Here is a 63,420-nt window from a genome sequence, read left to right on the forward strand (position 1 = left end):
CAGGTTCGCCCAATAAAAGTTAGTTTTGTCGTTCACAGTATTGCTACTGTGTTCTTCAACGTCACCACCACGTGACAATATTAAAGAACACCGTCGCTGCCTCAAGCAAGATGTTATGCCATATTTTTCAGAAATCCCTAGCATCTACAAAGTTACCCACCGATTGGTTAATAGAAAAAATAATATCAATTCACAAATCTGGAGATGTTCACTCACCTGACAACTATCGGCCCATATCTTTAACCTGCATATGTTGCAAAATGCTTGAGCACATAATCACTTCACACGTGTACAGCCACCTAGAAGTTCACCGCGTGCCTTTTGACCGCGTGCCCCACTGCCGCCTAATTTCTAAAGTATCTGCCCTACGACTTGACTATTTAACATTATCCTGGATTCTTATTTTTTTTTCTTTTCGAGAACAGTTTACTGTTAACAATTTCGCTTCCCCGCCTTCTTCTGTTAGCTCTGGTGTGCCACAAGACAGCGTGCTCGGCCTCTTACTCTTCTTCATCTACATTAACGACTTACCCACCCAGATTACTTCCGGTATGCTCCTTTTTTGCCGATGACTGCATAATCCACCGTCCTATTCACACGACTGACGATCACTTGACACTTCAAGCAGACCTTAACCTTATCGCTAACTGGTGTAACAAATGGCTCATGACACTAAACTTTACAAACTGCGAGGTGATGTGCTTCTGCCGAAAATGTGTAAATTCTAAATTTTCGTATCACCTTAATAACCCTATGCTCTCCCACACTTCATCATACAAGTACCTTCGTGTTCTTACAGAGAATCTTTCATAGGTCCCACACATCGCTTCTACATGCACCAAATCATCACGTCCTCTTAGCTATCTACGACGCAACTTGCGATATGCCCCGACAAACACTCGAAAACTCGCTTTCCAAACATTCATTTTGCCACAGTTAGAATTCGCCTCCTTAATTTGGTCCCCTCATCAAAATTACCTCGTCAATATGACGGAAAAAATGCAAAATAGAGCAGCCCGGTTTATATCACGTTATACTACGGTATAAACTCAAGCATTACACAAATTAAACTAGACCTTCTACTGAGGCCGTTAGATATCTGCTGCAACATCGTTCTTTTGTGCTTATTTCACAAATATATTTACACTATTAAACGAACCCGGTTACAACTGTAAGTACCACACTCTCTTTTACGCAGATTACATAATAAGTTTCATGCGCATATACGGTAAAATAAATGCATTTAATTAATCTGCACTACCTCGCGCCATTCGTCTTTGGAACGACTTCCCTGATAACATAGCCTCCATATTGTTACGTAGGAAGACACCGACGAAAAGCTATTTACAAGTATATTTACAAGGCTATACGCCGCAGTTGATCAAGAGGCAACAGCCCGCGCTAGCTTCCAATCGTCGTCTTCTTCTTCCTGCTCGGCTCTTGGTCATTGGGAATACTACCCCGTAGCACTACCCCCGGCGGCAAAAGCGCCGTCCCGGAGCGACTAAAGGCTGGACTCTGAAGCAGTGTAGTAGCTCTTGAGCCTACTGACGTGCACGACATCACTAGACGCCAGAGTAGATGACGAGGTTGAGCTCACAGGAGCAGTTTCATAAGTCACAGGCGTCACCTGGCGCAGCACGCGGTAGGGCCCTGTGTATCGCGAAAGGAGCTTTTCGGAAAGTCCAACGTGACGACAGGGCGACCACAGGAGCACGAGTGCACCAGGCGAAAACTGTACGTCACGGTGGCGGGCGTTGTACTGACGCTGCTGCGTGGTTTGCGAGTCCGTCAGTCGAGCACGGGCAGGCTGGCGTGCATGATCGGCGAGGGCCATGGCATCGCGCGCATACTCGGTTGTTGAGGTCGCAGCAGGAGGAAGTACCGTGTCAAGGGGCAAGGTCGGTTCGCGACCGTAGAGTAGATAAAATGGAGAAAATCCGGCGGTGTCGTGCCGGGAAGAATTGTAAGCAAAGGTGACGTAAGGAAGGGCAACGTCCCAGTCGTGGTGGTCCTTCGAAACGTACTTGGACAGCATGTCGGTAAGAGTACGGTTTAAGCGCTCTGTCAGGCCATTGGTTTGAGGATGGTATGAGGTAGTCAGCTTGTGTTGAATAGAGCAGGAACGCACAATGTCGGCGATAACTTTCGAGAGGAAGTTAGGACCACGGTCAGTAAGCAGCTGTCGCGGGGCGCCATGCACTAAGATAATGTCACGCAAGAGAAAGTCCGCGACGTCAGTGGCGCAACTGGTAGGAAGAGCCCGCGTGATAGCGTATCGGGTGGCGTAATCAGTTGCGACGGCTACCCATTTGTTCTCAGAGGATGACGTGGGAAAGGGACCGAGGAGGTCTAATCCAACACGAAAAAACGGTTCCACAGGGATGGGGATCGGCTGGAGATGACCGGAAGGTAGCACCTGAGGCGTTTTCCGACGCTGGCAGGGATCACAGGCAGCAACATAGCGTCGGACGGAGCGAGCAAGACCAGGCCAATAGAAGCGGCGGCGGACGCGGTCGTACGTGCGGGTTACGCCAAGATGTCCTGCAGTGGGTGCGTCATGCAGCTGAAAGAGCGCAGTCTGTCGTAGATGTTTTGGCACGACAAGAAGATCAGGGCCATCAGGGAGGAAGCTCCTTCGGTACAGAGTGCCGCCCTGGAGGACATATCGGCGAACGGATGCGTCGGTAGGTGTAGAGCGCAGACGCTCGATGAGTACTCGCAGCGATGGGTCTCGGTACTGCTCATCGGCGATGTTAGCGAAGGCAGACACAGAGAAAATGCCGTCGGCGGTACTACTGTCGGCGTCGTCAGGCTCGTCTACCGGGTAGCGAGACAGGCAGTCAGCGTCCTTGTGTAGTCGGCCAGATTTGTAGGTGACAGAGAACGAATATGCTTGGAGGCGTAAGGCCCAGCGACCAAGTCTTCCTGAAGGGTCTTTCAATGAGCATAACCAACAAAGCGCGTGATGGTCTGTGATGACGGAAAAGGGTCGGCCATATAAGTATGGGCGGAACTTCGCAACCGCCCAAACTAGGGCCAGACACTCACGCTCAGTGATGGAATAGTTGCGCTCCGCGGGTGAGAGGAGCCTGCTGGCGTAAGCGATAACACGGTCGTGGCCACGCTGGCGTTGTGCCAGTACTGCGCCAATACCGTGACCGCTGGCATCAGTACGGACTTCGGTAGGCGCAGAAGGATCGAAATGGGCCAGAACGGGAGGCGTTGTGAGAAGATCGATGAGAAGCGAGAATGCAGAGGCCTCGTTATCGCCCCACTGGAAAGGGGCGTCTTTTTTCAAAAGCTCGGTTAGTGGTTGTGCTATGGCCGCGAAATTTTTGACGAAACGGCGGAAGTACGAGCAAAGGCCGATGAAGCTGCGCACATCCTTGACACACTTCTGAACAGGGAAGTGCGTAACAGCATGGATCTTGCCTGGGTCCGGTTGCACTCCGTTCGCGTCAACGAGATGTCCAAGGACAGTAATCTGGCGACGGCCGAATTGGCACTTCGATGCGTTGAGTTGCAGACCGGCTCGCCGAAAAACGTCCAGGACTGCTGAGAGGCGCTCGAGGTGCGTAGCGAATGTTGGGGAGAATACTATAACGTCGTCCAAGTAGCACAGGCATGTGGACCATTTGAAACCGTGAAGAAGGGAGTCCATCATGCGTTCAAAAGTGGCAGGAGCATTACATAGGCCGAACGGCATCACCTTGAATTGATAAAGACCGTCGGGTGTCACAAAGGCAGTCTTCTCGCGGTCGAGATCGTCCACGGCAATCTGCCAATAGCCGGAGCGAAGGTCAATAGAGGAGAAATAGCGAGCACCGTGGAGGCAGTCAAGGGCGTCATCAATCCGTGGTAGGGGATACACGTCCTTTTTGGTAACCCTGTTAAGGTGCCGATAATCCACGCAAAAGCGCCATGAGCCATCCTTCTTTTTTACCAGCACAACCGGTGACGCCCATGGACTACATGACGGTTCAATAATGTTCTTGGCAAGCATTTTGCGAACTTCGGTGTGAATCACTTGACGCTCAGCCGGTGATACTCGATACGGGCGGCGATGAATAGGAGGGGCATCTCCGGTATTAATGCGATGTTTAACAGCTGTTGTTTGGGCCAAAGGACGATCGTTAAAGTCAAAAATATCTTGGTAGGACATCAGAACGCGGTAGAGCGCACGAGCATGCTCGGACGGCATGTCGGGTGCAAGCATTTTCTGTAAGTTGGCGATGGTACAAGTTGCCGACTGCGATGGTAGAGGAGGATCGGTTGAATTGTCGTCTACTGAAATCGATGCTACAGAGTGATCCTCGAATGAGCAAAGTTGGGCCAGAGACATCCCGCGTGGCAGCACTTGTGTCGTCAAGGCAAAATTGACCACTGGCAGGCAGACGCAATTCGCCGTAATAGATAAAATAGTATGAGGTAGTGTGATCCCGTGTGTAAGGAGGACGTCTTGCATAGGAGCCGCGATGTAGTGACCGTCGGGCACTGGTGGGGATGACACGAAGTCAACGTAAGTCAGTGCCGAAGGTGGCAAACGAACGAAGTCGACGGAACTGAGGCGAGGAAGGTGTTGTTCAGCGGGATCCAGAACAGGCAGGTCGAGGCGGAGAGTACTCGCGGAGCAATCGATTAGAGCAGAATGTGCGGAGAGGAAGTCGAGGCCGAAGATGATGTCGTGGGGACAGCGAGCGACCCCGCACCTCCACCAAATATGTTACGTAGGAAGACACCGACGAAAAGCTATTTACAAGTATATTTACAAGGCTATACGCCGCAGTTGACCAAGAGGCAACAGCCCGCGCTAGCTTCCAATCGTCGTCTTCTTCTTCCTGCTCGGCTCTTGGTCATTGGGAATACTACCCGTAGCAATATTATAAACCCGACCTGTTCCGCTGTCAGTTACTCACGCTTTACCCATTTAATACCGTTCACGAATGCCCAGTCTAGTGTTTTTGATTGCGTATTTTTGCACTGTTGTATATTATTTTCATAAACAGTATTCCTCTTGCTCTGTTAATGGTAACAAGTGTTCGTGTGCCTTCAGATATTGCTTTGTATTCCCTGTGCCTTGAATATTGTATAACATGGCAATGTTTTTTATAGCACTGTTCCTCTTGGAAATTTGTACTTTTTATGTCTTTACTGTTTAATATGCCCCCCTTACTTTATGCCCTGCCATAGGGCCTGTAAGGTTCTTCTGAATAAATAAATAAATAATGCCGTTCCCGATTGTACGTCCGCCCAACTAAGCAGCTTCTGCAATATAAACGGCTGCTTGCAGTTATCCGGTGTACTATCATAAAAACAATACTGAAGCATTTAAAGGAACGGCATGCCTCACACACACTTAAACATATTTGATGATCCACGTGTTCGTTGAAGATAAGTGCGACAGTACATTGGGCACCCAGTTTTAATGGGTTACAGTTTTGCAAACATGGTGAGACTAAAAAAAAAATTACAGAATTACAGAAAATGCAGATTTACAGGCTGTCCCAAAACATCCCAATATAAAAGCCCCGTTCATTTTGAATGACATCTAGAAACTTGTTCAGCAGAACCGATTAGCAACCGTGCGTTAATTCTCTCGGGAACTTTTGCGACTTGGCGCAACAGCCACGACTCTCCAGCAGCACAATAATTCAAAATACGAGTCCTCACTTGCCTCGGCCCCTCATGTTCCAGGCTTCAGAAGTGCTGTTATTCATTACATTCGAACGCAAACGGCTATTCAATCATTTTTAATAGTGAATTCTGAAGTCGAATACGATCTGAATAGCAAATATCATTCGATTAGACTAGATGTTTCTACTTCATTTCGCCTGCTGGCACGTCGAAAGAGATCGCCAGACAAGCCACGGAGATTACTTTGGTAAAGATTTCCCGATTGAGTCTGAGTACATAGGCAATATCTTGTCCCTAACACTGTTGTTCTTATTAACGTCCAATAATTTTCTTGATTGCTTTTCTTGGAAAGTCTATTGGTTCACCTGGGGTTGGTGCAGCTCTTAAAAGAAACACGCTTATTCCGGACGGTAGTTCTCACTTTTTCAATCAGTGTATTTAGAATATTTTATAATTTTTTTTCTTACATATATGACGTTGAGATATATGTCCATGTACCCTTGGATTTACTTAGAAGTGCGCTGGTCATTTGCATCTCTTCGCGCAGCGCAGTAATGAACCTAGTTTATTTCACTATAATATTGTTTTCTTTGATCATTGTCTCTCATCAATATTCCACCAACAAGAAACGCGCGTCAAATGACGCGATATCAATAACGTTTTCTTACGTAGTTTCATGCTGCAGACAGGCGGCCTCTGTGGCAAAAATTACGTGTCACATTTAGAAAACAATGTTAAAAAAGGCAGTTCACCTGGCTGAAACTACATTTGGTACCGGTCGACAAGAGTCGCGGGCGCACCAATGCAAGTAAAACCATAAAAATTTTTACTGCACAGACTTTTTGCAAGAAAAACAGGGCGTCCGAGCAACGAACACGCGCTCGCTAGCAGACGATGCACTAGACAACGACAGAAATATTGAAGACATCGTGCCGTATAACACATGCCTGAAATACATATACGTGGCAAAAATGTGTTAATCAAACTTTGCAGCGGAAATAAAGCACTATTATACGAGCGTACGCGCGCAACCGGTCTCAGGGCCCGCAGAGAAATTACCTTGAATATGCCGCGAAGCGTGTCTCGACCTTTATTCAGTTCGCTCGCAGCGTTCTCGCAAAATTTGTCCACACGCGGCACCTCAGCAAGAGAACGTCGTTCGGCCCACTCGACCATAGTCTATAGTATACACTCTAATTGTGTCTAAACACGGAGGAAGGAAACTCCATGTGTCTAAAGATAGATTGTGTCTACGCTACGACCATGCGTTTTTGTTTTTTCTTGAATGAGGTGTAGTTAGGTTGCCAGCAGAGTGCACCAGTAAGTGCTATTTTGCTACAAAATTTGAGTGAGAACAAAATAGTGGTAAGCGCGAAATGTGTTTTTTTAATTTTTTGGTGATGTGCAGAAAAAGAAGTAGTTTGGATTATTATTTTTATTATTATCATTATCATCGTCATCAGACTTGCTAGATTATCACTAATGATGCAGGCGTGTTCGGGAGTGCCTCTATGGGCGTTCTCTGGTTCTATTTTTCTCTATGGATATTTGATGCGGAGGAGGGCAGGAGGGAATGGGAATGTGTGGCGGAGCGCAAGGGGCGCAAGCTACATGGGTACAGGAACGTTAGTCTAGCCTCCGGAGCAGTCAGCTGCCGGCCCGTTGGCGCTCTGCCTCGCATTTGCCGTTGTCTAGCCTTTCCCGACTGACACGGCATGACGTTTGTAAGCATCCAGTCAATTATACTATGGTGTCGAAATAGGTGAATAATCATAAACGTTTCGGCCGTGGCTTTGTGAAGTACGTGAGCATCGTTGACTGGCGTGAAAGAAGTCGACGGATACAGCGTGCGTCTGCCTTCGGCAGTGAACAGGCTGCCGTTAGCACAGTTTCGGTAAAATGATTAAAGCGAAGTGCACGTGGAAGGTTCAAGGCGACCGTCCTGTGTCTGACGCAATTGTATACTTCGAAGACAATGAAAAGTAAGTTCGACTGCTGTGCACCGTCCACTACATTCCCTCGCTTTCGGCCCTGTGTGCGTGTCATCTGCTGTGAAGCAAAGCAAGTGTTATTAAAGATCGAATGTAAGTTTACACTTTGTAGGGTGTTTTTCGGGGAGGTAGTAGGCAGAAAAAAAGTGTCCCGCCTTCATTTTGTTGCAGTTGCTTGATGTTCTAGCTCCGAGTAATCCCATGGAGAATAGGCTATTTTTATCTCATCTCTGCGCGGGCGCGGTGATGCCAAGCCCTGTAGTGTGGGCTGAATGGATGAGCTATATAATTGACCTTGAGGTGTACATACATTTGTATAGTGGGAACTGGTCAGCTTCAGCATTCAAAAAGTACCGTGTTTATATTTGGGAGGAACGCATTTCCGCTTTAGCGCACAAGCAAGACCGTAATTTGAAAGGTGTATGTCCGCTCCCTTATCAAGAAGTGCTTCCACGAATTTGGCAACTTTTCGTTTCTAAAGAGCACACACGCTTGTGTATTGTAAGTGTCGGCTTGTAGTTGGCTTATTCAACCATCTTCCTACGTATGAGTATTTGGGAGCAGAGAGGAAATGCAAACTTTTAGCGGAAGGTTTTCTCCTAGCTACTATCGTACGTGCGCGCGTAATAATATGAAGGTGTATTTATAGTATCGTACACTATGTGTTGTGTTCCAAACCAGTGGCAGTCAAAGCTCATTTGTGTTTTCACTGTTTTCTGCCTACCCTTTAGCATTGACCTCGAAGATGCAATTTCTGCTGAAAATTGTGTCCAGCTGGAAGCACCAGTAGATGATGATGTCACTGGTAACTACATTGTACCAGCCTGCCAAGTATTCTTGTTCTGTGGTGAGACACATCAGATGAGCAGCGTGTCTATTCTGTCCGAAGCAAGGGTCATCGAAGTCTATGGTTACCATGGAGAATACTTAAGCACCCTGAAAAATGAACTTATGGAGGAAGTGGATGGCATGTCTGTATTTCGAGGCGACCTTAAACTTACAAGACCTTTGAAAGAATGCTGCTTGAAAGTGAGTAAAGCTTTCTCAGTTGCACATTTTCAGTTGGTTGCACGTAAATTGATATCAAGGTTTTATGTAGTGCTTATTTAGCATCATGCCTAAGCACAATGTCCGTAAGAGTAATTCTTTGCCACTTACAGCTGCATCATATGAAGTGATTGTTGTTTTTACCTCTCTGTTTCTCATGACAGCCACTTTTTGATGGGCCAAAGTGCAAGTTAATCATTTATCATTGTTCCACTGATGCCAAAGTCTTTGCTGTTGTTTTTTTTAGTGCTTCTGCCAAGAACTTGTTACTGTAATTTGCTGTTAACCCTTGAATGTGACAATAATTCTAAGAGGAGCTTGGCATCAAAAGATGCGATATTCTCATTATATATTATTTCCGACTGTTTGCTTCCAAAAATGATGCTCGGACCATTCATTTTTGGATAAAAATGGACAACATGACTTGGACTGAAAAATGTACCTAATGCAGTCACAGTGGCTCTGACACTATAGTGTCAAGTGGCTGCTGTTTTTCATCAGTTTAATGTTTGAACAGAGAAAGCAAAACAAGACTTAATTTTCAGTGTCATATGCAAACGTTGAAAGGTTTCAATATTTCTTTGTCATAGACATGCTTTTTTTTATTGCCTACAGACACAGTCTGAAAAACAAAAAGTATTCTGAAATTGTGAAGTCCTTTAAAAGAAGTATGTATTTTAGAGACATTATAACTATTTAATTGCACTCTACAGTAGTTTAGGAACAAAGTGCTCTGCTTCGTAACAGTTATTACAGATAACACCTTAAAATATGCATGCAAAATAACCAGAACTTTGTTATATAATGCTTGAAATAAGAAGTATGGAAGCTATCTTAAAAATTAGTAGTTTCTGAGAGCAAAAATAATTGTTTATGATCCTGCTTTCATAGACAAAGGCTGGTGTAACATAAAATTATTCCAATTCATTTTAGTCCAAATCTCCTGTTAGCCCTCTGTGATAGGTCAGAATTGTGTGGCTCCATCCCACATGAGTGGGCGCCATGCCTGTATGGGCAGAACCCGAGTCATTTTGGCCTATCATGGAGTGCTAATGGTGAATTTGGAAGGAAAACAGATTGGGATAGTTTTACGTTATACCGGCCAAGGATATCGGCTTTCTGAGCCATATTTAAAAGATAACGCTGTGTTTTTTGTTATGTTAAGTGTTATGTTAAGTGAGCAGTTCAGGTCTTTTTGCACCTCATGTAATGCACTTTTTTGCACCTTATGTAATGCCTTCGGGCCCTTAAGGTTGAATAAATGAAATGATATGTCATGTGACTGCAGAAAAGCATGGAAAACAATTTTAGATGAACAGCAGGCACTATCTTGAAACTAAAACTGGACGAAATATTCGAAAGAAAGCTGCCTTTTTGTGATAGTGGTGATGGTAGGATAAAAACAGAAGTACTATTGGCAATATATTGAGGGCACCTGTTTAACTGCAATGAGTTCTTAATTTTATTCAGTAGCACCTCTCTTCTTGGAGAAAAAAAAATTAAAACAATATTGCTTTATGAAGGTTATATTGTTGCTGAAGCATTTAAGTTGGACAGAGTTTCTCATAACAATAAGCACCACCACTGCTTCCGTCCTTCTAATCACTACTCGCAAGCTGTGGTAGAATGGGAATCATCATTTTAAAGGCACAGATAAAAAATGCATGCACTAATCCACAAAATAATTTGTGGAAAGACTATACAGCTTTCAGTCATGCTACTTGGTATGACATGTCCAGCATAATCATACAATACAAAACTTGTTTAAATCTGTAGACCTAAAAAAAATTATAGGGCTACCTTTATCCTTACATTGTAGGCTGGCATCATTAGTTGAGAAGTAGATAAAAATAAAGCAATTATTTTGGTATTGGTATTTCGGTGTATTGTACCAAGATCATTTTTGTGCTATTTGTGACATTTTTTTTTCCTTTTTTGCATTTTTGCTTTGCATGCTTGCAGTTCATCCCTCTGAAGTCTAAAGATTCGATGTGGCTGTATGGAATCAAAGTGGTGGTTCAGGAAAAACCAAGGCCAGACACACTACAGTTGTTTCCAACTTCAATGCCTCTAAAAGATGTTGAAGAGAGGCTAGAAGCTTCAGGGGCACAGCTGAGTGAGAAAGCCGAGAGCCTTAAGCGAATGATGGAACTATTTCAGGGAACCACCGGTATGCTGTCTGCAGCTGCGATGTCACCTGTTTTTGCTGGCTTTTCAACATTATCACGTGGAGCACCGCAGCAAGTTCCAGATGGCATGGCACAGTTTTACAACATGTTTCAAAATGCTGGTCTGAAATCACAAATGCAGCCAACACCTACGAAGCAAGCACCCAAGCCTCCACTGGCTGCTGAGTCGGCTAGAGAGGCTGTGCTGCCAACACCAAGTGGAACCGGAGCTGTTGAGACTGGCCAGGATGGGCTTCTTGCAGGCATTCTAAAGCTTCTGGAGAATCACACGGCCAAGCAACAACCTCAGTATGAACCTCTACCACAGGCTGTAGCAAAGGATAAAGTAAGTGGATCAGAGTCAGCATCCTTGGACAAGGAATTTATCCTGGAGCTTCTTGAGAAATCTGGGGTTCTGAACAAGCAAACGGCCACTGTACTTCTTGCAGAAATCATTCAGAAAACTGGAGCCACAGTACAGCTAAACCAGTCACATGGAGATGCTGAAAAAAACTCTACCAATGTTCCTGCTGAAGATGTCACAGCAGGACAACCTGAAGTTGCAGCTGAAGAGACAATACTCAAGGTGACATCAAGGGCAATTGGGACTGATAACGAGCCATCCAAGGAGGCTGGTTCACAGACTGATCAGCCTGAACCTGCGCCAACAGCCAACCAAGAACCACAGCTGGTACCAGCAGCACTAACAATGGAAACTCTTCAAATGCAAAGGTGAAGTACATTTCCTTGTCACAATTTTTTGTGTCTGTATGAACTTTTATTTTCTGAGCAGGAAGCCGGCAGCTTAGTAGTCCTGCTGTATAACCTCAATCATTCCAATTTTGCATTAAACATTTATTTATTACAGCCAGCTTTGGTTCAGTTGCCATCATGATGTTCTAGTTATCACAGCTTATGATCGCATGGGCTCTGAAATGAGTGACAGTGTTGATGAAGTCTTTAGAGAAGTTAATGCCCTAGAACTTTCCGTGTGACAAAGTATTTCACAGCCTGTCTTATGTTACTATTTAATGTTTGTATTATGTGGAACCAGCCAGTCATCTGCATAGTTATTTCATGGCTCTAAATGATGTTGAAGAGAAGCTAGAAGCTTCAGAAGTGAAACAGATGTTCCGAGCTATGTTCACTGTTGATACCTGTTTACAGGTACCAACTGTGAAAGTATCCCAGAACAGCAGTGAATGTAGCTCAGCTCATGTCAGCCATGCGCACACACATATTGGATACAACATTTAAGCCTTGTGTCTGTAATCCTAGCAAAAAATATTCTTAGAGAAAACAGGAAGCAGATATATTTTTTTCTTTTCAAACAAATAGCCAGTAAATTCTTGCATTTAAAACTATATAAGCAGCCAAATACATTTTGTTGACATTCCTCAGATCTTATTGTAAACTGTGTTTACCTGTTTCCTTACTGTAGGAAAGGCACTGATTTTCGGTCAGTCTGTATTTATTTTATATCAAGAAATATGAAAGAAATGTAACGTATATAGTGACCAAAAAGTATCGTAATTGTCCAAGTGAGAACAATGCAAAAGTAATTGGTCAGGAAATTTTTGAATATCTATTTGTGAAATTAGGGACTGGGCACTGAAAATAGCATAAATAGAAGAAAAGAGTAGTATGTGTCCTTTTCATGAAATGTATAGCAAATTAAAATCTCAAATGTACAGACGTATGGGGCCTTGCTTCTAGTTTCAACGTCTCTTAGACCATGCAAATATAATATATTATTGTGTTTTTCACTGGGATTGAAGCTAGCTGGTATGACGGTTCTGCTATGCAGAGAAGGATTTTCTCTTTGAAAGCAGAGGCTTGTTATGTCCCGTCAATAAATAGCTCGATAACTTCCATAACAATGTGGGATCAGGTTCGTAAGTTTAGAGGCGACTACGCTCCTTACACGATTCCCATACTCTCACCCCCAGGCACACAAACAAATTTAGTAGAACAAGCAGACATATTAGTGCAGCATTTTCATAATATATCAAGCTGAGTAAACTATAGTGGAACCCCGTTCATACGTTTTTCACCGGACCGAGGAAAAAAAACGTAACAGCCGGGAAAACGCTACAGTGAGGAAAGCTCCGAAAATGAATGAAAAAAGTGCAGCTTCAACTATAAACAATTTATTTCCACAGAGTGGAAATAGAACTTTAAAAAGTCTAGAATGGTGGGTTGCCGTTTCTTTTGCTCGCTAGAAATCACCACACGTTTCTCAATAGCCTGGAAGGCCGCATTGCTGTCAGCATCGCTGTGAGGTGCGGCGTACCTGCGGAGGAGGTCCAGAGCCGCGACAGCTTTTCCAAAGCTAGGATTTGGCAACTCCCCAGCATCATGCGGCTCGTGCTCCTCGTTGTCACCACGCCACGGCAATGGCAACGGACGAAGGAATATCCGCGGGAAATTTTGCCCTCTTTGGCGTAATCATGCCAACGTGCTAACAATTTTTTAGTATTGCTGCGCAGCGCGCGCGTCCGAGCAGCCCGGTTGCGCGCAGCGCGGCGTGGTTTCGCGAGAAATTTAAACAAAAGAGGAGAGCTGGCCCGATAGGCGGAGCAACGCCATGAGCAACGCCAACTTCCGGCTTCCCTTTAGCTATAGCTTCACAAAAGGTGAGGTCAGGGCCTCTCCTGAGTTTCCTTCCTCCGTGAGTCGACCTGTCCAACAAACCATGCGGCGACCATAATCACAGTGATGATAGTGAGAGCATTTCTCACGAATGGCCACCTAGTGGCGGCCTCTCGAACTGGCGTGCGGCTTCTTGCAGCCAGTTCCATAGCCAAGCCCGGCCAAGCCCGGTCAAAACTAGTCAAAAGCCAAAATGGCAGTTGGAGCGCGTTGCCTACTTTAGCCCAGGCTATGGTGACCATACCCAGGCGGGTTCGGGTTGCGACGCATCATGCGGGAACGTTTTCACAGCTACTACGTAACAGCAAGGTTCCTTATACATTGGATCCTATGGAAGCTATGCCGGGACCGGATGAAAACGATGTAGCAGCCGGGAAAACGCAGCAGTGAGGAACGTAACAGCGGGGTTCTACTGTATTCTGCTATATTTCTAAAATATAAGCTATCAGCAGAAAAACTAAAGCTTCCGACCACAGGAAGTTCAGAGAGATCGTATAATGCCCCCTTAACACTACCGGAAATCAATAGAGTACTCACCACTGACAAAAAAACTGCATCTGGTCTGGACAGAGTACATTACGCAATGCTCGCTCATCTGTCTCCTAATGCAGTTGCTTCGCTTTTTTAGTATAATCTGGGAAATGGGAAAAATGCCGAATGAGTGGAAGAAAGCCATCGTAATCCCTTTCTTGAAAACTGGAAAACCTCTCACAACAGCAACCAGCTACAGACCTATAGCACTCACAAGTTGCCTTGCAAAGTCTTATGAAGCCATTATAAACACAAGATTGGCGTACTTCCTTGAAACGGAGAACCTGCTAGATAACCATCAGTGTGGGTACAAGAAAGATTGCTCTACAACAGATCACCTAGTCCAGCTAGAACACGAGATAAATGAGGCCTTTCTACACAAGCAGTATTGTTTCACTGTTTTCTTTGATCTAGAAAAGGCGCACGACGCAACATGTAGGGTTGGTATTTTGAGGGACTTAGCAGATTTAGGAATCGGTGGTAGAATGCTCAAATGTCTAGCTGATTTCATGTCGGACCAAATATTCCAAGTGCATTTCGGAACGGTGCTGTCACGTGTATTCATTGGTGTGCCACAGGGATGCATATTAAGCACAACATTGTTTGTGGTGAAAATGAACTCGGTCTATAATGTAATTCCATCCTCTGTAATGCATTCATTGTATGTGGATGATCTACAAATTGTGTTTCGTGCATCAAACCTGGCATCCTGCTGCGGCAAATTCAAATTACATTAAACAAACTAACGCAGTGGGCATCTGAAAACGGTTTTCACTTCTCAAGTGAAAAAACTGTTATTGTTGTCTTTACACAAAAAAGAGGCCTACTACCAGATCCCATCCTTAAGCTTCAGCAAGCCTCTCTACAGGTAAAACACGAACACGAAGTTTCTGGGTGTTCTGCTTGATAAAAAGTTAAACTTTGTTGTGCACATAAATAACCTTAAATAAAAAGCGAACAATCCTCAAAGTCCTGTCCTGGAAGCGCTGGCGCTCTGACCGTAAATGCCTGCTACGCATCTACCCTACTTTGGTGCGTAGCATATTACACTATGGTAGCATCATATATGGTTCAGCCAGACAGTGTTACATCCGACGACTTGATTTAGTTCATAACCTTGGGCTACGACTGGCAAGTGGTGCTTACAGAACATCGCCTGTCCAGAGTTTATATATTGACTGTAATGAACCTCCTTTACAGCAGTGCAGAGTGCTACTAACTTTTTCTTACGTACTCAGAATTTAGTCCTCACCACAACACATAGGTTTTAACATTGTCATGCAGTGTAACTCACGCTTACACTATACAAACCAAACTTGATTAAGCCGCTTGTCTTGCGATATGAGGAATATATTCAGGATTATGACATTCCTCCCAAAGTCCTCCAGGTTGCCAGAAAGCCACAGCGTTTGCCCCCGTGGTATGATTTCGCACCATTATGTGACTGGACTTTGACACATTTAATGAAGACACCCCACATGAACATATTGCACAAGATTTCAGCGCTCTTCAGGAAAAATATCAAAACTACATGGAATTTAACGCTGATGGCTCTAAAACAAAAGAACACGTAGGTGCGGGGGTCGTAATGAAACATTGGGAAATAAGTATTCGATTACCACAACATGCCTGTCTACACAGCCGAAGTCTATGCAATATGGACTGTAGTTAAAAAGATCATCGCTGACAAACACGAAAACACAGTAATATACACTGATTCATTAAGCACACTGAAGGCTATACACATGAAATCTGAATGTGAACCCCTGTTAGGGGATATTTTAAACATGGTGACATCAAACAAATATGGCATATGAATTAGGTTTTGCTGGGTACCAAGCCATGTTGGTATACCAGGTAATGAAGCAGCAGATGTGCATCAATGGCAGTGCATGAATACACAACAAACACAACGCTTCCATATAAGGATAGTATTGCTGCAATTAGGAAGGCCTTGATAACAAAATGGCAACAAGAATGGGGCAATTGTATAAGCAACAAGCTTCATCTTACTAAACCTGTAATTGGCAAATGGAAGTCATGCACCCACCAGCAACTGTTCTATGAGGGGATCCTGTGTCGACTTCGGATTCGGCACACACATCTAACACATAATTTTCTCCTCTGAAAAGAAAACCCGCCGACATGCAATAAATGCAATGAACCTCTTACAGTAATTCATATCCTTATGACATGTCCTCACTTTACAGCACAGAGACGGAAGCTTTTACGAAACGTATATGATTTACATATACCTTTACAACCTGCCCTATTACTGGCAGATGACTCGCTAGTGCCATATCCGAACTTTGACTTTTTAGAGACTACTGGCTATTTTACATCAACTATAATGCACGGCAGGTTTACCTGATTTAACGTTGCGTTGCGTTGCAGACTTGTGACTGGCGCAGCATGGCCTGAGTGGCCTTTGCGCCATTAAACCCCAAATAACTAACTAACTAGAACAAGCACTCGCTACCACCACTAGCAAGAAAACAAAAACAAAAGAAGAAACGAAGTTTTCAGAATTGACCACAATGCATGACACAGCTGGGGTAAAGTGAATATTCATTAGTTGCAGACATCAGGGCTTCGAAGTTCAGGCGTTTCCCATTACAGCGAACTGATATTAAGAGGCATTCAAAACAAGGTTGAATGCCCTGTCAAAAGCCTTTAATGCCCACAGACGCCAGGTAGTACAGTCAACATGCAGATAGCGGAGGCGAGCGTACACCGAACGTTATACGCCGCAGGTGGCATTTCAGTGCCATCGACAGGTAGAGCAACAGCCGATTCCGTGCAACGCATAGGTGATTGCGGGACGTTTTTTTTATTATTATTATTTGTTTTTTGAAGGCGCCGTCACCTACTTTTTAACACGGAGCCCTTTGTTCAAAGCGTCTAAACACAATGAGCGCTTCACAGCTTCGCTCCGCATTCTCTGGTTTGGCTTTTCGCATTTTTTTTTTTTTCAAAAAGGGGCATCGCATTTCATCAGTAAGAACAACCTAAGGTTTATCGTTTCTGGACTGTAGACGAGACGACCAAGTTTAAACGACCCGCCGTGGTTGCTTAGTGCCTAAGGTGTTGGGCTGCTAAGCACGAGGTCGCGGGATCGAATCCCGGCCCCGGCGGGCGCATTTCGATGCGGGCGAAATGCGAAAACACCTGTGTACTTAAATTTAGGTGCACATTAAAAAACCCCAGGTGGTCCAAATTTCCAGAGTCCCCCACTTCAGCGTGCCTTATAATCAGATCGTGGTTTTTGCATATAAAACACCATAATCTAATGATATAATTTAACTTTAAACGTGGGAGCGTTCACTAAAGGGGCAACTATATAAAGCAAAAAATAAAAACACAGTGATCGCTCAAAAACTGCAGTAAACAAAGCGCGATTGCTTATGTTCTAGGCCACGGCGGCCGCATTTCGATGGGGGCGAAATGCGAAAACTCCCGTGTACTTTGCTTTAGGTGCACGTTAAAGAACCCCAGGTGGTCGAAATTTCCGGAGTCCTCCCCTACGGCGCGCTCATAATCAGAAAGTGGTTTTGGCACGTAAAACCCCATAATTTAATTTTGTGTGTGTGTGTGTGTGTGTGTGTGTGTGTGTGTGTGTGTGTGTGTTTGTGTTTGTGTTTGTGTTCTCCGTCGAACATCCGCGATCCACCGCCGCCGTCGCTCTTGCTCGCGAAGCAGCACGCGTGTGCCTGACGAGTTTTCGTACGTGTTAAAGCGCCCATCTACGCAACAGTTGCTTCAAGACATCGCTGAACGCTGACAGAAGCGTTAAATTACAATCAAGAACGCAAACATAACAGCACGCGCGTAGGCGCTAAGAGGGACAGTGCTCTCTCGCCTACGCTTCGCAGCCTTGGCGACAGGCAGCGTTGTCGGCGTTCTGCGCATGGCGTATATAGGTTGTCTTTTTGTTTTGTTTAGCTGGACCAAATTTTTAAAAATTGCCTGAGGCAGTTAGCACAATTCTAACCCTTGATCCAAATTACTCGATGAGGCGGCCATTACTTATATGAGAAATCTAAACCAGATGTCAAAAATATACTGCAGAAGGGCAGCGGATTGGGCGAGTTGGTGTTCCATAGTAACAATAAAATTCAAACAGCGCTAGACGACTGGACTAGAAAGAGGAAGCTTCAATGAGAAAACTTCCAGAGAACTTCAATGGAAGCTTTGCTTGCAGAGTGACCCTAGCAGAAGCGCCGTGTTTGTCTCCTCCTCTTTCTGGTCCAGTCGTCTAGTGCTGTTTGAATTTTATTGGTACTGTCAAAATATGCAGATTGGGCACTTGTATTTCTGGAAGGGTGCTCTGCTTTCGCTGCAATGTTGGCATGAAACGACGTACGAGGCTGTTTAGAGATGTAATGCCTGTTGGTAATGTTCGAGAATTCAAAATTATGCTGTAGCAGGGTTTACGCTGTTTTCATGATAGCGTCTAGCAGCGCGATCCGCGTGAACCGACTAGCTGAAAGGTATGTACGTTCTTTTCAATGAGCTGCGCGAACCGAACGCGTAGTTTATCGGTCGCATACAAAAAGTCCAACCACTTGGTCGCAAACATCCACGAAACTGTGCATAATTACTGAACATTGTGCAGTACAGCAAAGCAGCGGAAATCATGAACGGTAATTTCAGTGTAAGCGAATAGCCCGAACTAACAAGCTAGCAAGCGTACGAATGAACGGGCGATGGAACGAACGAGGGACCGGTTGAGTGAAGAACGAATGAGCGAGCGAGCGCAAATACCCTTTTCGCTCTCCCCCGCAACTCGGTTGTGCCACGGCCGGACTCGACTCTCTCCTCGCGGAGGAGCGAGTGGGTCGAGTCCGGCCGTGGTTGTGCTACAGCGTACTAGAAGGGGACAGTGGACTGAGCCGCTCCACTGACGCTGTTAGCGTTGCATCCTAGAGGTGACGCCACAGACAACTTCAATGGAAGCTTTGCTTGCAGAGTGACCCTAGCAGAAGCTTTCATTTTCCTTGCGCTGCTGTTGATGTCAGGTCGAAGCAGTTCACACTACCTTGATTTGGGCGAGTTGGTTCATCTTCACAGTTTTCATTTTTAAAAAAAGCGCTAAAGTCGAAGACAAAAAAACAGATGACTGACGCCAGTCCTGTTGTATGTGTTCCTTCGTCTTCGTCTTTAGCGCTTTTTTATGAAAGCTGTCAATTTTAATTTCGCCACACTTGAGATTCTTTACATATCTTTAGCAAGCACTATATATGTTTAGGCCACAAAATATTTGCCACAACAGTACCTTGTGGAAAAGGACGACGCCAATCCTTCGGCGATTTACTGCCTATCCTAACCTCTAGATTTCTTGAGCTTAAAGTCGTCGCCGACGGATTTTGCGTATACGGAAGGGCCCGTACAATTTTGAGAATGATCGGGCAATTCTAAAAAAATTAATTCGAAAAACATTCTATACGGTTTCATTTCATGTCGACCTAACCTAAAATGATTTTGTATCAAGATTATGTCAGGTAGTCCACCAGTGAATTAGTCAGAAAACAATGCGCACATACTTCCTAGCTGAGCTTAATAAATGCAGGTACGCTAGCAAGACGGGGGGGGGGGGGGGAGCTTAGGGCCAAACGTTCCTTTCCTTCAAGCGTTTCCTAACCTTACGTGAGGTCTCCTTACAGCGAAGGACCGATGGAGGAAGCAAGCGTACTCCTAACGCTCCCTTCACCCGTCCTCACGTAAGGAGCGGTTGCTGCATGCCTGGGTTCGAGATGATCTCTTAAAAGCTTTACGCGAACACCATTATTCAATAAAAAAATGTTCTATCGTCGCACAACTTTTAAATTGAAGAGCTAATAGAGAGATGCGTGGACGCTTTCTTCTAGTTCTTTTTTTACTAAATGTAAAAAAAGTACCACGTTACAGTGCAAAACTTGTTCTCCAGCAACGTTGGCACGCCGGCGTCGTGGAACGCCTAGCAACGCTTTCATGCCGCACGCGTGACTGAAACGAACATGCCTGGCAAGGTAGCTTCGTAGCTACCCTACGCTGAGGAAGCACCAAGGAAACCTTCACCGAGGGCCCCTCAGTAAGGAAGCTTTCAGAGTGACATAAGGTGGCCTCGCCGCAATGAAGGCTTCCTTACTGAGGTAAGGAATATTTCATTGTTTGGCCTTTAGTCTTCATTTTCACCAGTAATAGTCAACTAATTTTCACCAAATTAATGACGATAGTATATTGAAATAATACCAGTGTAATAAGTGTTCATCGGCGTAACCAGGCTATCGGAGAAGCACATATTGTCGACGTTCGCGGAGCCACCACACCGCATTGCCTCCGCTGGCGAGTAAGCCCACTGCCCCATTCTAGTACACTGTAGTTGTGCTAAACCTACATCTACGTGCCACCGCCGCTTTTGCTGGTTGGAAACGTGTATGTGCGAGAGCTCACGCGCGACAGTCCAACACCTTCTAGGTAGTTGCACAGTCCCCCTTCCCTCCCCGCAACTCGGTTGCGCGAAACCACACGCCCTTTCACTCGGCGCCTCGGTATCGCGAGTCCTAACCATGGAGGAAGGAAAATACTAGGATGGAGCGTCACGCGACAATTTTGAAGCCTAGTAAAATATTTAGAGGAATGGCATGATGGGAAATAGCCCCTCACGTGATAGGCAAGCGGTAGCTTTAGTCAACTCGCTTCGGTTGCGTCTGCTGCGGGGATTTTGGAATATGCGCACATAGTCGACGTGGCAAACACACGCTGAGAGGTTGAGTGAAGGAATTCAAGTGTGTGAAGCAGTCCAGTCTGTGTTATGTCAGTCAGGTAAAGCACCGAACCACCACGCGGCTCGCCGCTTAAGCAAGCAGCAGAAAGGCCCAGTGCAGTAGCGAACGAAGGCGTCGGCGTCATGATCAACAACACGCGACGACCACATCAAGGACGAATGGTCGCGTTTCTGTGCGGTTTCAGTGAAACGAGGAAACCTTTCGCCCTGCAAACGTGTGAAGGCAGCCAAGCCGCCCTTCAGACGGCAATTCGTCGCGTTTGGGGGCATCTTCTGGGAAACAATATGACGTTTTCGCCCCTGCAAACATGTGCAGGCGCTCAACCGAGCCTCCAGGGTCCACAGCGACTAATTTTCCAGATGAAATAAATTGTCTCATCTTGTGCCCAACGATGGAATGGCGAGTCGGGGACCTCGACCATATTTGAGGCCCACTGTTATGGCAGACGGTCCCAGTCGACGCTGTCGTTCTGCTTAATGCATTCTGCCTCTCAACAGACCGGCGAGAACTCAATAAGCGCGTCTCAACAGCGTAAGCACGTCGCACCACACAATGTTACAAAATAGTGCACGTAAATCTCGAGGAAAGGCGACGACTTCGGCGTTTAGAGTGCAGGGTAATGCTGTTTATTTATTTCACAACGAAAGATGCACAACAGAACCTTTTCCTGCCGCACCAGACAGTGGCGGACTGCGTTGGACGTATTACAATGCCAAGCATCAACGGCCGGCCTCACTGCGTCGACGCCTACGTAGCTACAAGTGACGGGACAACCAAGGGTGTCATTCACGGCCTGGACCCGCACACGACGCCTGAAACGCTAAAAGCGAATCTACGCATACGCACGCAAGAGGTTGAAATTCTCCAAGCGCGGATGTTCCGTAACACTAAAACGGCCGTTATCACCTTTTTTGGAGGTATTACGCCGCGGTACGTCTACCACAACGGCGGAGAACTTGCTTGCTACTCCTACAAAATCACCACTCAGGTGCGCAAAGTGTGTCACCAAATGGGTCACCTATCGGACGTCTGTCCCCAGCCAGACAATCCAGTATGTCGCGCATGTGGACAACGGGACCCTGTAGCCGGACACGAGTGCGTTCCCAAGTGTGCAGCCTGTGGGGAGGGTCACATGACAGGAGATCGAAGTTGTAAGAAACGTCTCAAACCCCTAAGCAAAAGAACGCCGAGTACTGGCGTTCAACCGTCTACCCGGAAGGACAGCTCAACGAAGCCACCTCAACGCCTACGTTGGTTCAGTTCCGATGCTGGAGAATCCGCATCCGATCCCTCGCCAGAGGTATTAGGGACTCGCCGTCGATCCAGATCGCGGACACGAAGGAACCCCAATGCCAAAAACCCACCTCATTCCCAATCACCAAAGTCGCCTAAATCTGGGGCTCCTGGCACTGTGACCAAGCAAGCGCCGCAAAATAGCACGGTAAGCTGGGCACGAGTCGCTTCTCCTACTGCTCCTGTAACGGAAAATCCCGAATATCAGAAGATTATTAACGAAAACAAGCTTCTGCGCGAGAGCTTGCCAGAAACTAAGCGAGTTGGCTTCCCTCAAAGCTAGTCGCTGCAACGAACCGAACAAAACAGCACATACTAAAGCAGCAGGCACGCCTCTCAAGGTTATAACGACGCCGAATTCCATGGAGGTCACACTCCATCAAGTTGTGCATCAATTACAAACTATGCAAAATTTTCAGCAGCAGATGTACGCAGAATTTCAAAGCCTAAAGACTTACGTCGATGAATCCGTGGCCAGTGTAAAGAGCGCGGTTCGTAAGCGAGCCAGCACTAGCCCCAGTGCTCAATCTAAGCGCCGTCCGCGACCCATACCGACCTCGGACAGCGAAAGCACTGTTCATGGTGAGTAGAACGCGAGCACATCACGAATATCTCGAACTGCCGCACCTTCCACAAACGGGTGGCTGCTCTACAGCAATACATTAACACGGCGCCAGTCAAACCCGATGTCGTTTGTTTGCAAGAGATCGGTAACAAGCCGGTCAGACTGACTACTAGATCTACATCACTGCTGCACTTTTTCATATTTCTTTCGGTACTGCCATATTGGGCCACCTGCAGCGCCAACGTACTCCAGTCCGTTCGCGTCTGTCGCACCGTCGCTCTCGAGGCACGCTTCGCCGTGAATGCGAGCGCCGGGCGCGATCGTTCAGCGCCCGCAGGGTGACCTTCGATCTCTTGCTGCTGTTTTTGTTCGTCTTCCGAGTCTTCCGAAAGAGGCACTTAAAGGGCAATCCCGCCGATTTTTTTGACGACGTCAAGGTAACGGAATGTTTAGGTTCCCCCCCCCCCCTTTACGCGTCTGATAGCAGAATCGATACGCAAATAATTTTAAATAAGCGGGAATCGAAACCTGACCAAGCAGCCGAGCGAACTTCGTGAGACGTCACGAGTGTCTCCACCGGGAAGAATTTTAACGCGACAGCGTTAAGGAGCTCGTGTCGCAGAAAAGTGAGCGGTGTTGGCCGTGAGCGAAAAATCCCGGAAGGCAATTCATAAATAAAAACTTGCAAGATGGGCTGGGTGGGAAACAAACCAGGGTCTCCGGAGTGAGACGGAGACGCTACCACTCAGCCATGCGTTCGATGGTTCAAAGCGCGACAAAAGCGCCTCTAGTGAATGCGGTGTTGCCTTAGAAACGGGCCGTTGAAAGTTATACTGTGGTGTATATCGGTAATTATGAGCATGTCAATTACAGAAGTCGCAGTTAAACGAGTTGCGAAGTACGTTTCCGCTACATTTCCTCTGCGCTTGACGCACACGCAGAGCCATCTTGCGGCAAACACAGTAGACCCCCCTCCTCGCAATGTGCGGCGCTGCCCCGACACATGGCGCGCCACTCGCGCGCTTCTCCCCTTCGTCTCGTGAAGAGCATGCCGAGCGAATGAGTGGGCGGTGCGAACGGGGTATGATAACGCTACCGCGTTCCACTCTTAAAGGCGAAGCTTAAGCGTCTTCAATTTTTACAATTGCTAGTAGGTACAGCGGGACGCGGTGCTCGACGTTTCGGCGCAGGCGCAAGTAAGAGCGGTTGCCACAGAGAAAATCTGTGGCAACCGCTGTGAAAATCTGTGGCAGCGGCGACGCTGCGTCGCCGCTGCTGTGTCCGAGGTTCGGCCCACTGTTGACTTGGTCAGGGCGGCGAGGTGACCGAGGCGCCTGGATCACCCGGCCGCGTTTTTAGAATTGCTAGTAGGTTCAGCGGGGCGTGGTACTTTTGACGGAGCTCTACGTTTCTGCGCAGGTGTAAGAGCGGGCGCGAGAGAGAAAATCTGGGGGCTTTTTCTCCTTGAATATGTGATTCTGCCTAGGCACTACGGAGGATGTTAGCGCGCGTTGTATTCGTTTGTCCCCAAACATGCCGGCATTGCGGAGTGCGGTCGAGTGTGTTTATGCTCAACCGCTGGCTGCCCGCGCGGTGAGGCAGTGCGCGCGGACGCCCCTTGGTAGTCGCTGTGTCTAAAGGGGCAGTGTTCTGACTGGTGTTCTATAAGTCGCGGGTCGCTTTTTCGTCGCGACGATAGATTGGATTTTTACAAGCACTGCTCCAGGAGGGCACATGTAACCGGCACACGGCGGCCTCAGGGGAGCACCTGAGGTTATAATAAAGCAGGCGGCGCAGGATCTCCAGGGCACCCGAGGGGTAGCGGGGGGATCAAAGCTGGAAGCAGAGCGGCCCGTGGGTTCGGGCCCTGGAGGCCGAAGCGTGCCAGGGGGTTTTCACATAAAAAAATCGTTTGTCCGCGATAGCGGACAGCCGATCTGAGACACCCCTGGCACGCGCAGGCCTCAGCGAGCTCCAATCCACGGACCAGTTCGGGTTCTAGCTTCGGTGTCCTGGAGGCGCCGCCAATAATGCGAAATAATGACACCTTGTTACAAGTAGTAAAAAACACGATTGAGTAAATATAATTACGTCCAGCCGCCAACTTGTGACGCTAAGTTCAGCACTACCGCGCCCCACGACTTTTTTCAATATATGCGGCCCGGGCTCTATCTACTACGGTTGCTACTGCTCCCACAGAAACATATATGTTATTTACAAATCGGGAGTCAATGCCTACTGCTTCACCTATTTTACAGCGCCGGCAGCCAGCGTCCTACCGTATACAGACTTGATCCCGCTACGCAATGCCGGCACGCCTAGGGCAAACGCCTACAACACGCGCTAGGAAACCTCCTCGGTAGTGCCTAGGCAGAGTCGTACATTCAAGGAGCAAAAGCCCCCGGATTTTCTCTCTCGCGGCCGCTCTTACTCGCGCCTGCGCACAAACGGCTGGCGATCCCTCAAATGAACGTCTCGTCGGTCGGCTACATGGCGTAGATACTGCCGCCGCCGCCGGGTGCCGCCACGAGTCCATTGGCTAAGCGCACTGCGGCTCCGCTGAGAGCAACCGCGTTTGGCTTGTATTTAGCAAAATGATAGATATGTAAGCTAGTTGGTAATGCATTATTAGAAAAACTTAGAGCGCCATAAAAACACAGGACATAGAAAAAGAAACGCAGCACAGGCGCTGTAGTCTGTTTTTCAACGACCTGTGTATTTATAGCGCTCTAAGTTTTTATAATTACGTTTAGCGCGTCGAGGCACCAAAAGTGGAAGTCGTGGCGTCTACATTAACATCCAAAATGAAATTTGTAGCGCGCTACGGTGACATTTAGAAGGCGGAGCGTTGTGGGCACTCCCCACGGCGCCGCATCCTTCGCACTGCAAGGCATTGATGAAGGAGCGGGAGCACAGCAGAGGCCATGTTTGCAGGGGCGGTGCCAGGATTTTTTACTGGGGGGGGGGGGGGGAGGCGGGGAACCCTCAACAAGTCAGTTCCTTCGAAGAGCGGGGGCAGGGAGGCGGGGAACTTACGCGTTGTGTTTTGACTATGTTTAACTGGGCTGAAGGCCTTCTAAACGCATCATTGTGAATAAGCTATTCCAGCATTGCAGTAAGATATTAACTAAAATTTAGCATATTCACGCAGCAGTGCTTCTGCTAAGAAAATGAAAATTTATGTAATACATGGTACAGCACGTACATAAAAAACAGTAGTCAATTAAAAAAGAAAACAGGCACCCAGCAGCGACAAAATAACATCAGTGAACTAGATCGCAATATAGCTACAAAAGAGTATATTTCACAACAGGAGAGAGAACTAACGGCACTAAGCAATGTGTATATCAATTCCAACTTTGGTGAAGACGCGCTAGATTACAAAACTAAAATAATAATACACTCTTGTGGCGCCAACTGGTGATTCTAAATGCTGACAATGGGAAAAAGAATGACAAAAAGGTATATAGGAAAATAATAACAAAACCAAATATAAGAGAGGAGAGAACTGCAAAAATAGAGCACGCAGTAGGCATTTCAGTCAGTGTCACATTTTATCATGCAGTACAGCAGGTTTCACAAATGCAAATAACTACTCTCCTACTATACACTGTTCACTACACAAGCTAGGCCACCGACGTGGCCTTGGACAGCACCCTGCATGGAGTCTTTCAAACTGCGAAGCTTGAATTACCTTCGTTAGCTATTGAACGTGCACACAGGCTGGGTAAATTCTGCGAAGGAAAAAATCGGCCCATCATTGCTCGCTTCAATTCTTTTAAATACCGCCAAGCTGTGCGAACGTTGCTATATCTAAAGACTTTTCCCGTACTGTCCGTGATAAGCGAAAGAAATATGGGCGTATGCCAAACAAAACAGCGAAGAAGGCTTGAAACCAGTTCTGCAGAAGTTTGATACGCTTCACTTGGGAAGCAGGCGCTTTCAATGGGACAGTAAAGCCGGCGTTGCACGGGAGCAATGACAAAGTACTGGTAATGCTGCGATGTGCCCTGTCAGAGTTCTGTTAGTGAACTGCCGCAGTGTAAAAAATAAAGTTGATGATTTTCACTTTTTTCTTCGTACCATCCAACCGACCATTGTTTTGGGAGCAGAATCTTGGCTTGACCCGACTATCGCAAGCACTGAAGTATTTCCGCACACGTACGAGTGTTTTCATCGAGGCCGCTGTGCATAAGGCGGAGGGGTGTTTATTCTTGACCATAATGGCATCTCGAGCGTGCTAATGGGATTTCCGGATAATGAAACTGAATCGATTTTTTTTATAGTAAGGCTGCCGAATGGGAAAACAATTGTTCTTGGGTCATTGTATAGGCCTACTGGTCCTTCTGTAGAACCAATAGTTCATTTATCCAATGTTCTTGAAGCTATTAACAATGAATGCCTTGTTCTAGGGGGGACGCACTTTCCGGATATTGACTGGTCAGCTGGGGAACCAAGGGATACTGCTCGAGGGAGCCTATGCTCAACTTTCTTTGATATTTTAGATCAGAACACTTTCTATCAGTATGTGCACGAGCCATGGCGCACTGACGGAACAGGTCACGTACTCGACCTTTTGCTCTGTAACGTACCTGATGTTGTATACAATTTACGGGTGTTACCAGGTTTGAGCGATCACAACGCTGTTCTAGCAGATTTATCAGTTCTGTATGTGACGGTTGCAAAAACACCTAGTCGAAAGGTTTATGCCTACATCAGGGCCAACTACGAGGCGATTGGCGCTGCTTTCGAGTCGTTCTTTCCAACTTTTGATGCATTCGCAGATAATCTAGATATCGAACAACTGTGGAATTCTTTCGAACTGAAAATGTTTGAACTACGTGAAGCTTTTGTCCCATCACGAGTTAGTAGGCGAGCTCGAGACAAACCCTGGTTTAGCACAGAGTTACGTGCCCTTGTTCGACGACAGCGACGAAATTATCAAAGATACAAGGCGTCCAATTCGGCCAGAGCATTTGGCCTTTCTGAAAGCAATAAAAATTGAATTTAGACAAAGGTCCAACATCGCTAAGGACTTGTATTTTTTTAATGTAGGAGAAAGGCTTGTCATGGATACCAAAGAATTTTGGAGGTATATGAAGCGTAATGGCAAGGACAACAGATCGATACTTGCTTTGAAAAATGAGGAAACAATTATTCGTGATAATGAGTCTAAAGTTGAAAATTTTAGCCTTTATTTTTCATCTGTGTTTTTGGTGTCTAGCTCACGTACTGTCTGTTTTGAATTACCTGCTGAAATTGACCGCATGCAGGAAGTCACCTTTTGTGTCGATGGTATCCGTAAATTATTAAAAGATGCATCCAGGCTAAGGCATGCGGCCCTGATGACATTCCTGCCGCTATCATAAGGAATTGTGCGGACGCGTTATGCTTTTATTTCACCTGGTTGTTCCAGAAGTCCCTCAATGAAGTCGGCATGCCTGATGATTGGAAATCAGCGCGAGTCGTGCCCATACATAAGAGTGGGGTGCGAAACTCCGTTCAGAACTACATGCCCGTCTCCTTAACTAGTATAACCTGCAAAATTATGGAGTATGTAATATACAATTGCGTTATGGCCCATTTAACTAAGCATAATCTCCTAAGCCAACATGATTTCAGGCGTGGTTTATCTTGCAATACACAGTTGGTAGAGTTTATTCACGATTTAGCCTCGGCAGGTGATAAGCAACAAGTTGTGGACTGCGTTTTCTTAGATTTCCGTAAAGCATTTGATGTCGCACACAGTCTCCTACTCTCCAAATTAAAAGCATATAACTTGGATGGTAAAATAATAGCGTGGATTGCCGAATATTTGTCATTGCAGAAACAGGCTGTTGTTCTGAACGGTATATCCTCGCAGTATGCATCAGTTACGTCGGGAGTTCCCCAAGGCTCAGTGTTGGGGCCACTATTGTTTTTGTTGTACATTAATGATATTTCAACTGGTATACAGTCTTCATTCAGGATGTTTGCCGATGATTGTGTTGTTTATATAGTCGTAGATGCCATTTCCTATTCACAAATCCTGCAAGTTGACTTAAATACTATAGCAGACTGGTATGTGCGTTGGGGTTTCTCATTAAATATAAATAAGGCTGTTCACATCAACTTCACAAGAAAACGTGCTAATCATCCTTATAGGTATAGAATTCATGATTTAACTCTAACATAAGCAAGTAATTTAAATATCTAGGTGTTTTTTTTTTACTTCTGATTTACGATGGAACAAGCATGTTAACTATATTGGAAATAAGGCAGCATTAGTTTTGGGATTCTTGCGGCGCAGTTTTAGTCATTTACCGAGTAACTTAAAAACGCAGTTGTATTTCAGTCATGTACGTCAGTCATGTACTTGAATTGAACATGTACTTGAAGTCATGTACGTCAGTCATGTACGTCAGTCATGTACTTGAATATGGATGTGTTTGTTCAGGACTCTTGTTCCGAATGATTGTGCTGCTGGAGAGTCGTGGCTGTTAATTGCGCAGAGGAGCACAATTTCCCGAGAGAATTAACGCACGTGTGCTAATCGGTTCTGCCGAAGAAGTTCCCAGCGGTCATTCAATACAGACGCCCGGTTTTGGGGCAGCCTGTAAATCTGCTAACTTGATTCAGGCAAGGAAAATATTTTTTTTGACAGTCTCACCATGTCTGCAACCCATAAAACGTTAAATAGAAAAAGAACCGCGACTTCAGACGGAACGTAAGACGAAGAAGTGGACCGGACGAGCGCGCGTTCGCTCGTCCTGTCCACTTCTTCGTCTTGAACCATTAAAACTGGGTGCCCAATGTGGTGCCACACTTACCTTCTTCAACGAACACAACAGATCTACAAATTATCTCCGCGTGTTTGTGAGACATGCCGTTCCTTTAATTGCTTGATTATTGTCCTTATGATACTGCACCGGGTAACTGAAAGCAGTCGTTTATAATGCAGAAGATGCTTAGTTGAGCGGACGTACAGTTTGGAACGACATTAAATTTAGGTGTGAAATATAATGTTAGCGCAACGTGTATTTCTGAGGAATCGGGCTCGAAAATAATTTCTTTCGTTTACACCCCTGAAAAAAAAAAAACCGAAGAACGCAGCTACCTCCTTTTTTTTTATTTCTTTAAGTGAAAAAAAGATTCTGGCGTTTTACGTCTTGCGATATGATTGAAGCACCCTGTTTTCAGTTCTCTTTACCTGGGGTTCTTTAACGTGCACCTAAACAGAAGTACACGAGTGATTTTCCATGTCGTTCCCATCGAATTCCGCGACCTGGTTTGAACCCATGAGCTCGAGTTTAGCAGCGCAACGTTATATCCACTATGTGGCCACTAATTAGGCTACCGCGCCACCTTTTTTTTTTTCGTTGTTGTTGTTAAGTATGGACTGGACAAAAATTTCACACGGCTTACGGTCAAAAGATTAGCATATATACAGGGTGTTTCAGCGAACACTTTCAAAAATCTTTAAAAGTTGCCTGTGGCAGATATCGCAATTCTAGTTCATGAGCTGCTCTGCTCGAAGCGGCGGAGAATACTTGCACAAAAAATTGAGATGCAAAATATAATAATTAATAAAAATTCACTAAGGTTGTAACTAATTACATTATGACCCATATTGCGATTTATAAATTATAGCCGTGGAGTTCGCTAGGCGGATCCACTTGGAACAAATTTTCAAGATGACACCAGTTTCGAGATATAAATTCCCGAACTTTGCGGAGAAATGCATTGGCGTTCCAGTTAATTTAACAACACGTCGTTTCATACACTGAGCACACAAGTAACTGGAACGCAATGTTCGGGAAATTATATTTCGAAACTTGTGTCGTCCTGAGAATTCGTTCCAAGTGGATCCGCTTTGCGAAGTCAACTGCTATAGAATTTGTAAATTGCAATATGGTTCATAAGATGATTAGCTAAACAGTTAATTAGTGAATTCTTGTTATTTAGTCAATTTTGAATTTCATTTTTTTCTTCTTTTTTTGCAAGTAGTGTCCGCCGCTTCTAGTAGACCGGCTCATAAACTAGAATTGAGCTATCTGCCAGAGGCAACCTTTAAACAATTTTGAAAGTGTTCGCTGAAACACCCTGTATAACCTACTACCAGGCACGTACCCGAGATTTTTTTTTTCGGGGGGCGGGGGGGGGGAGCAATCAAAGGTAACTTTACTTTGCAAATGATGGGAGAGGGTTGTACATTTTCTAGTACAAATGTGAATAACCCCCACCATTCGCCATAAAGACGCGTAAACCCCCAAAAGAGAGATGAAATAAGGTGTATCTCACAGGTACGTCTGTGAGATACACCTCTCCTTTACTTGGCGAACAAGGAAACACGTCAGATGGGCTCACGCAGGAAAGAAGCGTAAAATAAAGATGACTGTAATAGAATACAAATTAAAAAAAAAACAGCAGTTGGCAACCAAGGCACACGGACCGCGCGGGGTTGTGTTGCTCCGCCAGCCAATCACAGAAGCAAACAAAATCTTCGTCATGCGGCCTTTTCAAAATGGCGTCGTACTTGATACCTCGATCCGGAGCGTCTGCTGTTCTTGAAGATCCTTTTCATCGGTGGAAGCAATAAGGTGTGCAACAGACATGGACAAAGTGTATGTAGTCTGAGCATTTCACTCTTCAAGAGTCTGCGGTACAGTTCATTTCACTGCTGAACCCGTTTTACTCATGAAACTTCACTGCCAACTGAAGTGAAACTTGACATTAAATAGTTGCAGCGAAACAAGCATTTTATTTCATTTCAATAAAGAATTAGGCTTTCGCCATTCCACTATAGTAGGCAAGGGAAAACGCATAAAATTACACGCTAATAATTTGATTTTTGTGGTTACCGTTATTTGGGTAACAGGAAAAGTTTGAAGTATGAATTATTTGCAGCCTCGCGGAGGAACAGTGGCCGGCGGTTATAAGGGCGTGGGCGGGGCTTCACTGCAGACTTAAGTTGCATCCGACTATAGTAGCATTTTTTGAATTAGCTCTGGAAGAATTATAGAGAAATATATATTTGCGGAATAATCACAGATTATTTTGGAACCCTTGTTTGCTGATCTACCAAGTGCCCGAACCGACTCATATTGTTATTTGGGAAGTTACGTACCGATGCGTGGCCTCCAGTCCCGTACAATTAACCGCGTAGAGCGCAGGACGCTGCGGTTCTAGACGCATTGCGTCCAGCGCGGAAGGTTAGAAAAGCACCCACATAAGCACAGCAGAGAAGTGGCTACGTCAGCCGGCTCAACTGATGACTGTAGAGACGTTATTCAGAATACACGGAATTATTCTCACTTCCGGCGCCGTTTTCTCTGCTTCCTTTTTAAATAAATAGATGTTGATCCATAAATATTTGCATAAAGAACGGTTGAACTTGTTACTTTTAGCTTTTCCTTCCTGTTTGTCTGTTGCCTTGGTTCTCTTCCCCTTAGTATATCACTTAATTTCTCGACTCCTTGCGACTCCTGTTTCCACTTGCCAATTTTGCTCGAAAATTGCTGTACAATTAGGAAAACCAGACGAGGTAACGGGTGACAGTCATATTTCTTATAGGTTTAAGGGTTATTGCATATGGTTTGATGATGGACGTTGCCTCATATTATTTTATTTTCCACCTAATCTAACCGATATCGCGGGTATACTGTTCCAAGGATCTGCCAGCGTCGCGGCAAGCCGTCACTCGAGGAAATAATGAAGCGAAAGGAAATGTTAAACTCAACTGGCGTTTTCTCCGACCGCAACTCTTACCACGACCAGCTGACCATGAACCGAATCCCTTTCCTGTTCCCTGGATCATTTTAAACAAAGAAGGTTCAACTAACGAAGCAATAGCGATGCGCGTAACCGTTGAATAGATGGTGACAAGTGCGCGCATCGCGAGTTAATTGCTTGGGCACCGAATCGATGAGAAAACTGGGCTTCACACCTCAGGAGATGCCGATAACTGCCGCCATCCAAGAGTAGTGAAAAAGGCAGCAAGATGTTACCGCCTAATAGCTGTCAAGTCTCAACATTGATTCGACGGAGCTTTAGGAATGTGTGTGAGTAGTTGTGGCGTGGGTGGAGCCCCCCCCCCCTCCCCCGCCTCCTGGTACGTGCCTGCCTACAACTGTTTTCGGCGCCCGAGGTCCGACCGCAATAAAATAACCCTTACCAATTACTCCGCATTGTGTTACGCGAGGAAGACGGAAACATGAATTTCCGGAATGTTGCACTGCAGCTTTTTTTTTTTTTTCTATAAGAATATTTTGTGTAAATCTGAGTACAGGGCACCGGATGGGGCAGATAAGCGTATGCTTTATTTGTTTGAAGTGGCAAGCAGGAAGTTTCATATGTTTTTCCGTCTGCCTTTCGCAAGACCTACCGATGGAAAACTATATGCACAAAAATACACACGATGGATAAACGCTGCTTGAAGATCAAGAAAAATATTTGCTCTCCAAAGGAAACCGTAGAATAACGTAGTAGAATGAAAGCCGACACTGCGACTACAATGCGCGCGCAATCACCTAGCGTCATTTAAAAAAATAAATAAAACGAAATAAAGAAGAGAAAGAAAGCATCTATTCCTAAGGCGTAAATACATATCATATCCAATTATAAACACCATTTGAGCGATCTGAATGCATATACCAGCGCGCCAAGTAGTACGAATGACCCTTCCGAGAAGTATCGCCGGCAGTTTCCAACGGCGCGACCTTGATGCGGCCCAATCCACTTAAGGTCCACTTCGATTGCAGCGCCGCCGCAGTGTTTTTCGTTGTCTCGCGCCTGACTGCAAAGCGCGCACCGCCCCGGCCGCTCGACCCACTCAACCGTATTCTAGAACCCTCTAGCGATACTTTTTTTTTTTTTTGGTGACCTTAGGCTTGGGTAGGGTAGTGTCCCTGTATATGCTCCCATAGGGAGCAGAGTTGCGCCTACCTTTTCTTTTCACTGCTCATGCTGCTACTCGCCGAGCGGCATCACGTAGTCTAAAGCGACGTCAAATGTTCTGTCGCGCTGCAGAGAAGCCAACTTCACGGACGTGACGCCATTTTTTTCGTGACGTTCAATGCCTCAACACCGCAATCTGCAGCTTCCGTAACACGCGTTTCATGACACGTAAAGTCATGAATGACATAACGTGAGATGCATGACATGACATGCGTGACATGACAAACGCGCATATGACAGAAATGCAGACATGACATACCTGTACATAACGTGAATGACGTAGCCTATATGGAATGCTATTCATGTCATGATATGAATGGCATGTACGCATGTCATGACAAGGGTTACATGAATACATGTTACTACGAATGGCATGCATGCACGCATGCATGACATGAATGACGTGTCACCGCTTGAATGACGTGTGAATGACATGACGTATAAATTATTTATTTATGAATTGTAAATTAATGGTGTAAATTATTGTAGTTTCGAAGAACGAGCGTTGAAAAAAAAAAGCTAGAACTGTGTGTGTGTGTGTGTGTGTGTGTGTGTGTGTGTGTGTGTGTGTGTGTGTGTGTGTGTGTGTGTGTGTGTGTGTGTGTGTGTGTGTGTGTGTGTGTGTGTGTGTGTGTGAGAGAGAGAGAGAGAGAGAGAGAGATATTAATCTATTTGTATGTTTTGTGCTCTTGCAGGGAGGAAACGCGTGATGTGGTCGGTGCCTTGTTTCAAGGTCTGCAAGATCAGCTGCTGAATCTTGTCGACCGACGCTTTGAAGAACTGAAAGTTGAAATGGTCCAAAAACTGGACGGGAAAATTCAAGAAATGGAAGACCGTATAAATGCACGCTTCGATGCCATCATAGATGCTCTTCAGGGTCAAGAGGAGGACGAAGAAATATTTGAACAGCCTGAGGAAGGCTCTGTTTGAGAACGCTGCTTCAGTGCGCGCTTGTGTGTGGCTGTGTGTGGCTGTGTGCGAGGATCGGAACTGCTTTATTTATTGTGGTGTGTTGGCGTTGTGGATTGCCTAGTGTTGTACAAAATGCTTCGTTTAAGCAGCTGGCCGAAGTTGCATGACGAAGTTTATTAGAAACACGCTCGCTAGTTTACCCGTATTCTTGTATGCACCGCCAACTTGGCACGTTTCCGCATTTTGGTTGTCTCCTTGGTGTAGTGTAATACGTTTGCTGATGATGGCGTGCCACCCTCTAGCAGTGCAACGTTTTCGGGTCATTAATTTTTTTTACCAAAGTAGCGCTAAAATTTCACCTTATTCTATTATATTCACCTGGCGCTTTGGGCACATGTTGGCCGGCTCGTGCTCAGTCTCTGAACGTCATTGGCCTGTACACTTCTGGCGCTTTCGAGTGGACGAGGAGGATCGAGCGTCTTTTAATTTAAAAAAATCTGGCAGACTCTATCGACTCGGATTCCATTAACTCAATTACTGCTAACAGTAGGTATGGGCCCTCGACTCTTTAATGCGCTCAGAAACTGCCACATGAGTTAGAGAACACATTTTAGGAGGCGGTCCCACGCTGTTCTGGAACCACAAGGGACGACACACATCGTACGCGGTCATGATTATTTTCTAGCTTATTTGCGATCATCTGCCTGGTGTTTTCAGGCGGCCTTTAATGGGTCCTCTTCGAGTTGCTGCAACATATTAAAGGGCCCCTCACCAAGCCTCATTGCAAATGTTGGTTGTATACACTTGAAGTTAGTGAGACGCCGTCGAGGGAGCGTATTCTTTCTTTTTTTTTCAAATCGGTCCATTATTGGAGGGGGTAGAAGAAATCGAACTGTGCGCTCCCACTTCGTCTCGACCAGCGATCTCTAGCAGCGTTCCGCCCTTCCCTTCCACACCGGTGCCGAGGGAGCCGCGTCACGTTTGCTTCATGAACCCCGTTGCTTTTTAAAGGGATAAGCATTAGAATTCGCTGTGGAAAAAAGATGTATGAAGTGTGGGAAGCCAGTCACGGTGTGTGTGTGTGTGTGTGTGTGTGTGTGTGTGTGTGTGTGTGTGTGTGTGTGTGTGTGTGTGTGTGTGTGTGTGTGTGTGTGTGTGTGTGTGTGTGTGTGTGTGTGTGTGTGTGTGTGTGTGTGTGAACGAAAAGAAAGACAGGAAACCGAGGGGACCGATTTTTATTAGTCATGTTAATAGAAGCCAGCAATGACACCAAGGACAGATAGGGGAAATTATCATGGATATACAGGGTGTCCCAGCTAACTTGGACCGAGATTTTAAAGATACCCAAGAGCTCTAGAGAAATCGTACCGACTGCATTGTAGCCGTAGTCGTATTCACTTACAGCCAGCATTTTTTTTTCATCACGAAGTATTACTTAATTTTAATTAGTGAACTTCTTAATTGTTGTTTGAATCGCAAACATATCATTTACCAAGTTGTAGGGCACCTTAAGTAACCTCCGAATCAAGCATTTATTTCGTACTGAAGTGGTCCTGTTTTTTTCCAAAGAAAAAGTCCGCGAAATACGAAAAAGATGCCGCTACTCAAGCACCTACAAGCAACCACTGAAAGATGTACGGCTGCATTCTCTTATCGCCGCATCGTACAAGGCTCCGCAACGCTTATCAATGCGTCAGCGGCGTGTTCTCTTGATGCCGTGACCATCACCTAGCGTGAAGCCCTGTATTGAGCGGCCGCCGCTGGTAAAGCCGTGTATCCGTGGCTGTTCACTTGTGAGCGCTTGAGTAGAGGCGCGCGAGCGCCTATCTATTTCGTATTTTGAATGTTTCGCGCGCTTTTGTTTTTTCTCGGAAAAACCAACGAGGCAAAGCTGAGCACTAAACAAATGCTTGATTGTGAGGTTATTTGAGGTGCCCAACAACGTTGTAATCGATATGTTTGCCATTCAAGCAATAATTAAAAAGTTCACTAATTAAAAATAATTAATCAATAATTCGTGATGAAAAAATACTGGCCGTAAGTACATACGACTGCGGCTACTATGCAGGCGGTACGATTTCTCTAGAGCTCCTGGTTATTTTTAAAATATTCGTCCAAGTTAGCTGGGACACCCTGTATATAGTGCAACAGATGGTGCTCTGTGGTGGACCATCGTAAGTTGCACCTCTGGCTCGCAGAGCGGCTCCCTTGAAGGGAAGTGCGCGCGGCCTTCTATGTGAGATTTCCACCGCTTTTGCGCCACGCAGCCATTTCACAGTTTGCAGGCACCATCGTCACCGGGTGACCTACGCGCAGCGCTTGTTTCTTTGCAATGCCCAAAGCTGGTGAGGGACCCTTTTCGAATCAGCCCCACGGATCCGCGTGACCTATATTGCAAAACCGTCGTTGGTCAAGATTGTATTTTTTTTCTTTTTCGAAAATATTTAAGAACATAAGGCTTCGATTCTCTAAGATTCTACACTGTGTATAGCACACTGGCATAGATGGGATGCTCCTCGCTCCAGTAAGGCGTCACGCTGGATGGTACATCACGGGAAAGTAAATATGTTGACGAATGTGGTGGGGCCCTAAGTCCGCAACATACGAGTCGAGCGTGTAGAGTGAAATCAGGTTCAATACCCGCCGTGGTTGCTTAGTCGCTATGGTGTTGGGCTGGTAAGCACGAGGTCGCGGAATCGAATCCCGGCCACGGCGACCGCATTTCGATGGGGGCGAAATCATTCGTGTACTTAGATTTAGGTGCACGTTAAGGAACCTCAGGTGGTCCAAATTTCCGGAGCCCCCCACTACGGCATGCCTCATAATCAGAAAGGTTCAGCGAGATAAAAACGGTAAAAGTAAACTAGGAAAAAGGATGTCGGCCATGTCTGGCTTTGTCGTCGTCTGCTTTTATTGAAAATGGAAAATCGCCGTTCACAGCGCTTTTCATGATTGTTCAGCGAGTTACCCTGCCCGCGTATCGTGCATATCTTTCGGCAGGCAGTATAGACGGACGACGCACAGGAGACCCAACTTCGTCGCTCCTTCAGCAAGACGGGTTTTTTTTTGGTTTTTTTTAGTGCACTGAAGTCTGATTCAGTTGGCACGTTTGAAATCGCCGTTAAAAAAAAACAAAAGTGGTAGTGAGAGGGGGTACTGAGGCAGTATCGAGATTTACGATCACTTTTGGAATCTACCTTACAGATAGGCAAAACGGCTCACTTCCACTTAGGTGAGCGGCTCGGAACGACTCGGCTCTTTGAATTGAACCGGCTAATTTGTACGGCTCACCGGTTCACTTAAATCTGGAGCCTGTGTTACGCATAGTCTAGCTATTTGGCTTTGAAAAATAAATTGTAAATGCGTTGCTAGAATGAGCGTGTTATGGGCATTTTGGCTATGCTTGGTGACTTTAGTAATTTATTGTTTTAAAGGCGCGAAATTTTCACATCAATTAAATTTTATTTTCCTAAATTGGCGATAGAATGCTTGTGATACTGTAACCGATATGCCAATGACTAGGCGGCATTCACTGGCGCCTCGCCGTGCTGACGACCGCTGACGCAAGTGCGGCGCTGGCAAAACGCGAGCGTTCATGTACAGTGCAAGCGAATGTTCGGAAACCGTGATGCTTGCGCGATCTTGCTTCTCTGAGGGGCCGTGAGCCAGTGAGGTGAGCGGAGCTACACTGGCTGCACTCTAGCGGAGCGGGGGGGAGAGCGACGGCAGAGGACAGAACCAGACCGGCAGCCGAGTTAGAGCCGAGCTAATTGGAACGAACGTGGTCGAACGATTGGAACGCAGAAAAAGACCGAGAATTGCCGAAATCGCACCCAGAAAAGCCGGGCCCGACACGGTTTCCTCTCTAAAAAACCGCCGCTCACTTTCACTGAACCATGGCTGACTCGTTATTTAAAAAGGAGCGACTCAAAAGATCCGGCTCACTCCTCGCTCCTGAGCGACCCATCTCTACTTTAGTCTCGTGTAGCACTATCAGCGTTTCCTTTGTGTGTGTACCGATGCAGCGGTTCTTTGCTGGAGTTGCCTGTCTATTGTGAACCATGTGCCTTCGGGACAAACAAAGCGAGAAGCTTGACAACAATGTGAAGATGAGATCGTTTGTGCAAGTTGTTGCTTTAAAAACATCAAACTGGACATATACGTGAAGACGCAACCCATGCACTGGTATTTTATCATGTCATACAGTCTTTGAGCTCCTGAAGACAGCGGTTTGTAGATGCGTCTGCGCACGGACGGAAGTACTGCATAAGTAAATGTGCCTTATTCTACGCTATCTTTTTTAGCCGTCGTGGCCTTATTGCACTGCTAAAGTTTAAGTGCCAAACAAGATTTCATAGGATTTTACAGTCACCCGCAATAAAGTGTTTTTTAGCATGGAATACCTTCTCTTATTCACATCCTTTCCACAGCACCTTCAAAACACACTGAAACCTGGAATCGACTCCCGGGCCCAGATATCGTGATATATATATATATATATATATATATATATATATATATATATATATATATATATATATATATATATATATATATATATATATATATATATATATTAATGCGAATAACGTTCTCGACATTGTCAGACCATTTTTCTTCCCGACCATCTACAAAAAAAAAAGAAAAAGAAAGTAGTTGACCCCAGTTTCAGAGGGATCAGTTATAGCACAAAAGTGAAACGTGTATTCTAGAAGCAGTGGGGTAGCGTCGTTGCACATTCACGAATACAAATCCACAGATGTGCTCAGTCTTTAATTAATCACAGTTTCGCTCAAAGGGCGAAGCAGTCACAGCGACAGCAAGCACGCGAGGTTTGTGCTGCTGCTGCGCAATGTAAACAGCACCTCGGAGGTTACCGGACGTTGTAGGTATATCCGACGTGATGGTGAGTCTGTCAGCACTCGGCGCATGGTGCGTTTTACGTGAGCGAAAATGCGACGCCAGCCAAACTGCCTCGCCGCCGCGAGAGCACCTGCACGCGACACGAAGGAAATGAAAACGCGGTGTGGACCTTCCGTGCATCTTGCACGATGAAAAATTTGGTGAGTTGTTATGGCTCCATGGTTGCAACAGCGCGACTAGACACGGACAGAGCAAAAGGAGGAGAGGGCACAGCGCCCTGTGGTGTCCCTTCCTTTGATCCTTTGACTCGATGTGTCTGTGTGTCGCGCTGTTGCAACGACGGAGCCGTGCATCTTCATGACAGACCACGTCTCGTATTTTTTATGATCGCAATCGCGTTCGTCCAAGAGGACATGGCGCTGCTCGAGTTCAGTGATGAGAACCTTGTTAAAGGTAACTTTGTCCATGACAAATGTCGCGACAGTGGAAAACGAGAAGCACGATGCGCATGTATCGAAACCAGAAAACGCACGCCGTCCCGCCCGCCCGCCGACCGACGTGTTCCGCCGAGATGATGTGCGGAGGGCAAATGATCTGGTGGCATTATCTGACCGTCTCTCTCTATGCATCACAAAATGGCAAAGTAATGCCATTTCGCGCGATGCCAGGAAATTAATGTGACGGTGATTGCCTGGCGTACGTACATGGGACACATCTTCAGCTGCCCAGCTTCAAACACTCTTGTTTAAAATATGGGCCTATCCCGGAGGTAGTGAAGCCTAGGTGAGCCTAACCTGAAAGAAATGCGAATAGCATTCTTGGCATAGTCAAATCAGTTTTACTTTCGACTATCTATCTAGCCAAAAAATATGGGCCGATTCCGAAGACAGTGCAGTCTAAAAATGTCGGCCTAACCTCGTTCACGGCTATTTTCAATTAAAAATGCCAACTCTCCCGTAATCGAGAAGACGTAAGCATACGGGCAAAACAGATTGGTTGGAGATGATGCTAGCCACAATCTTAAAATGGGTGTAGTACATGTTCGCAACGGCACACCACACCGCACCACGCCATACTGTGCACTGGTCCATACGGACGCTGCCCAGCTAGAAGAAAACCGGCTGAAGGCGGCACGATAGGCAGCGAAAGACGTCAGGGAGACAGAGCGCACTGCCCAGCTGAAAGAAGGAAACCACCTGAAGGAGGCGCCGTGCAGCGTGGCGCCATCTCTCGAACTGACGCGAACCCGCGCCGCTGAACTCACGGACCGCTGGCGTTCAAAAGAGCACATGCAACCCTGTATCAGCGCCACGGTGGAAGATATCGTGATCCATCGTGATCAACGCCAAAAGATGACAATGAAGTGTATGGTTCCCTGTATCTGCCTATTGAAGGTCGCCCATTGGAAATGACAAATAAAACTTCAGCGTACTAGAAGTTACAGCTTGAGTAATATTTTTATCAAACAGGAAGGAATCAATATTTTTTGTCACTTGTTTGGGCAGTAACTAGCGTATGTAATGCGATCTTGTACAAAGGGTTCGGTGCCCGGATAATATCGTTTTGTTCTCGCAACTTGCCCGGATAACGGCTCTGGCTTTTGGCTCAAGGTCACTTGAAGGTCGCCGACAACGGGAGCTAAAGGCATTTCATGTTTAAAAAATTCACCGACGATTAATATACTCCCTTATGCGAAATTTGATCGCAGCTGTATAGACGTCCGCACGCCAAGTTTCATCCTAGACGCCGGCGCTCGTTTCTCCCCTGGCAAAACGAAGGGCGACGCGCGGTCTGCTAGCCCGGCCGTGGTGTACGTTTCCGCCGTTTCCCTTCAAGGTTGCGCCCGCGCTTAGCTCGCGCTGCGCGCGAAACGTCTTGTTTACGACGGCACTTCTTCAGATGACGGGGAATTATTGTGTTAAATGCCACAACAGCAATGTAAACACGAAAGGGCGATGCCACCAGTGAAATTCTGCCGATTCACAAGAAAATGGTACGAAAAAAGCAGTTGACAGACATGGATTACTGCGGTGCGCCGAACAACGTAAACAACTGGCAAAAGAAGCGATCTCGTTCATTGATCACTCGTGAGTGTATGACCGTTTTTACATGTAATCCACATGAATTTCATGATTACTGGACATATAATCCTTTTATTCAAATAAAAACTAAGTTGTTAGACCAGCGCTTGGCTTGTCTTTCTCGTGTTTCGTTTGTGCGTGCGCTGCTCGAGAATGGAAACCACTTCTGTTGCATGCACTAGCAGTGGTCGGAGTTCACGCGCGCCGAGAATTTGAATATGTGAACGATGCATTGAACATGACCGGAGTTCATTCTTTCATTCACCACTGCACTGATCGATCGCGTTACTGGACGATACACGCCCGCGCCATGGTCACGCCGGCATTGCTGAAGCAGAAATTATTACTAATGCTTTAAACTTCCGTCTATTGACCACTGTGCGAAAATTGGGGGTGCATAGGTCGTCACGGTCACGGTATCGCGGTGGAAAGCGCCGCAAATGCCATGGCTCGAGTCTTTTGTTGTGCTCAAAAAAAAGAAGAAAAAAAAACGATTAGCCTCCCATTGTGGGTACGCAGCGCGACCGTGAAAACTGAACGGTTTTGGAGTGGGGGCTTTGCATGATCACTGGACAATTTTCCCCCGAGGTGTACAGCCGTGAACTTGCAAAACGAGAGTTTTTCGGCGCGCTGTTGTCGGCGACACTGTTCTAATTGTACGGCTCGAGCGTCGGTGTTCGCGCACCGTCGCGTCGGCGCCATTGACAAATGCCTAGGAACAAAATTCAATGACCCTACCACGCATTTAGACCGTTTGTCTAAAGTCGGATGGCGCGAATCGAGCATGACCAGCTTGAGAAAATCGCCGGTGAAACATCAGCTTCCGTTGACCCGTCATGTTGACAGCCTGATTCACCGCTGGCAACGCTCGGATTTTTCGTGTTTTCGGCAATTTATCGGTCGATTTGCGCTGTTAAAGGTGCAATAAAGCTAGGGGCGGTGTTTTATTGCGATGCAGGCCGATTATGGCGAGCGGTGAGCAAATTTCTAGACCGGCTTCCCCAAAGTCGTCTTCCCGATTTGTTAACGTAGCTCCTCGCGTCGAACATGGCACTTATAATCGAAGGGACACTTCTTTTATACTTTCCGGCCCGTTTTGACAGCTTCGGTTCGCTCCGCCGTAAACAGCTGGGAGCACACGGCACTCGCTTGGTACCCGTTACTAGGCGGTCATCGGTCGTGGGTTTGGCACTTTTGTGGCCTGTTCTCTGCCTGCATGAGACTGATTTGTTGGCACTCTCTACGCTGACGACATTAGGCTATATGGACTACCCATGGCAGTGATGGTGCCATACAGGACACCTGCCTCCAGCCGCCACCAATCTGACACCAAATACAGTACAGGACACCAGCTGCCACCAATCTGACCCAAAACTATGCAGTTAGCGTAGGACTTTCTTGTTCCCCATAGAAAACCGAGCTGCTGTGCATTCGTCCTAAGAACCGCAACTCGCCCTGCTCCCCTATCGTTATCGAGCTGGACGGTAGACCGATACCAGAGGTCGAAACCCTCAGGATACTTGGTATGCATATCCAGAGTGCATGATGGGAAGCACACGACTACACTCCGGAGACTCAAGCAGGTAGTAGGGGCTATCTCGCACCTCATCCGCCGGGTCTCGGGCCACCACAGAGGCATGAGGGAGTGTGATCTAGGCCGCCTTGTTCACGCCTTTGTACTCAGCCGTGTACTCTACTCCACCCCCTATCTCAAGCTCTCTCGCCGTGAAACTGATGCCATGGACGCTCTCATTCGCCGGGCATACAAAGTCGCCCTCCACCTTCCCACAAATGCACCTACCGACCTGCTCTTACAATTAGGCCTCCACAACACAATCGGGGAACTCGTAGATGCGCACCGCCAAGCACAATACCTTCGTCTCACAGAAACCAACACTGGCCGGTACATACTGCACTACCTTGAAATCTGGATACCAGCCAACGATCCGACATTACGCCCCACCATCATCATCATCATCAGCAGCAGCAGCAGCAGCGGCAGCAGCCTGGTTATATATGCCCACTGCAGGGCAAAGGCCTCTCCCATACTTCTCCAACTACCCCGGTCATGTACTAATTGTGGCCATGTCGTCCCTGCAAACTTTTTAATCTCATCCACCCACCTAACTTTCTGCCACCCCCTGCTACGCTTCCCTTCTCTTAGAATTCAATCCGTAACCCTTAATGACCATCGGTTATCTTCCCTCCTCATTACATGTCCTGCCCATGCCAATTTCTTTTTCTTGATTTCAACTAAGATGTCATTAACTCGCGTTTGTTCCCTCATCCAATCTGCTCTTTTCTTATCCCTTAACGTTACACCTATCATTCTTCATTCCATAGCTCGTTGCGTCGTCCTCAATTTAAGTAGAACGCTTTTCGTAAGCCTCCAGGTTTCTGCCCCGTACGTGAGTACTGGTAAGATACAGCTGTTATATACTTTTCTCTTGAGGGATAATGGCAACCTGCTGTTCATGATCTGAGAATGCCTGCCAAACGCACCCCAGCCCATCCTTATTCTTCTGATTATTTCAGTCTCATGATCTGGATCCGCAGTCACTACCTGTCCTAAGTAGATGTATTCCCTTACCACTTCCAGTGCCCTCTACCTATCGTAAACTGCTGTTCTCTTCCGAGGCTGTTAAACATTACTTTAGTTTTCTGCAGATTAATTTTTAAACCCACCCTTCGGCTTTGCCTCTCCAGGTCAGTGAGCATGCATTGCAGTTGGTCCCCTGAGTTACTAAGCAAGGCAATATCATCAGCGAATCGCAAGTTGCTAAGGTATTCTCCATTAACTCTTATCGCCAATTCTTTACCAATCCAGGTCTCTAAATACCTCCTGTAAACACGCTGTGAATAGCATTGGAAAGATCGTATCTCCCTGCCTGACGCCTTTCTTTATTGGAAGTTTGTTGCTTTCTTTATGTAGGACTACGGTGGCTGCGGAGCCGCTATAGATATCTTTCAGTATTTTTACATACGGCTCGTCTACACCCTGATTCCGTAATGCCTTCATGACTGCTGAGGTTTCGACAGAATCAAACGCTTTCTCGCAATCAATGAAAGCTATATATAAGGGTTGGTTATATTCCGCACATTTCTCTATCACCTGATTGATAGTGTGAATATGGTCTACTGTTGAGTAGCCTTTAAGGAATCCCGCCTGGTCCTTTGCTTGACAGAAGTCTAAGGTGTTCCTGATTCTATTTGCGATTACCTTAGTAAATAGCTTGTAGGCAACTGACAGTAAGCCCTATATCAAAAGCCTTACACCGCGAACTGCTCATTAAGCCACTTCCCCGTAACATGCACCCCGACCACCACGATCAGCGCCGCAGAGCTCGAGCTGCAGCACTCCACCGTTATTACGGCTCGGAACCGGACGCCGTATGGGTAGACGCAGCCTATTAGGGTGATGAATCGGTCGCTGCCGTGGTGGATCACACTCTCTCTCCGATCGGAACGCAAACACTCCTCCCAGACACCTCTCCCGAAGCTGCAGAGGAAGCCACCATTGCCCTAGCTATCATCAACACAGAAGCACGGTATGTTTTATCAGACTCCAAAACTGCAACCCTAAATTTCGCACGAGGTCGAGTCCACGTCCCTGCTTTTTGCATATTGGACTCGCCCGTTGCATCCCCGCCCCGTCATGTGGAGCTGGTTGGGGTGCCCGCGCACTGCGGGAATCCTGGAAACGAGGCTGCCAACCTCTTACCCCGAGGTTCTTTAACCCGGGCTTTTGCGGCCTCCGATCCGGGATTCACGAAGGAGTGCGCGCACACTTTCAACGAGCTGACGAATGCCTCCAAGGCGGCGCGTCAGCTGTACCCCGCACCGCACAAAACCCTTTGGCGCCGATTACAAACACACACTCCCCCATCTCCTCTCACTCTTTCTCACTATCACCCACTTTTCCTCACATCAGCCTGTAATCTCTGTCCCGAACCTCGCGCTTCTGCTCTCCACCTCCTTTCTCATTGCCCGGCGGATCCTCCCCCGCTGGACCTAGAGCACCTGAAGACCTGGGAGGACTGGGAGACCCTGCTGCGCTCTGGAGACCCGGTCGTGCAGACCATGGCTAGTGATCGGGCTGCCAGCGTTATGGACCGAAGCAACATAAACGCTTGAGTGCAGTGGGGCCGTGCGGGGGCCCGGGAACCTGCGTGCCCCGAACTCATCAGTCTTACAATTAAGTTTTTATGATGATGATGATGATGCATGCCGACGCTCAACTCAGGAACGGGCGCCCAAGAGCTGCGCTCTAAAATCCTTTAGGATTTCTCCGGTGAACGAACCCGCGTCAGACGGCTTCATCAAGTACCCCACGCTTTAGCGTGCTGCGCCACGAATGCCCTTGGGGAAGAATATCCGCAGGGAAGGGGGGATTCTCTTTTCGCACGCACCGGAGCGGCAGGCGTCTCGGAGGCAACGCTCTGACTTTGCGGGGGCGCTGCTATATGGCGCAACGCGTCCAGAGAGAAGCGCGTGAGAGGAGCCCGGTTGCAGTACACGGCTCATACGTTACGCGTTTCGGCTATGCGCATAATAGTTACCGTAGATGAGTTGTGCCCCATTTTTTTACAATGCATTGTCGGCGTTCGCAATTGATTAGCATGCCACCGCGCCTTCTTATCATGCTGATGCGACAGATAAAGTTATATATACATCGAATACAGCCCCAGTATAAGTAACCGCGATGTTTCTGCGACGGCTGTCTCAGATTATTAAAAGAAAAAACAGGATGCGAGACAAAATTTTTGCTGACCAAGCTCCACAGAAGCGATGGAGATTAATATGCGCGATATAGTCGCCAGTAAGATTATTAAAGCGAAACGAAAGTCACCACCCCTTCCATTCCGTGAACATGGTGGAACAGCGAAGCTGTACGCGTTAGTTACACCGAGTGTTACATCGTGCAAGTCAAACTTCGTAAGCAATCTGTATTGTAAATCTTTTGTATCACCATTCTTTCACCTCATTTTCGCTTTTGCGGTAGGCAGCTTCTTCGTTAGGAGTACATACTACTCGTGGTCTTCCCATATTTGTAGCTGGGATGGAATGTGCGGAACCACTAATTCAAAGCTCCGTATATTGGGCGCAAGGCCCACCACTGGAGATCTGGGCGCTGCAATCGTGTTGGCGATTGGTTGGATTGGTTTGACGATTGACGTCTTTGCGTTTCTTAATCAGGTTACACACACATGCGGCTGCGACGGAGAGAACGACGTCTGTGACGGTATACCCGCAGTCCGCCGTTGTCGCTTGCGTTCGATGTCTCGAGTTTGCTCGGTAGCATGGCTTGCAGCATCCACCCGGCATTGCCGTTTGCGATTCATCTGTCCGTCACGTAAGGCAGTGAATGGCTATCACCCCCTTAAGCAATGGCTCATACAGCCCGTGCGGCCTCCTCATTACGAAGACAGAAAAGTGAAATTCTACGATGGAATGGCGAGCGGCAACGGAGCCAGCTGTGGGAGATGACGACGACGACGAACGTAGGAGCAGTGGCACGAGCGCATTCGCACAGTAGCGCCGAGGGGCGCCAACGAGCCAGCTATGGAAGACGACGACGTCGCTCGAGCCATTGCTGATGATGATAGTTTTAGCGAACTCCCACAACGACGGCACAGGGACCGCATAAACAGCTTCGCTGTAAAAAGATTTTGTTTAGTAGTCCCCGCATCAACGTGCTCAGAAAACGTGTCCTTTAGAAAAGTCAACAGCAATAAAGAAAAAAAACTGGCTGTACTGTATTTCCAGAACTTTATTTCAGAAATCCTGCTCTTGGAGGCGGGGGGGGGGGGATGCTTTCAATACCTGCTTATGCAATTGTACATGAGGAGAAATGATGCAAACAAGTGAGACGTTTTTCTGCGCTCTGCATCGCATGTGAGCAGGTTTGTCTGCATTGAGGTCTTGTGCACAGAACTACCACACTGCACACTTTCTGGCAGGGTTCATAGGTGAATTCGCAGGACAGTTAAACGCTGTTGCGAACTTTGCGAAGTTCATCAATGGTATGTTGATGCGAAGCCTCCCAGGAATCCTTTCGTATTTCACTTTGCGTATGGACGACTCCTTACTTGGGTTGTCGCATAGACCAAGTGCATACGAGATGAAAAACAGTTTGTGCATGTCTACGTCACCAATGTCTAAGGCAAGCTTCTGTTTGTCAATCGTGATACCCTGCGAGGTCAGAGTCTTCAGGTAAAGGTCGTGCAACGGTGCAAGTATTGCGTTGTCTGCAATATTTTCATCCAGCTTGATCCGCGCGTCGAAACTGTCGCCAACAAGTTCCCGTATTTCGATGTAATATTGGTCCTGGAAACAGAGCTCCATCTGGGAGAACTTGCTCAGTTCATCTGTGTTCCACCAAGTCGCTACGGCCAAGTTGTGGTCTACAGTGGCGCCTCGACGATCTACCGCTGAAAACATGCCCCGAAGAACGTTGGGAAGTAGAAGGGGATACAGCACGGGGTCCATGTTTTTGCTAATGTCATTAGCAAAAGCGATATTTCCATGTGGAACGAACAACACGTTTCGCCCAAAGAAGTACTCGTAGCCAGGCGTCAATGCTGAGTGGTCGTATCTCGCGTCCAAGTCGTCCTTCGGAGGCTTAGTCTCCCAGTAGATGTTCATGGTGCCTGCCTGAACTTCTCTGAAACTTTCCAAGAGATGCGTTGGGTCCAGTGGTTGAGCGTTGAAGTTGTAGTAGTTTGCGACGGTGTTTATGTCCTCCGTGCTTCCCAGAAAAGCCAGTCGCATGTTCTCCAGCTTGTCGACACCTATTCCTATTGCTGAACGATCTAGCCAGGATGACGTTGAGAGAAGTCTGTCTGCCATAGTGCTCTTGAGTTGAACTTCAACGTTGGACATGCTGTAGTCGTAGTGCTTGAGCAAAAGAGTGGAGTTATCTTTGCTGAAGGTCATTCTAGCAAAGAAGCGCATGCCTTGTTTGTAAACTCTTTCCAAAAGGTGCATGCAAGCTTGGAGTCGGTCGGGCACGAATTCTTGGTAGTTGTCATGGCTCATTCGAAGCAGACGATCAGCAGGTTTGGCCAACAGAGGAGAAACGTGTACCACTAGGCGGTAGCCGATGTAATTAAGCAAAGTTACAGTCTCAGTTTCATTGACAACTGACGCCATTTTGAGGAGGTAGTCCTGGTGCATGATGCACACGGGCTTCTCATTGTCAAATACCTCGATGTCTTGAAAAATGATATTCAAGTACTCTTTCCAATCCCACTTTCCCCTGCGGTCTAGGTGCCCAATACGCTTGATTCTGTCCTGAAATTCTGTAAATTTTGAGAGTGGCATTGCAGTAGCAAGTCTCTTCTCTAGTGCTACAATTGCATCAGCTTGTTCACTTACATCTTGCCTCTTCTCGAAGAGTGTAAGTGCCAGCGCCACTTTGTCTGTGTAGTTTTCCACAGATTCGGACAAGAAGGCCAGCTGATGTCTCTCAAGTGTAGAGCTAGGTTTGTCCAAATGAACAGTATAGCCTCTGTCATCCTCGAATGGTTTCTTAAGGTACACTCGCGCAAACGAGAACACACCCAGGTCCCTGTCGACGAATGCGGAAATGGTCACGATACTGACGCCTCGCGGCGCTTTTCTGTAAGGCCAGTTTCCCAAGTTATACTCTTCAAGAAGGCTTCTTAGTGAAGTGAAGTCTTTGTCTTCCTTCTCTTCGGACTGGCACTTTGGCAGAAGAGAAATAGCTTGGTGCAGAAATACTCCTGGATACTTATGATAGCGTTCTTCATTCTGCTTCAGATAACTGCGAAAAAATTTTTCCACGTCCAGCATCAACATACCTGTGCTACGCTCCGCGTACGATCTGTCCCTGATGTCTAAGCCTTTGGCGAACCACTTGGAGGAGCAGACATATGCATAGAAGTCCACGCAGGGACTCACACTGGTGTTGAGCTTTCCACGCAGGTAGCGCTCGATCCAGATGCAAGCATCTGTTTTGCACGTCGGCTCCGAGTCGCCAAGCTTGACCTCGTGCTTGAGCAAATGCCTGGCCAGCTGAGCACCCGTTTCGCCACTGTCTTGGCCGGCTGTAGAGTTGTACGTGAATAGCGATATGGAGCGGTTGAAGAGCTCCAGGATGGTGCTGCCATTCTGCAGCTTGTACGTCGACACGGCCACACCAACTAGCACCATGATCACGCCGACCGTGCACACGACCACGTACGGCACCCGGCTGTGCGTCGTCTGGATGATGTGCGAAGGGGATCGCGTGCGCACCACTCTGTACTTGGCCTCGGAAGAACTGCTCCGCTCGCCGGACTCCTGATACAGGGCTCTCGGACGCGGCTCCATGTTCCAGAGGCTTGGAAGTGGCGCGCGCCTGTTTTTGCTCTTCCTCTTCCTAAACCAACGCGCATTTCGCGAGCATGCCCTCTACCGTGATCCGGTTGCCGATTTCGCCCCACCAAGCTAACGTTTGTCTGTCAAAACATATATTAATTGCGCTTCGCTTTTCCTTCGTTAAAAAAATGCTCCACAGTAGTTATGTGCGAGCACTATTTGGGCAGGAACGGCGACGATAGGCTGTAAACCGACTATGTCGCTAGGTATGGACAGCTGCAGGGCTATTTGTTGGTTGTGATTGGCATTATGAAACATCGTTCCAGCGCACAGTTGAACATGGACGGGAATAGTGTTGTCCTTCTCTTCCTGTCCGTGTTCATTTGTGCACTGGAACGTTGTTTCATAATGCCAAACCAACTATCAACCGACTACGAACTACGAGTATCTTTCACACATCATATCAGTTTAACGATAATTTGTATTTCTCGTGAATTAGATATAGTTTGAACTCTCGAGTTTCCTTGGTGATATGGTCCAGGGCGATTTGTAGAATTCCAGCTTGAGGCATGTTTTCTTCGTGCTGGTACCAGGGATGTGTTATCGTATGGAAGAGAATATCCAAGGTGGAAAATTCAAGGGCATGAGCTGCTGCACCTGTGCAAGAATGGGGACGGAGGTTCCTCGGACGGTCTGTCCAAAGCTTGAGTTAGCGCAGCTTATAGCTATGCCCCCGAAAAAAAATGTTCCCCAATTTGAGTAATGGGTCAATGAATGCTTAATATTTCTTGTGCGCTTAAGATGTTAATAGGTAGATATTTTGCTTCCGCCACCATTATAATGCAGGAGGCTCCTTTTGGCAGGACACGGGGTATATATACAGGGTCTTTTATGTTTCGCTGCGCGTGTTCGAAAAAAGGCTTTGCGCTCATCGCTGCACTGTTCTTGCTTGGCACAGTTCACTGCCTGGCTTTTAAGAAAAAAAAGTGCAAATTTGCCTGCGCTTATGGGAATGCGAGCGCTGCCGCAACGGCGCAAGCTTAAACTTGTGTCGCTGCCTGCCGTCAGCGTTTCAGAGAGGGCTGCCGCGTGTTGCCCGCTCCTGGAATAGGCGACTGCCCTCCCTGAGACACTGTTTTCTGCAGCTGACGACAGGCTGAGACACAAGTTTATGCTTGCGGCGTCGAGCGGCATCTCGCATCCCCATAAGCGCAGACAAATTTGCACTTTTTTCTTAAAAACCAGGCAGTTAACTGTGACAAGTGTTATGTTAAACGAAGTCGACGCCAAAACGCGATCGTTCTGCAAAATTTGAGCAAGAACAGTGCAGCGGTGAGCGCAAAACCTTTGTCGAACACGCGCAGCGAAATAGGACCATGCATGCGTAGAATGGTTGCGGGCCGCCTCGAGTTCCTTTGTGCGGGTTCTTTTTGCCTTTCTTATTTGTTTTTATTATTTCCCTCTTTTTTTTTCTTATTTGCCTCTTTCTCTCGTGCCAACACCAACTATACATAGCAGCTTGAGACGATTGGCGCATTTAAGGCATTGGTTTAGCTGACCAGTTCTAGCCTATTTACCTATTTACAGCCTATTTACAAATGTGATCAATCCGATCACATTTGCCTCATCTGTTCACACCATGATAACATATTGTTTTTTCCCTTTCCTGCCCTCCTTCTCCATTGTCCTTTCTGCCCCATCCCTACACATAGTAGCATGTAGGCGCTTACATATACACCAATATAATCCTTGCATTTTATTGAGCTTCCTGAATGAATGCTGGGGTTTTACGTGCCAAAATCACGATTTGATTATGAGGCACACGGTAATGGGGGACTCCGGATCAATTTTGACCACTAGGGAATCCTTAACGTGCCTCCAATGCACAGGACACGGGTGTTTATGCATTTCGCCCCCATAGAAATGTGGTCGCCGCGGCCGGGTTTTGATCCCGCGACCTCGCGCTTAGCAGCGTTGCACCATAGCCGCCAATACACCGCGGCGGGTTTATTGAACTTCCTCTGTCTATAGTTCTCGTTACACTGTTCTTTTTCTTTTCATTAAAATTATTTTTCGTCCAATTTTCTTTTTCTAAAGGTTATTCAACGCCAAGTGTCCCGGACGCATGACCCGAAAATCTCATATTGCCTTTGTTCAAAATCATCGCTTTTTAGTGCTTTGCCTTGACTTTGGTGCTCGTCTTTAGTGCTTAGCCTTGACCCAGAATAGATTTTTTTTCTCTTCACGTGAAGCCCTTTCAGCGCACGTAAAACACATTGTCGCAAGAAAATTGATAAACGTCCACGTTATGTAGCAGTGCTTACTGATATCTTCAGCAGTGAAACGCTTTCTAAGATGTCCCCTATTTTTACAGCGAAGCAGTCTATAGCTAGGATCTGGCGGATCACGTCTGCGAGTAGACTAACAATTTTTCACACGTGGGCCGATCCCGAAGATAGTGCAATACCGGCCCGACCCACGGCGGAGGTGAAACAGGCGGTAAGCACTCCCCACACGTGGGCCGATCCCGAAGATAGTGAAATGCCGGGCCGACCCGTGGCGGAGGTGAAGCAGGCGTTAAGCACTCCCCATACGTGGACCGATTCCGAAGATAGTGCAATGGCGGGCGGACCCGCGGCGGAGGTGAAAGGGACACTAAAGCTTACTATGAATTTAAGTTAAAGTGATAAAGCAATGCTCTAGAACGTCTAAGGCGTCAATATAATCGCGAACAGAGCTTTAGTAACCGAGAAATTGAGGCTAATGCATGACACGATCTGAGACCCCCCAGCGACATTCCGGTACTAGCCCGATGACGAAGGCACTCCTAATCATAATTTATGTCACTGGTACTCAACTACTCGTATTAAAAAGAACATTTCATTAGGTTATAAGACGGAAGAAAATGCTACTTGTCTACTTCTGTTCGATTCTAAGAAAAAATAACATTTTGACGTTACCCTTCAGTAGTATGGGTGGTCGAAAGGTTTCGTTTTCGCTCGACTCTGCGCCGCGCTCTTTGGAGTTTCAGTTGTTTCGTTATCGCGGCGTGCGGCGCTGGTTGTGCTGGCTCGCGAAACTTGCATTTGGAACAAGCAGCGAGAATGCCACGTCCATGTGGTGCCGTGGGATGCGCGAGCGGTCCACGGAACTTGGCCAAGGGCAGTTGCAGCGGCGAATCCAACGTCACTTATCACTGTGTGCCAACGAGTGAACATCTCCGTTCGAAGTGGTTAAGTGCCGTACCTCTGCCACAGCGCGTTGGCAAAAAGCCGAAAAATCACATAGTGCGCTCGCTGCACTTTCGTCCAGAGGATTACTAGTTCAACGCCGACTTACTGAAGTCCTGTGGAGTGCCTTTCAAGGCAATGCTTTCCCGTAGCGCTGTTCCGTCGGTCTTGCCTGCATTCTCCGAAGCGCAAGAGGTGCAGGTCGATTCCGGGGCGGTGACTGCGGCATTTGGTTTTCACGAAGGAATAGCTACAAATGCACGAATATGTAAACAGCCATGAGATACAGTTGCCGTCGTAGTAGTACGCAACGACGCCGGCAGCGCGAGCCCTCAGCAGCAGGTCACGTTCATCAGTGCTTAAATCGCTGAAATCGAGCCCAGCATCGCGAGCCAATGTGTCGTTGTCAGGGTCGTTCATTGCAACGAGCGTCAAAGTTGGCGTCATAAAATAAAGAACCAGCTTATCGTCGCGCGCTTTCCCTTCTGCTAGCCACCGTAGTTCCGCTTTCGCGCTGCTGTCGGCTCTGTCTTGACTCTGTTTCTGGCCGGCGGTTGCGTTTTGCGCAGAAAAGCCGTAGCGCCGTCATCGGGCGCCGTTTTACTCATCGACGGCGCAACGTCACTATGAGACCATGACGTCCCCACTCCTCGATCGTAGGGCGGGCGATTTGAACTGCGCTGGAGGTACGCGAACGCTTCAGAACGCATTTTTTCTTAAAATAAGTCTCTTCTTCGCATGAAACAAGCATTTCGAGGTTTCTGGGATAGTATTTCAACAGTCCACGTTGACTTAATATTAACCTTCAGTGACCCTTGAAGCAGGCGTTAAGCACTCCCCATACGTGGGCCGATCCCGAAGACGTCCTGATTGCCAATTCGGCTCATTTAAAAGTGGTACATTTACTTTCTTGAACGCATCGGTTTTGTTTTTTTCTGTACAGGTGAGTCGCCTCCCGGTCTGTTTATTCACTTTTATTTTTTGCCACGAGCTTGCTTTTGCAGCAGGTATACCTGCTCACTATCTCATGAAAAAGAAAACACATACACTCTCATGACAAAGAAAACCATCATTTCAATTTGGGTTTGGTCCGAGGCAAGCTTCTGGCGCGAAATATAGCCATAAAACTGCGCGCGCACTCTTCCGATGCGGTGTGAGCGGAGCCGGGATTTTGAAACATTCTATGCTTATTCCATTGCTGTTCGCGTTTCGTGCGTGGTAGAAGCGGCGGTTCGGCTGCGTGATCAAGGGGCTTTTGTTATCAATGTGATCAGTCGACCTTGAGAGACGGATAATAACTGTGACGTAGAAATGAGAGAACTAAAGGAATAGCTGCGAAGTCGCGAAACCTGCTGTTGGTGCTCCTTCCGTACCACTATCAAGGTGACGAGCTGTCTCTTCAGGTTTGCGACAGGCAGATCAGTTGCTTTCAATCAGCTTATTTTGGGGCGCTGCTTTGTGATGCAGGTGAGAGCGCAGTCACGTGATATTTTGGATATCTTGTGGGGTTTCTTTACCAGCCTGAAAAAATTAGTGATAGCGAAATATACGACAAATACACGAAGGAAGATTACATCACCGAGAGACGCCAGATTTTTGGTGGTGCGAGAAGACTCGGGCTGTGAAATTCGACTGTCCCCTTCTACGAGGTCTTGTAAGTACTCATTTAAGGCCGTCACTTCAGGGAACGATTCTTCGAGGTCACACGAAGTTTCTTCAAGTGCAAGGAATATATATACAGGGGGTTCGGAAGACAGCATGGTCGCCCCCCCCCCCCCCCCCACCCCCGCGCAAAAATGAAAGCTTTCCGCCTATGCACAGATACGTCCTCGTCAAAATTACCTTCTCTTGGTGTCCTGCACGCCTTGCACAACGTTCAGACAGCCGGGCATCTCAGGTTTTCCAGTACGCTAGCAAGAATACAAGTACTATTGGCTGCGCCTGAGAGCCGACGTCGCCCGTTAAGTAAATACATGCCGTGACTGCCAGCAGCGCAAGACACCGACAATGCCAATGCCTTGCCGTCCGTTTCAGCAAATAGGAATGGATTTGTTGGGACTCCTACCGACGACAACATACGGAAATACATGGATCGTGGAAACGTGGAAATACGTGGCGACCATGAGGTCGCGCCAGACGGCATTTCGCAATGACAGCGGCGCCGCGTACGACCTGAAGTCGTCCACGTGGTGAGTCGTAAGGCTTTTTACGCCCGCTGACGAGCTTAGGAACTTAGTTTCTTCGTTGTTGTTCCTTCTTTATTATGCGTAGTATTGTTTTCACTTTCGTATCTGTTTGTTGCATCAGGACGATGATTTTTAAGAGAGGAACGTGTACTTATACTTTTCTCCGGGACTGCATTTCACCCATTAACAACTTAATGCTATCGCTCAGCGCAAGACGTGCCCGCATAATTGGAACTTAGTGGAATGCTGTCGATGAATCTGTCCGTTGTCACCAAAGCTTGTGTAATCCGATTGTGTGTGGGACATCATCGGTGTGTGGCGCTTACTGGAAGACACACATAGAGAAAGAAATTCAACAACAGCGGGCACTCCCATAGAGCCCAGTGGCCGAATTGACTGTAGCGCACCAAGCAGATGGGATTAACTTCGTCCGGTTTCGGTTTTGTGCGCGCGCGTTTTGAACGCACGCGCTACGCCGGCTGCGCTATTCTACGCTTTTTTTTTTTCGCTTCTGCTCCTCAATCGCGCGTGGTCTTACTGCGGAATCGTTTATTTAATTAAAATAATTGCGAACGATCTTTACAAGCCTCCATCGAATCTGTGCCACGAGCAGTTTCATAATATAGACGCAAAATGCCTTCTTAAAGAGGAAATGTTTATTTCGATCTATATAAATGCTCGTTCCGGGCTTCTTGTGCGTTCATCCAACGTTATGGCACCAGGTAAGCAGCAGTAGTTCCCATACGAAGCTCCACCGGACCCCATCAGCTGAAAAAAGTAAATTAAAAGCATGTGTCATTTAGGTAATTAGACTTTGTAGGAATGCTGCATGTAGAGGGAAACGTGCGAAAGTGGTGAATGGGCGACATTACAAACAAAAACAATTCGCTTTTACATACATGCTGTCGAAGATACCCGACTCATTCCAAACTGTACTATAAATTTTGAAGAAAACATCCGACTTCCAAGCATTCCCCCATTCCCGGGCATTATTTCCTTCACTTAGGAGCACATGTGCACGGGCGACTGCGGGTTAAAAAAAAAGAAAAGAAAAGAAAAAAAACTTGGCCACAGCCGACGCAATAGTACGCTACATACACAGAGGTGGCCACAACACAGGCTCTCAGCCAGACCATGCTAGATGCTCGCAAAATGCCTTCTACTCGCACTCAAGAGAAATGCGCAGGTGCAAAGCCTGTTTGCAGCCGCTCAGAAGACAGAACTTCCGAGTTCTTGGTTTTTGAGCTCCTTGGCGTTATCTTTAGCGCGTTCTGCCGGCGCGAGCAACACACTCCAGTGTTATCACTCTTGACAATCGCGCGTCACATCTTCGACAAGCGTGAGTACCAAAAGAAGGTATATGTTTTAGGGCCATAGAAAGGCGCCACAAACTTGTCTCGCTAAGATACAGTACACGCCAAACTAGCTGTCACCACGGCCGGCGCAAGCTTATTGCCTTCGCAAAAACCAGGGGCGTGCCGTTGAAGTTGTAACCCTAACCCGTTGTGGTTGCTCAGTGGCTATTAGCGGCGAGAATTAGGAGTGGCGCCCTCTCGCGAGTGACGTCACGGCCAGGACGCCGCTCGCTCCGGCTCGCTCGGCTGCCGCGCGCGCTCGTTCCCTTCGTGTATGCTTGGGGTATGGGTGGCTCGAGCCGTGCGTATTGAAGGATACGTCGGCTTTTTTCAGCTGCCATGCCTCAACCACAGTTTATTCTTCAAAAGTGCATGAGTCGAGAAACTTTGCGGCTCAGTGGCCCAGTGGCTAGTGGCCCTCAGTAGCCTTTATCGACAATATGGCACACCCCTGGTCATGTAACGGTAGCAATCGACTGTCGGTATGGCGAGGCACGCTATCTTCGCGAACCCCATCAGTTCACTACAACTTCGAATTGAAACCATAAAGCATTTTTTTTTTTTTTTGCAGCGCCAACTGGAATGGCTAAAGTATTCTAGAGCTACTACAGCGCAGCTTAGATTGCCTAGAAAAGAAAAATTCAAGCACCTTCTGTCTCACCATGTCTCGATCCAGCGTTCATTAATTATACAAACGGATAACTGTTCGCTTCGTCGGTACATAAAAGAGAACTTTGTCCAACTGCAGGCTAAATAAAGTTTGCTCCAATCCAATCGCAAACATTCATAAAGAAAGGATCACAAGCCTTTCATATACTTTCACTTGATTTCTGACCCTCCACCCGGTGAGAATTTCAATATTTTCAATACGTCCCATACTACTAATGATTGACGCTTCGACTTCTTTCTGGCTGCAGCCATGCGGTCTAACAGGCATACTTCACTAAAAAAATTTGGCCGAGCAGCCTGTGTTAGTTCGCCAAACAGATTCGTCATGTATATTCCTCAAGCAACAAGCACCAGTAAATTTCTCAAGTGAGTTCAACGTGTATCACGGAAAAGGAAATATATATTGGTACGTTCCTATTTGTATTTTGTAAATAGCTGTAAGCCTTCATTAACTGTACTTCAAATTTCCGCCGCTTAATATAAACACGGGAAGAACCGACTAATATGGTGACAAGCAGTTAAAGAAGCAAGTGGTGCTTGTAGAATCTAAACTCCAGTATTAGTTAAGTCCCCGTGTTACTGCCGAGCGTTTCTGTGAAGAAATGCAAAAATTCGATATTATATCATGAACTACACGTCGTGAGCAAACTTGTTTTAGCGGATTATAATCAACGTAACTGTTGTAGAAGTCATATATAGCCAGCGTTTGTGACATAGTTGTTGCACCGCGGCAGGTATGGTATTATAACTGGATTCCTGTATGCTATGTTTTTGCGATTGTCCATCCGCGCATGAAAAACCCGCAATTGGCTCTTTTGCGCTTCTTCGGCTGGCACTGTAGCGTTGCCTTTGAGAGCTGAATTGTTGTCTAAGAAATTAGCTCTTTGAATCAATGTTCGCAAAGGAAGACGTAAAAATATATTTGTGACGACCACCATAAGTATAGAAGCAGAGAGAATGAGGGTGACCAAACGAAAACACCGCAGAAAGCGCCCGGACAACGCTCGAACTGTAGCAGACGACAGGCGCAAGTCCTTGCCCTGACGTCACGAGAGCGGCGCTCGCAGCGCCCCTGTAGTTCGTTGTCGGGGCTAATGGTGTTGGGCTGCTGAGCACGAGGTCGCGGGATCGAATCCCGGCCACGGCGGCCGCATTTCGATGGGGGCGAAATGTGAAAACACCCGTGTACTTAGATTTAGGTGCACGTTAACACACATGCGCGTTATCAGCATGACATAGCGTTCCCGACAGGAAAGTAGCGGGCGCGGCGTTTTGAAAGAAGGAAACGCATCAAGGCAGATGACGATTATCGTTGTGTGGCAGATATACACCCCAAAGGGTGCAAACTTTTTTAGAGTGTACACTCTTCGAAAAATTTACACCCTTTGGGGCTTATCTTGTCCCACAACGATAATCGTCATCCGTCTTGCCCACGTTTCCTTTCTCTAACGCGGCGAGCCCGGTACTTCCCAGTCACGAACGGCATGCGCGTTATCAGTGTGACGCAGCATTCTCGACAGGAAAGTAGCGAGCGCCAAGTTTTCAGGAAAGGAAACGCAAGCAAGGCAGATGACGATTATTGGTGGGACAAATTTGCACCCCAAAGGGTGCAACAGTTTTAAGAGTGTAAAAAATGACACCCTTTTGCCACACAATGATAACGTCATCTGTCTGGTCCGCATTTCCTTTCTTTAACGTGGCGAGCCCGGTACTTCCCAGTAACGAACATCATGCACGTTATCAGCATGACATAGCATTCCCAACAGGAAAGAAGCGGGCGCGGCGCTTTCAAGAAAGGAAACGCAAGCAAGGCAGATGACGATTATCGTTGTATGGCAGATATACACCCCAAAGGGTGTACCGGTTGTCTAAGATTGTGTATTTATCACTGTTGTTCATTTTCTGAGCACGTATCATACCAAGTTATGCGAAAACATTTGTTTTTGGAAACGGAAGTCAATAAAACGAGGCCAGAGATCTGTAGTGTTCGAAGTGGAACTTATATATGTTCTGGCATATGCTGGCATACTCAAAGTATGGACAAGACTGTGTGCGTCCTAAAATGCCCTTGCAATGCCTGAAGATGGCGCGCGTGCGATCAAAAAAAAAACAAAAAAACGCGCCGCGGACAGGCAAAAAGAAACAAAAGTGAAGGTGCGCGGTGCATTGGGAAGGGTGGAGAGGGAGCGGAGCGTCATAACAAAAACAAAAAGAAAAACAAAGAGCGCTAGGGTGAGGAGGCGCCGCGCGGCTGCTGCTCCTGTTGCCATGACAACGTAAACAATCATGTGCGCCACCATTTTGCCAAAGTATCGCCCGCCTGCTAGGGCCGTAAACTGAAGGGGACCTTGGCGCTAGCGTCGAAAGAACGTCTGCAAATGGCAGCCATGCGGAGAGTCACCCCCGGGCATGGCGTGCCGTTTGCTTGTTGCTATGTAACGCAAGAAAGTAGCAGAGTAAAAGTTCATTTATACGCAAAACTTTTTAGATTTAGCGGCCAAGAATAAAAAATAGATAAATAAAGCGTGGTCTGTAAGTTCATTTCACATTGAAATCAAGTGTTCGACGAAAACTCGTCTGGTCGGGATTGCTCATAGTCAATAGGTAAAACGGACGCCGACCAAAAACATTAAAAGAAAAAAAAAAACATTACAAAGGTACTACGGCGATCTACGCCGACCAAAAAATGTTTTTGGTCGGCGTCCGTTTTACCTTTGACTATCATTTCATTCTTTTTTTCTTTCGATGTGCGCGTTAACTAACGGATGGGATTAACACTAGGCGTTACATGCTTCCTGTTGCCAGTTTTCGCCGCGTGTCTCCTCTTGTTGAATTTCTCTATGGACAGACGGGCACTAGTGATTGCTCTGGAACCTTTGATGACTCATGTATAAAAGCCGACGCGCTTCACAGCTGATCAGACTGACGATCACCGACTGTGTTCGCCGCTGTCGTTGTGCTTTGAGTGTAACTTTCTTTTGTGGACATAGGTTCGCCTAGTAAAAGGTTATTCAGTTTTGCTGCTGTGCCGTCACTACTATGTAAACTCCGTGAATTATCTAGTCCTCTCAGCTAGGACACCGTTATGTTTTTCAAGGGCTTACATTTATCGCACTAACAGCTTTGCTGTAAAAACTTGCAATGTTGGAAGCAATAAGAACATTTAGCAGCGTATTTCTCTTGGTAGAAGCTATCCATATCATTAGAACTGAAGGAATAAATTCATCTCTAATGCTAAGGGCGATTTTCTTGGCCCGCGTCTCCACGAACCAGGTGTAAACTGCCTTGTCCAAGGCCTTGTGCACCGGCTGAGTCACTTTCTTGTGCTTTGCTGATGTCCCTGAAGCTAGCACTTTGGCTATAGTATCTTGGTTCTTCAATATTGTTGGGAGAGCACGCCGGAATTCCAAATTCCATATCGCGCTTTTCCCTCTGTTATCAGCATTTACAGAAATTATGAGAAAATGTGGAATAGTAGAGCACGGCCGAACACTAAGAATACCATAACAAGCCTTTAATCAATGAAAAAAAAGTGAAAAGTTAAAAAGACTCAAAAGAAACTTCTGGTCGTGGGCGACAGAAGCCTCGCAATGAAAAATTAGAGAAGTTGAAGGGGAGGGGGGTTTTGTGGGCTTCGGCACCGCCCAGGGGCGAAGGGGGGTTGCCCAAGCTCGCCCCGTAGTCGGCGACTATGGCCACGACGACAAATGCGATGTACGATGCTTGTTGAGGAAAGATTGGTGAGGAGAGGTGTCTCCTTTTTCCATCATGCCTCTTCCCGACCAGACGAGATTCCATCAAACCCTAGATTTCCTACTTCGTTGATATAACGTTCTTAAAAGGAAAGTAGCGAGCGCAGGGTGTGATTAAACATTACAACCAATACGAATTAATGGTACAGACATAGAAAAAAAAACTATGCAGGTTGGACAGGCAAGATTGTGTGGTCTCTCTCTCTCTCTCTCTCTCACACACACACACACACACACACACACACACACACACACACACACACACACACACACACACACACACACACACACACACACACACACACGCACACGCACACACACACACACACACACACACACACACACACACACATTTTCTCGCGCCACCCGAGGCCACCACTACCAAAACTGCCGGATGATTGTTTTTAATAAAGTTTATTTTCTGCTTCGGGACACCGTGTTTTAGGTACATCAGCAAACATTAAAGGGCCTTCACACGACCTTTTTTTTGCCAATAATATTCCGGGATAAGGATCCGTGCAGAGCCAGAGATCGACGATTCTTTAGAAAGAACGCGCGAGATGTCCGAGTGTCATACATGTACGAGGCTAGAGAACCGGGGTGTGATTTATTTCGTATACGGAAGGGATTTACATTCCCTGTGTGCTTTGGTCTTATGAAATCATTTCGCAAGCGAAAATAAAAACAATACCGGCGTACGAAGGGCGCAGTAGGGCACCTGATATACTGGACGGCGCAGGATCTCCAGGGCGCCGGGGGGGGGGGGGTAAAATTTGGAACCAGGCCTTGCGGTCCGTGGGATGCGGCAGCCGAGGCCGGGGCCTCAATCGGCTGTCATCCGACAGCCGGTCTTGTACACCGTCGGCACGTGGAGGCCTCGGCGAGTCCCCAACCTACGAACCAGTTCAGGTCCAATCTTCGGTGTCGCCGTTGCCCCTTTGATGTCATGAAGGCACCGCCAAATTATATTAAATAATGACACCTTGTTTACACTTAGTACTCGCGCAAATTCTTATCTCCCATAGGGCACTCCGCCATTAAACGACGATAACAGCTGCGATGCGCGTGGAATGACCCCTGCTGTCCACTTCTCGGGATTATTTCCCCCTTTGTGTCATTAGTTGGGAAGAATAGCGTATTATACGTCAGCGGCAGCGTAATACGCTGCCGCTGACGTAGAATACAGAAGGCCTGCGGCAAACTGCTCGTGTTGGCCGGCCGCTTCCGGGAATATACTGCCGCTCTCAGCCTACCATATGTGCCGTCGGCTGAGCGCCCTTAGCAGCCTAACACTCTTGTGCTATGCGAGTGGAACGCCGACTTGGAGATCTTAAGCGTAACACACAACTAGGCGCCCAGACGCCTTCGTGTTTCGCCCCCACAAAATGCGGCCACAGGGGCCGAGAATAGAACCCGCGGTCGCAAGTTCATCAGCAGGCCAACCAGGGCGGGCACCATTGCTTCCCCCTTCTTTTCCAAGGCCAAGAAGGCTATCCTTGGCTTTGACGTCAAGCACTCGCGCCCGATTTTCTTAGCATGGATCTTTTTAGCATACAAATCTCAAAAATGTATTCGAAAGAGTAGCAGGCCCCACAAATGTTCCACTTCTGAGGAAGTTGTGTTTTCTTCAGTTTTGTTGGAGCAGCAGACCGATGTTGGATTCTGAAACGCGATAACCTAAATTTAATATCTGACAGCCATTGGAACGTCAGAATAAGAGAATTAAGTACTGTCGAATATGCAGCAGAAACATTAAACAGATAAAGAAAAAAGAGCATAGAGCTAAGACCAACCGAATTTACTTTTAATGGTCAGATAAAAGAAAAGCATAGCAGTTGTAGAGCAGCCTGGGACCGTAATCTTTAACGGTTCGCTTTGGAACCGGTTCGCTCTCACGAACGCCATTGGTTGGCGCTTTGTTGTCGTTATCCCTGGTGGGCGTGACTACAGATTTTGTTGTCACACAGGTTCAGGCACGTACCCAGGGGGGGGGGGGGGCGGCCCCCTCCCCACCCACGCCACCACTCCTCACACATTCCTAAAGCGCCGCCAGATTAATGTTGAGACTTCGCAGTTGATCATCGGTCAGCATTATGCTGCCTTTTTCACTCCTTTTAGATGGCGATAGTTATCGGCATCTCTTGTAAAGTGAAGGAAAGTTTTCTTGTAGATTCCGCACCCGCGCGATTAACTCGAGATGCGTTCAGTTGTCACCATCTATTCAACCATCACGCGCATAGCTGTTGCTTTTGTTAGTTCAACCTTCTTTGTTTAGGCTGATCCTGGGACCAGGAGAGGGATGCGGCTGTTACTCAGCTGGTCTGTACTCTCATGGAACTAGTTGCGGCCGGAGAAAACGCCAATTGCGGTTAACTTATCCCTTAGCTTCATTGTTTCCTTGAGTTAAGGCTCGCCCCGACGCTGGCAGATGCCTCGAACCACATATACGCTATATGGTTTAGAT

General features: G+C 46.9%; 2 protein-coding genes across 3 annotated transcripts; one reads left to right on the forward strand and one right to left on the reverse strand.

Annotated features, from left to right (window-relative positions):
* Positions 1–7,200: 7,200 nt before the first annotated feature.
* LOC135898006 (uncharacterized) lies at positions 7,201–35,666 on the forward strand. 2 transcript variants are annotated; one of them, XM_065426716.2, is made up of 4 exons: positions 7,201–7,721; positions 8,360–8,657; positions 10,638–11,575; positions 34,282–35,666. In XM_065426716.2, the coding sequence occupies exons 2-4, from the start codon at positions 8,490–8,492 to the stop codon at positions 34,514–34,516; spliced, it is 1,341 nt and encodes a 446-aa protein (XP_065282788.1). In that variant the 5' UTR covers positions 7,201–7,721; positions 8,360–8,489; the 3' UTR covers positions 34,517–35,666. The 2 variants fall into 2 exon arrangements, with proteins under 2 accessions (XP_065282788.1, XP_065282787.1); XM_065426715.2 differs by having other exon boundaries at positions 7,201–7,619.
* Positions 35,667–47,194: 11,528 nt separating this feature from the next.
* LOC135898004 (neprilysin-1-like) lies at positions 47,195–49,821 on the reverse strand. The gene has a single exon (XM_065426714.1). It carries the CDS (start codon positions 49,774–49,776, stop codon positions 47,377–47,379), a length of 2,400 nt encoding a protein of 799 aa, XP_065282786.1. The 5' UTR covers positions 49,777–49,821; the 3' UTR covers positions 47,195–47,376.
* Positions 49,822–63,420: the final 13,599 nt, after the last annotated feature.

Source organism: Dermacentor albipictus, chromosome 1 (assembly GCF_038994185.2).
Source record: "Dermacentor albipictus isolate Rhodes 1998 colony chromosome 1, USDA_Dalb.pri_finalv2, whole genome shotgun sequence".
In the NCBI taxonomy this organism is placed as follows: domain Eukaryota; kingdom Metazoa; phylum Arthropoda; class Arachnida; order Ixodida; family Ixodidae; genus Dermacentor; species Dermacentor albipictus.

Bases quoted from the DNA above. Each gene is read 5' to 3' on its own strand.
- LOC135898006 (XM_065426715.2), top strand. From the start codon at position 7,537: ATGATTAAAGCGAAGTGCACGTGGAAGGTTCAAGGCGACCGTCCTGTG. The intron at 7,620-8,359 runs GTAAGTTCGACT...CCTACCCTTTAG, and splicing joins TACTTCGAAGACAATGAAAA to CATTGACCTCGAAGATGCAA. The intron at 11,576-34,281 runs GTGAAGTACATT...GTGCTCTTGCAG, and splicing joins GAAACTCTTCAAATGCAAAG to GGAGGAAACGCGTGATGTGG.
- LOC135898004 (XM_065426714.1), bottom strand. From the start codon at position 49,776: ATGGAGCCGCGTCCGAGAGCCCTGTATCAGGAGTCCGGCGAGCGGAGC.